This window comes from Mesoplodon mirus (genome assembly GCF_964341445.2).
Source record: "Mesoplodon mirus genome assembly, chromosome: 7".
NCBI lineage: Eukaryota > Metazoa > Chordata > Mammalia > Artiodactyla > Ziphiidae > Mesoplodon > Mesoplodon mirus.
Genome location: NC_138983.1, coordinates 11242090 through 11314178, shown reverse-complemented (window position 1 = coordinate 11314178; position 72089 = coordinate 11242090). Strand labels below are relative to the sequence as shown.

The 72089-nt window shown below is 44.3% G+C and overlaps 1 protein-coding gene across 2 annotated transcripts; it reads right to left on the bottom strand.

Moving 5' to 3' along the window:
• Positions 1 to 36489: 36489 nt before the first annotated feature.
• Positions 36490 to 70675, bottom strand: OSBP (oxysterol binding protein). Of its 2 annotated transcripts, XM_082627600.1 has the most exons (14): positions 70169 to 70672; positions 63773 to 63981; positions 60940 to 61190; positions 56273 to 56471; positions 55914 to 56016; positions 55293 to 55347; positions 54962 to 55093; positions 49855 to 50100; positions 49452 to 49572; positions 42276 to 42379; positions 40800 to 40895; positions 39872 to 40053; positions 38875 to 39095; positions 36490 to 38772 (listed from the first exon to the last, which is right to left on the bottom strand). In XM_082627600.1, exons 1-14 carry the CDS (start codon positions 70531 to 70533, stop codon positions 38630 to 38632), a joined length of 2427 nt encoding a protein of 808 aa, XP_082483726.1. In that variant the 5' UTR covers positions 70534 to 70672; the 3' UTR covers positions 36490 to 38629. The 2 variants fall into 2 exon arrangements, with proteins under 2 accessions (XP_082483726.1, XP_082483725.1); XM_082627599.1 differs by having other exon boundaries at positions 36490 to 39095; positions 70169 to 70675.
• Positions 70676 to 72089: the final 1414 nt, after the last annotated feature.

Here is a 72089-nt window from a genome sequence, read left to right as displayed (position 1 = left end):
CATATGATAGCTCTATTTTTAGTTTTTTAAGGAACCTCTATACTGTTCTCCTTAGTGGCTGCGCCAATTTACATTCCTACCAACAGTGTAGGAGGGTTCCTTTTTCTCTACGTCCTCTCCAGCATTTATTATTTGTAGACTTTTTGATGATACCCATTCTGACTGGTGTGAGATGATACCTCATTGTGGTTTTGATTTGCATTTCAGATATTTTCTAATTGTCTTAAGCCCGTCGGAGTTCAACCCTGAAACCCAGAGTTGGAACCAATCCCACTCAAGCAATGATGGCCGAGGACAGAAAAGGTTATTTTCCCCTTCAAACTAACAAATATTTTCCCCTTCACAGTGAGTTACACCTAACTGTAATTGTTAAACAAAATTAAATCAAATGAATAAAGAAGACTAGAGTTTTCATCAAAGGTGTTTAACTGGCTGAAGCAGGAAAATCTCACATATAGCCTTCTGTTGAAAAACTACCAGGGATAGCATGTCTGATGAAAAACAATTCCAGAACCTTCAGAGATCTGGAAGCCACAGACACCAAAAGTGTTAAACAGAGAAGGAATACTTGCTTTGCCTTTGGGTAAAAAGAGGAACTGCAAGAAAAAAAAAAGTGTCATCCAGACAGATAGCAGAGATGATAACAGCAAATTATAAATCGTGTATGTCACGGGATACATGAAATAAGTAAAGGGAAGATCGGAGTGGTAGGAGTGCTGAGATGCAGGACTTCCCAGAACCCACCTCTTCTTGATTAGCCTCAAGGACACCTCCCAGCTGCTTCTCAACCCCAGAGAGGTTGTATTCTAGACTGGGGGTCAAGTTGAAGAGTGAGATGATCCCTGCTATGCTACTTCCTTAGCTTATAGTTGTTAGAAAATGGACTATGGGTTTTATTGTGTGTCTGATATAAGGACTTCCTCCCTCTGGTCCATATGGATCAATTTTGCTCCTTAAGGATTCCTTAAGATGAAAACAACCCAGCCTTCCTTTGCATAAAAAAGAGGTTTTATTAGAATAAAGAATATACCCTACAATATCAACGTGATGCTTTACACGTGCCAGTTTTTCTACTTATGTTGATATATAAGTCCAATCAGACATCGTGATTATATTTCAGAAGAACTTTGAGAGAGATGAAACCTCTGTTCTTCCATGAGGTCTCCCTGGATCCCAGATGCCTGTTTATTTCTAGAGTGTGGTCCCACCAAAGTGTATGGTTTGTCTGTCTTCCAACCAGATGGTGCCAGCCATCTAGTCTGGCTACACCGTTGGGAGATACTGCCACATCCAGTTTATAACAGTTCCAAGCCATGACCTCAAGAGGCTGCCATGGCTATTTCTTTACTTGTAGGAATGGAAGGAATCTCATCCCTGGCCAGATCCATATGTGGTATTGCACATAGGAGATTTGGGCCATCATTAGAAAGGGATAGGGAAGCATGAAGAGTGAGGATGGAATAAAAGCAGCAAAAGTCAAAAATAAACAGTTGGTTTTTTCTTCCCCAGTTATTTAGGAGATGTTAACAGACAAGGAGATGCACCAAGAATTCAGAGAAAGTAGCCTTGAGACAGGCTGGGACCTGGGACCCTTGGCTGCAGTGCTGCAACGCTTGCATGGGGACACACCTCTCCTTGGGCAACAAAATACAAAGAAACTGTATGGGACTAAAAATAACTGCATGCATGCACAGTTAGGGCAAATTCTGGACAAAACATACAAAGAGACAAAAAACCCAACAGCCACTTTTGAAGAGCCCAGAGCAAAAGCAGGGTACTGCTCATGCCCCCTGCACACAACACTCCACCTAAGGGGTGGGAACACCACCTAAGCAACGCCCCCCCCGCCCAACCCCTGGACACACCCCTACCTTCACCCATATAAGGAACAAGCTCACCCCGCCCCCATGCCCCCCCTCAGGGAGCGGGCAAGCAAGGGAACCTGTTGTTTGTTCTCACTTCCCTGTGCTGCAGCAGGGGCCCCAATAAAGCCTTGCCTGAAGTTCTTGTCTGGCCTCTGATCAGTTTCTATTAATTAAGGAGGCCAAGAACCCTGGTTGATAATAGGGGTAGATCAAGATGATGGAGAATTCTAGGATACATGTTTTATCTCCTTCCAGGCAAGACCTCAGACTCTCCCTGCTCAGTTGTAGGTCAGGGAAATCCAAATCCGTTTTCTGGACACAGGGAAGTGAAATGCAAATGTTTCCTTATTCGTGTGGATCATCGCAAAATAAGCAAACTTTAGGTTTGCCTAGGTTTAAGACCAGAAACATGAGACTAGTAATCTTTAGAAAAAAGTTTAAAATCTCATCAGAGCTCATTTAATGCATCAGTTACTAATTTGTGAATGAGTGTGTGTATGGGGGAGTGGGGGTAATCATATATACCTACCAAAGAATTAGGGAAATGTAGAAGGTAGATATGGACAATACTCAGGTTTCTGGAAATGCTAAAAAACAAGCCACAAAATAAGATCATAATAGATAATTAAAATGTGTAAACCAGGCATTTTAGAGACAAAATATTTCTTAGATCAAAAGAAGGAAAAGCTGTCAATTAGTCAACGTGTAAATAATATATTGATTAAAATGGAAGATGGTCACTTAGAAGACAGAAAAGTGAATGCTTGGGGAGAAAAATTGGTAGCTCCCTGGCCCAGGGCCTCAGCCTATCTGGATGCGGTAGCCGGGCACATCAGTTGTTGATATACGTTATCCACTTTGCTTTGATTCCTGTCTCTACAAACAGACTTTCAATTGTAATTTGCCTTTCCACGTGGTTTCTTCAACTAGAGGAAAAATTGTGCCACGGGCACAAGTACAAACTTGGGGGCTTTGTTCTTCACTGAAAACTAAAAATGGCATCCTGGCTTATGCAGCCAGCTATTCTGAGCTTGGTTAACTTCAGGCCATCTGGAAAAGATTTTCAGACATTGCAAAATGAGCACCACACCCTGAGTTGTGGTAATGTTACTAAAGTGAATTTATCTCCAGCTAGCTAGTCGCCCCCTGGAGACAGATGTCCCTCGTCCTGTTTCAAATAGCTATAAAATATCTGATTCTTTTAGTGACAAAAATATTCTGTTTGATGTATATCTGATCTGGGTATATGCTCCATAATGAATAAACTTCTTTGCAAAGTTTTATTTAACACTTGGCTTACTGTAAACCCCAGATTAGTTTTGCTTTATTCGTCTTGTGCCAATCCCCATCTTAAGCACTAGATTTAATTATTATTAATGAATGAGCATTACTTTCTCCTGGGTAGTTGGGCAAACTGCAAAAAAGCCTGTCTTCTCGGGCTTCCCTGGTGGCTCAGTGGTTGAGAGTCCGCCTGCCGATGCAGGGAACACGGGTTCATGCCCCGGTCCACGAAGATCCCACATGCCGCGGAGCAGCTAGGCCCGTGAGCCTCGGCCGCTGAGCCTGCGTGTCTGGAGCCTGTGCTCTGCAAGGGGAGAGGCCGCAACAGTGAGAGGCCCACGTACCACATTATCTTCTCAATGAGAAAAGAATATTGCCATTACTAGCAAATATAGGTTTGGCCAAAAAGTTCGTTCGGGTTTTCTGTAATAACAGCATTCAAAAACCTAAACGAACTTTTTGATCAGCCCAATATATATGTGACCAAAAGAGATTTTTATAAAGACTTTATAGTCAGAATTGTTGTTCATCTAAAAAAAATTAGAGATAATAATAGACCAGTGACAGCTCCACATAAATCCAAAGCATGAGGCTTCTTTTTTTTTTTCCACTCTGGCAGTAGGAGAATTTAAGATTAGCTACCAAAGGTAAATTGAAAGATAGGGGCTCAGTGAACTGGAGTTCATGTAAAGAAAGGTGGAAGAAAATGGCAACAAGGAAAAGGCAGGGTGTCCAGGGAGCTGATAGAGTCACCACAGTGGTAGCATTTCCACAGGCAGCCAGTTCTATGAACTTGAGTTCTTTCTATTTCCGCAAAGACTGCTTCCTATAGCAGAAGAAGTAGCAAAGGAGAGATGTTATAGGCATGCCTTTTACTGAGGCTATTATGTCCCAATTTGAGTAGACATTATGAAGCTATTTACTTTGTCTCTTTTTAGCACATTAACCTGGATTTCTCCTGATTTGTACAAAATTGACTAATAATGTTGACTAAGACTTCCCTGATGGTGCAGTGGTTAAGAATCCACCTGCCAACTCAGGGGACACAGGTTCTATCCCTGGTCTGGGAAGATCCCACATGCCGTGGAGCAACTAAGCCCGTGCACCACAACTACTGAACCTGCGCTCTAGAGCCCATGATCCACAACTACTGAGCCCGTGTGCCACAACTACTGAAGGCTGCACGCCTAGAGCCCGCACTCCGCAACAAGAGAAGCCACTGCAGTAAGAAGCCCGCACACCACAATGTAGAGTAACCCCCGCTTGCTGCAACTAGAGAAAGCCCACGCATAGCAACAAAGACCCAACGCAGCCAAACATAAATAAATAAATAAATTTATTAAAAAGAAAAGAAAAAGCAGAAACCAGTATTTCCTGAGCAAGGGAAGTTGGGAAGGATTCATTACATATTTAAGGATAATATTTAGGGAGAGGTAAAGGGCAACTTGGATGTCATCAGGCCAGACCAAATTATCATTTTTAAGACGAGGTAAGCCCATACACATTTTGCATTAAGAAAGATAGGCTGGCACTGATATAATATCCAAATGAGGAAATATATATGGGTGTGAAAAAGCAGAAGGGCCCTGGGGAAGACTCGGTGGTAAAGTTAAAGTTGATGTATTTTATTATTTTATGGAATTTGATTGCCCATGCATGTTTGCAACCATTGCAACTGTCAGATTGTGTTTCTCTATCGTTCATCATATTAAAAACTGTTTTACATGAATAGATGCTCAACATCACTAATCACCAGGGAAATGAAAATCAAAACCACAATAACATATCAACTTCCACCTTTCAAGATGGCTATTATTAACAAGTGTTGGTGAGGATGTAGAGAAAAGGGAATGCTTGTGCACTGTTGGTGGAAATGTAAATTGGTTCAGTCACTATGGAAAACAGTATGGAGGTTCCTCAAAAAATAAAAATAGAACTACTATATGATGCAGCAACCCCACTTCTGATATGTATCCAAAGGAAATGAAATCAGTACCTTGAAGAGATATCTGCACTTTCATGTTCATTGCAACATTACTCACAATAGTCAAGATATGGAAAGAACCTAAACATCCATTGACAGATGAAAGGATAAAGAAAATTTAAGATAGATAGATAGATGATAGATAGATAGATCGATAATGGAATATTATTCAGCCTTAAAAAAAGAAGGAAATCTTATCATTTGCAACAATGTAGGCAAACATGAAGGACATTATGCAAAGTGAAATAAGCCAGACACAGAGGTCAAATTCTGCATGATTTCACTTATATATGGAATATAAAGAAGGCAAATTCATAAAAGTAGAGAGCAGAATCATGGTTGCCAAGAGCTCCAGTTGGGTGGAGGGAATAGGGAGATGTTGGTCAAAGGGTACAAAGTTTCACTTATTCAGGATAAATAAGTTCTGGAGATCTAATGAACAACAGCATCTTGACAATAGTTAACATTATTGTACACTTGAAAGTTTTCTAAGAGGATAAATCTTAAATCTTCTCACATTAAATTAAATTTTCACACACACACAAATAACTATGTAGAGATGATAGATAAGTTATTTAACATGATTGTGGTGATCTTTCACAATGTTTACATATATATAAAAACATCAAGTTGTGGGCCTTAAATATATGCAATTTCTATGTGTTAAAGATATCTCTATAAAGTTGTTAATAAATAAATACTAATCCTAGCTTTGTGTTTTCTAAAACTTTTAAATCTCCCCACAATCATTCACTGATTGAGCATCCAAAACCAAGAAGAGCCAAGACAACTCTTCACTATAATATCAATCTATTAATCCTACCAAAGAGGAAATTAGATAAATTTGATGTTTCTTATCTTAATGAAATCTTCCCTACCAGAATGTAAGCAACGCACAGGCAGGCAGGGAGTTTTATTTGTTCGATTTATTTATCTATCCTGAGTCCCTAGAACAGTGTCTGGGACATAGCCTCAGTAAATATTTGTTTAATGAATGAACTTTTTTCACTGTTAATTCACAGAACTTAGCAGAATGTTTGGCTTATAACACCCACTTAGCAGGTGGGTAGAGTGACTCTGCCCCTTCTACAGATAAAATGTGGCAAAGGTTGTAAATTTATAATTGTCATTTGTTGGATGAATGAGGTGGGAGGAAAGGAGCTACATTTACTGAATTATTTCAGGCAGAAGTGTCCTGAGTTCTGATGCCACAGGAAAAGAATTATTGGTTGCTTTGCTACAATAACATATTTTACAAATTTCAGTTCATCTGCATTTCCCTGCTCTGTGTCTACTTCATCTGCTCTGTGTCTGGTTTCTGGTTCAGTCAACTTTTTATATCTTGGCCTCATGCAGACAGTAATATCTGCTTCTGGAATCACTATTTCTTTATTATTAAGCCTTCAAATGGCCTTTGAGATGTCATTACTGTATTTTTTTAATAGATCTTCATTGGAGTATAATTGTTTCACAATACTGCGTTAGTTTCTGTTGTACACCAAAGCGAAACAGCCATATGCATACATATGTCCCCATATGCCCTCCCTCTTGAGCCTCCCTCCCATCCTCCCTATCCCACCCCTCTAGGTCATCGCTAAGCACCGAGCTGATCTCCCTGTGCTATGCTGCTGCTTCCCACTAGCTAACTACTTTACATTTGGTAGTGTATATATGTCAATGCTACTCTCCCTTCACCCCAGCTTCCCCCTCCCACCCCGTGTCCTCAAGTCCATAGAAACAAATGACAATGACAACACGATGACCCAAAACCTATGGGATGCAGCAGAAGCAGTTCTAAGAGAGAAGTTTATAGCAATTCAATCTCACCTCAAGAAACTCTAAAATAAACAACCTAACCCTACACTTAAAACAACTAGAGAAAGAACAAAGAAAACCCGAAGTCAGTGGAAGGAAAGAGATCATAAAGATGAGAGAAAAAATAAATGAAATAGAAACAAAGGAAACAATGGCAAAGATCAATAAAACTAAAATCTGGTTCTTTGAGAAGATAAACAAAATTGATAAACCCTTAGCCAGGCTCATCAAGGAAGAAAGGGAGAGGACACAAATCAATAAAGTTAGAAATGAAAAAGGAGAAATCAAAACTGACACCGCAGAAATACAAAGGATTATAAGAGAATACTACAAACAACTCTATGACAATAAAATGGACAACCATGAAGAAATGGACAAGTTCTTGGAAAGGTACAATTTTCCAAGACTGAACCAGGAAGAATTAGAAAATATAAACAAACCTATCACAAGTAATGAAATTGAAACCATAGTTTAAAATCTTCCAACAAACAAAAGTCCAGGACCAGGTGGCTTCACAGGCAAATTCTATCAAACATTTAGAGAAGAGCTAACACCCATCCTTCTCAAACTCTTCCAAAAAATTGCAGAGAGAGAAACACTCCCTAATTAATTCTACAAAGCCACCATCACCCTGATACCAAAACCAGAAAAAGATGTCACAGAAAAAGAGACGTCATTATTTTAATGGGCAGCAGTAGCCGTACTCTCCCTCCACGTGACTACTTTGCCACTCACTCCTGGGTCCAAAGTAAAAGCCCAGTAATCATTAGAGCTAAACATTTCTGAGTGCTAATTATTCTCTGGGGTGATGGGGAACCAGGCCAACAACCCATTGCCAGAGCCTTATTCACAGTCCCCTGCCTTATTCTCCTTGAGCTTTCCCTGATCTAGGTCCAGGAAGACTTCCTTTTGTTTTGGTGGGCAGCCTTCCACTTTAAGAAACCCTTCATTGGCAGTAAAGCACACACAAACAGACCAAGCCTTGTACTAAAATATTGTGTTTAAAACACAAATTTCCAACTGAGAGAGTTGGGTTCGAATTCTGGCTGTCATTTTATTCATGTAGACATATAACAAGTTTTAAATCTCTTAAACATCAATCTCCTCACTTGCAAGACTGGTGTAATCATAATAATACCTACCTCAAATGGGTTGGTGTGATCCTGAAATGAGATGTGAATAAAAAGGTCTCAGCATAGAGACTAATGAAAAAAAAAAATCACTCAATGATTGTTAACTGGTAACATGATTAACTCTGCATCTAGGGTCATGGTCAAGAGCTCTTTCCTTTCTATCTGACTTTTTACTGTGACTCATTTTCATTGTGATGAAAACAGCTCCTTGACTCTTTCATATGTTGGGTGCTACTCCAAGCACTGCCATGACCTGGATGGGTCGCTGTGGGCAAGTCAGTTAACTCCTCCCCCCCACCCCCGCTGGGCCTGAGGAAATTGGGCTCCCTCTCCAAGGATTCCTCAAACTCTGAAAGTCTGAAATTTTGAGACACTGATTTCTTGTTTTTTGAAACTTTTTCTATAGGAATAAAGTTTACAAAAAGGAGTTCATCTGTTTCATGGAAATCAAGTTAGCAATCTTCACTCTGAAAATAAAAATTGATTGACAGAAATATCTTCTAAGTGAAGGAATATAATTACTGAGACTCTTGACACACACGGTAGTAAGCAAATTGAGGGAAAAAAATTAAGCAGTGGAGATTGTTCAAAGCAAAGAAGGTAAGTGACCCCCTGAAGAGACTGCAAAGGAAAGAAGTTCTTGTCAAGAGAAGCATTCTTCTCTAGGCTTGGAGATAAACTGGTCCAGGAGATCCTGAGGCTAGGGGAGTCAAGCCCAACTAACTATGAATGAGTTTTGATACTGAATTCAGATCTGGGATAATTTAAAGGTAAACTCGTAATTATGATCTATTCATTTTCTTGGGATTAGAAAAGGCCAATAAAAGAGGATGGTAATAGATTTCATCCGCCATGTCAACTCTGATCATAGTGATAATGATTATCTACAAAGAAGCTTAAGAATAGGGCTTCCGGGCTTCCCTGGTGGCGCAGTGGTTGAGAGTCCGCCTGCTGATGCAGGGCACACGGGTTCATGCCCCGGTCCGGGAAGATCCCACGTGCCGCGGAGCGGCTGGGCCTGTGAGCCATGGCCGCTGAGCCTGCGTGTCTGGAGCCTGTGCTCCGCAACGGGAGAGGCCACAACAGTGAGAGGACCGCGAACTGCAAAAAAAAAAAAAAAAAAAAAAAAAAAAAAAAGAAGAAGAAGCTTAAGAATAAAGAGCAAATTATGAATTAGCAAAGTCTGCACTGGACAGGAAAATGTAGAGTAGGGACACTCAATGTATTTGTCAGCCTATGCTATGAGAAATTTATGAATGAAGAAGAAAGTTGCCTTATTTAACTCACCTGGATATAACTGTAAACTCTCCATACCCTTACTTTAAAATATAAAATTTCAAATATGATGAAATTTAAGAATTTAAAGCAGTTTAGGGACTTCCCTGGTAGTCCAGTGGTTAAAACTTCACCTTCCAATGCAGGGGGTGTGGGTTTGATCCCTGGTTGGGGAGCTAAGATCCTACATGCCTCATGACCAAAAAGCCAAAACATAAAACAAAAGCAGTATTGTAACAAATTCAATAAAGACTTTAAACAATGGTCCACATCAAAAAAACAAAAAAAAAAGAATTTAAAGCAGTTTAAGCAAACATCAAAAAGTATTAAAGCAAATAGTACAAAAAAAGCAAGTAAACTCCACAGAGAATTACAAATATTTAGGAGACATTTCTTTGAAATTCAACCCAAAATTCATCTCACTAAGATTCTATGCATCTTAGAGTTTGTTTGCTGACAGCTCCTCCTAAAATAGGATTTGCTTTCATGTTTGTTAAACATTTTAGCATACCTAGTTTATTAAGGATACTTTAACTGTTTCGAAGCAAAGCTCAGAGAAAAATCCAGAGGTGCTTGGAAATAAAATACAATCTTGATTCTCAAATTGGAGCTTAAAAATTATCTCAGTTTCTATTTCTTCCACTGGGGATGAGTAAAAACATTAACCTTATACAGATTCAAAGTCTTTTCACTTATTCCAAAGATAAGGTACAAGATTAAAATACATTTAGAAGTTTAGGAGGTCTTTAAAATATATATGCAAGAGGAAAGTACTAAGCTAGAAGTCATAGAAACTAAGTTCCAGTTCTCATCCTACTGTGGGGGATTAGGCTCTTGGCCTCTCTGGACCTGTTTTTAACTCTGAAACAAAAGAGCTAAAGTAGAAGACCTTAAGAACCCAAACAGTATGGTTACAACTGAGATAACTATTAACAAACCATTATCCTTAGAGATGCCTACTAATTTAGCCCCACTATGGAATGTTGCTACCACCTGGTAGAAGTATGCCTAAATTGTAGGGTGAGTTTTAAGAGGTGACTGGGGGACTAAAATCCACATGAGAACCCAGCATTGCAGTAGTAATTGACCTTCCTCAAAAATATTATATGCTCATCATGCTCTAAGCACTCTACCATGAGCTCCTCAAGTACCTGAGCTTGATACTTTCATGCAGTTTAATTCAGGGAAAGAAACCAGACCAGGGAGATGGGGAATTTACTGAGTATATTGTAAGTGTTGAATAACATTAATAAACAAATATATTCTCAGAAGGATAATGTAATTGAGAACAGGTAAGTTACAAACTCACATTCACAGTACCATTTTAAACAAATCATACTGTTTAATTCTTAAAAAGAGGCATCAAGACATAATGAAAGAACAGTCTCAAAGAGTGGGCATCATAGTTTCAAAAGAAAAAAGTGGTAATGTTATCACATGGCATAGGATTGAATCCTGCCTATTTTCATCTGTGTGGTCTTGTGACCCTCAACTGATCTCACATAAGCCGTTCATTCATCTGTGAGATGCACCTAAATATGTCAACATTGTATATTTGTGGGAGGATCATATGATATACAACCCATATGAAAACCACTATGTAAGAACTATTCAAATAGGACAGATTATCATTCTGATTTTTAAATTCCCATTTGTCTCTGAAGAAATACCTCCAACTGTAATATTCTGATACCAGTTTATTAGAAATGCATGGTAATGTATATTATTATTGTTCCCAGCTAACTATATGTTTTCATTAAATACAAGCTAACTATATGTTTTAATTAAAATGCCAACTAATTTGGACATAGTTTTAAAAAGACTTTCATTTTTCAGGGCTTCCCTGGTGGCACAGTGGTTGAGAGTCCGCCTGCCGATGCAGAGGACACGGGTTCATGCCCTGGTCTGGGAAGATCCCACATGCCGCGGAGTGGCTGGGCCCGTGAGCCATGGCCGCTGAGCCTGCGCGTCTGGAGCCTGTGCTCTGCAACGGGAGAGACCACAACAGTGAGAAGCCCGTGTACCGCAAAAAAAAAAAGAAGAAAAAAACCCTTTCATTTTCAGAAAATCTTGGCAGAGTGATTTTTGTTAAACAATTACCTTTGCTATCACTGTCAATTTTTTATTATTATGAGATTAATATTATTAGGAACACTAATTACTTATGAATAATGTGAACATTATACTTCTGGAAAACATTAGAGTATATTAGACTTTTTGGAATTACTAGATAAGACTTAAACTCAAAATGAGCCATTAGGAAATTATGTGTTGATTAACAAATAAAATGAAAATTCCTTAACCATTGATATAGTGAAAATTGCAGCAAAAATTTTAAATAACAACCTGTTGACTGGAATGAAATTCAGGTTTACACACAAAAATCTGATGAGCCTGTTCATCACTATTACAATCAACTTCAGATTATTTTTAAAGAAAATTCTGGTCTTCCTTCAGATGTTAATTCCACTTGGGCAGCTTTAACTCTATGTTTATTTACGGGCTGAACTGGGACCTTTCTCTTCTAGTAAAAAGGACCAGGATGGAATGAGAAACTATGTCCACCCCAGATTTAGTTAATCGGGCAAACCAGCTCTCTCATACACTAGATGAGTCACCTAAGAGAAAGACCACCATAATTTTTAACCTTCAACTCTAGTAAATGAAGCCAAACCCTCCTAGTTTCTGTTATTGTAAAGAGCCAGGACATTGGAAAAAATATTGTTATAAATCTAAGTACTTTCAGCTCTCTAACAAATCTTTCCAGCATCCTCCCAATTCTCCATGATGAGGCTCCAAGGAACTACAGGGGCTCTTCTCAACCCTCCCTCTTAATTGGCTTGGAGAAACATTTCTCCAGATTGGAGATGAATCTCTTCCAGTCCTAAATGACAGCAGAGCCACATTCTTGGTGCTCAACTCTGCTATTATAAAACAGCCCCTGCCTTGGAGTCCTAAAACAGTTCAAATAGTGGGGATCTCTAATGAATCTCAAGAGGTTCCTGTCTCTGAACCTATCCCTTATTGTTTAAGTCCTTTGTGAGATACACACCCTCTTTTCCTTAGTTCCTCCACCCCACCCGTTTATTAGGCTGAGAGTTCTTAGAGAAGGATCATGCTTGAATTTCTTTCTCCCAAAAGGGGGAAATAATCCTAGAATTTGACAGTAGTCATCAAAATAACCAACCAGGTAAATTAAATGACACTTTGACATCTGAGGTACACAAGAAGATGGCGGAAGAGTAAGACGCGGAGATCACCTTCCTCCCCACAGATACACCAGAAATACAGCTACACATGGAACAACTCCTACAGAACACCTACTGAACGCTGGCAGAAGACCTCAGACCTCCCAAAAGGCAGGAAACTCCCCACGTACCTGGGTAGGGCAAAGCGGAGAGATTCCCGCACAGAGGATCGGTGCCAACCGGCACTCACCAGCCCGAGAGGCTTGTCTGCTCGCCCGCCAGGGTGGGCGGTGCTGAGAGCTGAGGCTCGGGCTTCAGTCGGAGCGCAGGGAGAGGACTGGGGCTGGCGGCATGAACACAGCCTGAAGGGGCTAATGCGCCACAGCTAGCCGGGAGGGAGTCCGGGAAAAAGTCTGGAGCTGCCGAAGAGGCAAGGGACTTTTTCTTCCCTCTTTGTTTCCTGGTGCGCGAGGAGAGGGGATTCAGAGCGCTGCTTAAAGGAGCTCCAGAGACAGGCGCGAGCCGCGGCTGAAAACGTGGACCCCAGAGACGGGCGTGGGACGCTGGGGCTGCTGCCGCCGCCACGACGCCTGTGTGCGAGCGCAGGTCACTGTCCACGCCCCCCATCCGGGGAGTCTGTGCAGCCCGTCACTGCCAGGGTCCCGGGATCCAGGGACGGCTTCCCTGGAAGAACGCACGGCGCGCCTCGGGCTGGTGCAACGTTATGCCGGCCTCTGCTGCTGCAGGCTCGCCCCGCACTCCGTGCCCCTCCCTCCTCCCCGGCCTGAGTGAGCCAGAGTCCCCAAAGCGGCTGCTCCTTTAACCCTGTCCTGTCTGACCGAAGAACAGATGCCCTCCGGCGACCTACACGGAGAGGTGGGGCCAAATCCAAAGCTGAGACCCGGGAGCTTTGAGAACAAAGAAGAGAAAGGGAAATCTCTCCCAGCAGCCTCAGAAGCAGCGGATTAAAGCTCCACAGTCAACTTGATGTACCCTGCATCTGTGGAATACATGAATAGACAACGAATCATCCCAAATTGAGGAACCAGGAGTCAGTGCTGTGCCTCTGAGGCGGGAGAGCCAACTTCAGGACACTGGTCCACAAGAGACCTCCCAGCTCCACATAATATCAAACGGCAAAAATCTTCCAGAGATCTCCATCTCAACACCAGCACCCAGCTTCACTCAACGACCAGCAAGCTACAGTGCTGGACACCCTATGCCAAACAACTAGCAAGACAGGAACACAACGCCACCCATTAGCAGAGAGGCGGCCTAAAATCATAAAAGTCCACAGACACCCCAAAACACACCACCAGACGTGGACCTGCCTACCAGAAAGACAAGATCCAGCCTCATCCACCAGAACACAGTCACTAGCCCCCTCCACCAGGAAGCCTACCCAACCCACTGAACCAACCTTAGCCACTGGGGACAGACACCAAAAACAATGGGAACTATGAACCTGCAGCCTGCAAAAAGGAGACCCCAAACACAGTAAGAAGCAAAATGAGAAGACAGGAAAACACACAGCAGGAGAAGGAGCAAGATAAAAACCCACCAGACCTAACAAATGAAGAGGAAATAGGCAGTCTATCTGAAAAAGAATTCAGAATAATGATAGTAAAGATGATCCAAAATCTTGGAAATAGAATAGAGAAAATGCAAGAAACATTTAACAAGGACCTAGAAGAACTAAAGATGAATCAAGCAACGATTCAAAACACAATAAATGAAATGAAAAATACTCTAGATGGGATCAATAGCAGAATAACTGAGGCAGAAAAACGGATAAGTGACGTGGAAGATAAAATAGTGGAAATAACTACTGCAGATCAGAAGAAAGAAAAAAGAATGAAAAGAACTGAGGACAGTCTCAGAGACCTCTGGGACAACATTAAACGCACCAACATTCGAATTATAGGGGTTCCAGAAGAAGAAGAGAAAAAGAAAGGGACTGAGAATATATTTGAAGAGATTATAGTTGAAAACTTCCCTAATATGGGAAAGGAAATAGTCAGTCAAGTCCAGGAGGCACAGGGAGTCCCATACAGGATAAATCCAAGGAGAAATACACCAAGACACATATTAATCAAACTGTCAAAAATTAAATACAAAGAAAAAATATTAAAAGCAGCAAGGGAAAAGCAACAAATAACACACAAGGGAATCCCCATCAGGTTAACAGCTGATCTTTCAGCAGAAACTCTGCAAGCCAGAAGGGAGTGGCAGGACATATTTAAAGTGATGGAGAAAAACCTGCAACCAAGATTACTCTACCCAGCAAGGATCTCATTCAGATTTGATGGAGAAATTAAAACGTTTACAGACAAGCAAAAGCTGAGAGAGTTCAGCACCACCAAACCAGCTTTACAACAAATGCTAAAGGAACTTCTCTAGGCAAGAAACACAACAGAAGGAAAAGACCTACAATAACGAACCCAAAACAATTAAGAAAATGGGAATAGGAACATACATATCGATAATTACCTTAAATGTAAATGGACTAAATGCTCCCACCAAAAGACACAGATTGGCTGAATGGATACAAAAACAAGACCCATATATATGCTGTCTACAAGAGACCCACTTCAGACCTAGAGACACATACAGACTGAAAGTAAGGGGATGGAAAAAGATATTCCATGCAAATGGAAACCAAAAGAAAGCTGGAGTAGCAATTCTCATATCAGACAAAATAGACTTTAAAATATAGACTACTAGAAGAGACAAAGAAGGACACTACATAATGATCAAGGGATCAATCCAAGAAGAAGACATAACAATTGTAAATATTTATGCACCCACCATAGGAGCACCTCAATACATAAGGCAAATACTAACAGCCATAAAAGGGGAAATCGACAGTAACACATTCATAGTAGGGGACTTTAACACCCCACTTACACCAATGGACAGATCATCCAAAATGAAAATAAATAAGGAAACACAAGCTTTAAATGATACATTAAACAAGATGGACTTAATTGATATTTATAGGACATTCCATCCAAAAACAACAGAATACACATTTTTCTCAAGTGCTCATGGAACATTCTCCAGGATAGATCATATCTTGGGTCACAAATCAAGCCTTGGTAAATTTAAGAAAATTGAAATTGTATCAAGTATCTTTTCTGACCACAATGCTATGAGACTAGATATCAATTACAGGAAAAGATCTGTAAAAAATACAGACACATGGAGGCTAAACAATACACTACTTAATAGTGAAGTGATCACTGAAGAAATCAAAGAGGAAATTAAAAAACACCTAGAAACAAATGACAATGGAGACACGACAACCCAAAACCTATGGGATGCAGCAAAAGCAGTTCTAAGAGGGAAGTTTATAGCAATACAATCCCACCTTAAGAAACAGGCAACATCTCGAAAAAACAACCTAACCTTGTACCTAAAGCAATTAGAGAAAGAAGAACAAAAACACCCCAAAGTTAGCAGAAGGAAAGAAATCATAAAAATCAGATCAGAAATAAATGAAAAAGAAATGAAAGAAATGATAGCAAAGATCAATAAAACTAAAAGCTGGTTCTTTGAGAAGATAAACAAAATTGATAAACCATTGGCCAGACTCATCAAGAAGAAAAGGGAGAAGACTCAAATCAATAGAATTAGAAATGAAAAAGGAGAAGTAACAACTGACACTGCAGAAATACAAAAGATCATGAGAGATTACTACAAGCAATTCTATGCCAATAAAATGGACAACCTGGAAGAAATGGACAAATTCTTAGAAATGCACAACCTGCCAAGACTGAATCAGGAAGAAATAGAAAATATGAACAGACCAATCACAAGCACTGAAATTGAAACTGTGATAAAAAATCTTCCAACAAACAAAAGCCCAGGACCAGATATTGGCATATAATTTGCTTTTTTTTTTTTTTTTTTGCAGTCCGCGGGCCTCTCACTGCTGTGGCCTATCCCGTTGTAGAGCACAGGCTCCGGACGCGCAGGCTCAGTGGCCATGGCTCACAGGCCCAGCTGCTCCGCAGCATGTGGGATCTTCCCGGACTGGGACATGAACCCACGTCCCCTGCATCAGCAGGCAGACTCTCAACTACTGCGCCACCAGGGAAGCCCTGAAGTTCAGGTTCTTTATGTCTCAGTGGAGAAAGAATTCAGTGAGAGGCAAAGTGATAGGTAAGAAGTGGATTTACTTAGAGAAATATACACTCCATAGACAGAGTGTGGGCCGTCTCAGAAGGCGAGAGGACCCAAATATGGGGTCGCTAGTTTTTATGGACTGGGTAACGTTTTTTTCTTTCTTTCTTTCTTTTTTTTTTTTTGGCCTTGGCATGCAGGATCTTAGTTCCCTGACCAGCTATCAAACCCATGCCCCCTGCAGTGGAGGCATGGAATCCTAATCACTGGACCACCAGGGAGTTCTTTGGCTGAGTAATTTCATAGGCTAATGAGTGGGAGGATTTTTCCAACTGTTTTGGGGAAGGGGCAGGGACTTCCAGGAACTGGGCCACCGCCCACTTTTTGGCCTTTCACGGTTGGCCTCAGAACTGTCACGGTGCCTGTGGGCATGTCATTTAGATGCTAATGTATTACAATGAGCATATAATGAGGCTCAAGGTCCACTGGAAGTCAAATCTCTAAATCCATTCCCAGTATTATCTCACTAGGGATTAATTTCAGGTGGTCTACTGGCGCAGCCAAAGGCACCAGGTGTCATCCCAGAGTGGAAGAGAGGTAGGACAGGAAAGCTGCACTGGGTGCATGTGAGGGAGGTAAATCCAAGTCCGGGGTGTAAAGGTAACCCAGAGACCCAGGTACAGAAGGGTGGAACACTTCAGCAAGGTGGCAGGGGCAACACAAGGCAGATGCTACTGACAAAATTCACATTTGCTCATGTCTGATCCTGGACTCATGGATGCTTTACTAAAGTTGGAAGATCTTTTAAAAATCTACATTTGCTTCTTTGGGGTGGTTGTTACTTCCTACCTAGAATTAAAATCATTCACCACACTTTTGACTTCAGCCTTGAATTTTGTACCTAATTACCCATGTAACAAAAACATCAAAAACAATTCAAGCTTCCCTTGGAACCAAAGAATACAGAATCATATTCTGCCATAACTAGTATGTTCCTTTATCAACAGTAGCAGCTACTTTCTTCCTTGTGAATCATTTTTTATTACCAAAAAACAAAACCAAAAAACTTCCCTTCCACGTACCTTTTTTAGCATTTAGTCTTTACTTTCTAGAGGCAAACAGTGAATTGAGGATTCACAAGAGACTAGTTCCAGGAAAAAAAAAATACACACACACATGTATACACACTTTTTACTTTGAGACTATCTCAGGATACACACACATACACACACACACGCACACACACTCACACACACTTACTTTTAAGAGACAATTAATTGATTACTGGGTTCCTAAAAGACCACAGTACTTTGGAGAGAAGTAGTATACATTAAAATCTATTTCCCATGAAAATGTGTTCCTTCTCCTTCCATGTAATGAGAACGTGTTGCTTGACAACAATCTTTTAACATATGGATTCTAACACAGGGTATTTGCGTTTTGGCTAAATCGTTCAACATCTCCCACCTTGGGAGATGTTGGGAAGCTGTATTTCTAAAGAACCTCTTACATTTAGGAGCAGTGTCTACAGAGCAAAATGTTTCATAATGTCTTCTCACCACTAGAGGGACCTATTCCTTTTCCATGATTCTCCCTTTGGCAGACGTTTAAGAATTTAACTGAGATTTTTATTTCCGAAGACGAAGCCTCAAAACCTATATGTCGAATGAAAAAAAAAAGAAAAGAAAAAAACACAACCTAAAAGTGGAGAATTATGTTTTATTCAGTGGACTTACCGAGGACTTAAGCCTGAGATACAGCCTCTCAGATAGCTCAGAGGGACTGTTCTGAAGAGGTAAGAGAGAGCCATGATACATTGGAGTTTTTGCAAAAAAACAAAACAAAAACAAAAAAACATAGTCAAACATCAAAAGAGCACTGGTGATTAAAGAAATAGACATCTCAAGTTAATGAATTTAGCACCTTTCTATGTATGAGAAAATGCAAGAGTCTGGGCTTACTGAAATCATTCCTTTGATCTGCACCTTAATTGTCTGGGACCAGTGTGTGACCTTGGGCCATTATGTAACTTCTCTGTGCTTCCTCTTAGTCGTTTGTAAAATGGGTTAGATAATAATGACTATTCAAGATTTCCACTATTATTGTTCTACACAGTGATCCACCCCAAAACCAGTGACCAAGGAATTCCACTACGGTATCGGTCTGTAAGACTGAATACAATTTAATCGCTCATCAAAAAGCACAGACTAAAGAATTAGGATATATCCAAACACCGGAAGTGAAAAGATGAGTGAAGGCTTAAGAAGGAAATAGAAAGATTTCTAGAATATTGTTGGGGTGGAGCAGTACCTCTGGCAACGCTACCTTTGTACACTAAACATAAGTGATTTATAAAGAAAATGTACAGTTATACTGCTGATCCGGGGCCCCAGATTCAGCTGTTGGCTGGAACAAACAGTAAATGGGGCTGGGGCGTCGGCAGCATTCAGTTTTCTCAGGCTGACACTTTCACTGAAACTAGAGTCACTTTAGGGATGCAGCCTTGAGCTGCTAAAAACGCTATTAGTGTCAACTGTTTTTTCAAGTCTTATAGGCCGCCTAGTTGAGAGGAGGGCTCAGAGGAGCCCAGCTAGAGTTTAGTCAAAGAGAAATTCTTTGCTAGAGGGAAACAGCACCGTAAAACACGTGGGGCTGCTTGAATTCTCCACCATGAGCATATAATTTTTCAAAAAGTTTTTTTAATTTAAATAAAAGTACGAGGTCAGTGGACTTGGAAGTAATCAACAAAGGAGAGAGGTGACCTTCGGGATAACCCCTAACTGAGTGGTGGCAGCAACACTGAAAGATGGCAAAGCAGGGTTTAGAAGGAGCGGGATCCGGATTCCTACCCAGGCACCTGGAGGCGGAACTGCGGGGGGGGGGGGTAGTCGGGAGCGCGCAGGCGCAGAGACGCGCGATGACCTGAGCAGGGCGGAGCCGCTTGCACCTCCCTAGTGGCGCCACGAGGGGGCAGCCTTGGTGGCCGATGTGCGCGGGCACCTCTGGAGCCTAGCCTGCGCTTCGGGGAGCAGCGCGGAGCCCGGTTGGAACCGGCAGCGTCTCCCACTTCCTGGAGTAAAACTCAAGTTCCGGCTGGCAAAAAGAAACGTTAAAATATCCCCGAAAAAGGATAAATGTGAATCGTGGTTCCACTGGGGCTCGAACCCAGGACCTTCTGCGTGTAAAGCAGACGTGATAACCGCTACACTATGGAACCTCCCGCTGCAAGTTTTTGCCAGGATGCAGTAAAGACTTTTTATTCACACAAAGACTTTTTCCTCCTGATGTGTAATGAGGTTGAAAGTTGATGCCTGGCGATCGCTCGCGAGAAGAAACTTTCAAACAGATTTCAGACTTTCAAGCGCAATGTCCATCCACGCTTCTCCTTGGCGACGCGGGCTCCCCAGTTTGTCCGAGGAAGAAAGCGTGGCCCGACGTGCCGGCGACCGTCCCCCAGACAGACGCCACTCCTGCCTTGATGTAAGCAACGCGGAAGATTCTTGGTCGCCGGGCTCTGTGGCGCAATGGATAGCGCATTGGACTTCTAGATTAGATGGAGGCATTCAAAGGTTGTGGGTTCGAGTCCCACCAGAGTCGCTTTTGTTTTGATAAGGAAAGAGCTAGGAGGAAGACAAACAAACACATTACCTACGATTTCCGATGAGACTCGACCAACTTTGAAAAGGAGCCCATTCCAGTTCCCTGTGGTGTCCTCAGACGTGACTGTTAGGAATCCTGCTACTTGAGTCTTCATCGCTTTCGTGTGGCTCCAGTTTCTGGTGACTGGACATGAGGAAATCACAGGATGTGATGAAAGTTACCGAGTTTCCCATCCCCCATCCCCGTATTCTTTTACATAAGGCATAAAAATTTTTAAATTGTTGTGCAACTTTTCGTAGCTCAGTATTCTCAGGTTATGTAAAAATATACCCAAAACTAGCGGATACCAGAATGGCCGAGTGGTTAAGGCGTTGGACTTAAGATCCAATGGATTTATATCCTCGTGGGTTCGAACCCCACTTCTGGTACAAGTGAGCTTGCTTTTCTGAACATAATATAAGTCATTTTTTCCGAATTCCTGAGGATTTAACGATTGTGAGCTGTTCATTTCGCAGTCTGAGGCGTCCAGCCTGAGTGGTTAAGTGGCAGTGACCTTTTAATCTGAAAGTTTATAGCAGACGTAGAAAGTGTAGCAATAGCTTCAGAACCGATGGTTTGGAAGGTAAAAAGTAAACGTCTGCGTGAAACTATACAAAGTATACTTTGTAGTGGAGGGGGCGAGAGGTACATTGCGCAGTAAAAACGTTCACTTTTTGAAACAGCGATTATCTAAAATCATGCTATGTGCCAAATACCGTTCTAAACGCTGAGGTTGTGGGAATGCAAAGATTTAAAAGAAAAGAAGTAAACCAAACAGAAAATAACATTAAGAAAAGAAAAAAAAAAAAAAAGAAGGTCCTTAACCGACAAGGTTTTTGTCCAGAAGCACTTACAGGACAGAGGGAAGAGGTGGTTCATAAACAAGCAAATAAATAGGAGGATTTCAAATGGCGATAAGCTCTTATAAAGAATTAAGTGGGGTGGCACGATAGAGTGGCATAGAACTTTTTCAGGACAAACTTCTTCCATTTGATTATGGAAATCATTCACCTTGACAGGACTGTTCTCCCCTCTCTCTACCAAACAAAAACTTCCAAGGACCAGTTCTGACCCCTCCTCCTCCACGAAAAGCCTTCCCTGACCCCTGGCCCTCAGTCAACTGTCCATTCATTCATTCAGCAGTTTTTGAGAGCTTGCTTGGATAACAGTGGAGATGTACAGAGAGGTCCTGTCCTCACAGCAGAAACATTCTAGGAGGAAAGACAGACCATTAAACAGGTGTTGAAGGCAGGTTGTGGGGGGAGCAGCAATACGGACCATCTCAGAGTCCTCGGGACCCAACCCCCTCTGGAGAGGATCAAGCAGAGATCTCTGATCCCTGTCTTTAAGGATCAGAGGGAACTTCCCAAACCAAAGAACTTAGAAAGTGGGAAGAGAGAGCATTTCAAGATGGCGGACGGAGGGATGGAGGGGTGGTGCGTAAGAAAGAAAACAGGATAGTTTGTTAAGTGAAATTACACACAGCTCCAGTTAACTGTCTCTACACTAAGCAGCCCAGTTCCACACCATTAACACTTGATTATACACAGTTTGAGACTTTTGTTCTCAGCGTTCAATGCCTGTCAATCTAGTCTGCCTTAGGGGAACAGGAAACAAATCTTCACGCTCTCCTGCGTTACATTCAAAGCTGAGTACAGAACTGTTGTAGGAAGCTGAGGTTAGACCAAAGGCTCACTAACTCCCCCAGAGGATTGGCTTCATCTTACAGGCAATTTTTTTTTGGGGGGGGGCTCTTTTTATTTTTCTTGGCTAAATCCAGCCATGTCATATGATTCTTAAGGATCCTACATCTTCATTTGTGAAAAGCACACCCAATTCACTGGTGATTTTTCAATACCAGTGTAGCTGAGCAAACTTTACCACCTCAAAATGTCTCTCTGGCATGCGGATTGTTTAGAGCTGAAAACAATCAAGGCCCAAAAGACTCAGGAAGAAAGTTTGACTTTTGACCGTCTCCCTAACTGCCTAAAGAATGTAGATGAAGGATCTGCTCCAGGAAAGGAGTTACCACCATAGATTACCATAGTACGAACCAGGTGGGTAGACAGAGAGAAACCTAGCAAAGTCTAAAAGTGTTAAAATTCCTCTCTGTGTCCCATGGTCTCTGCATGGCCCAGCAAACCGTGGTTTACCAAACATTTGCTTTTCCATCTTCATGCCAATTGCCTTCTTCCCCTTTGAGGTTCCAAATCACTATCCCCAACATCCTCTTTTGGCTTTAGCTGAAGATAATATTTAAGGTGTGGTTTTCAGACATTTCGGCGAGTGACTTAATTTTCCTGGGTCTCTTCCATGTACACATATTAATAAACTTTTGTTTAATTTTCTTCTGTTAATCTGTCTTGTCAATTTAATTCTTAGACCAGCCAGAACTAAGAAGGATAGAGGGAAAAAGTCCTTGCTCTCCAACACCGGATACTCCCCTCCAAAACCCTGAAGCATGGAGGGAGCCTCTACTGGGAAGGAAATTTGCTTTTCACCTTCCTCTGCTGGGATCTGTAGAAAGCACAGGATCAGGGATGCTTTGATCTAAAGGGCTGCCTACGTGATCTCAGAAGGATGGAATAATCTAACTGTCAATTTTTTTCTTCTTCATTTATTTTATTATGAAAACAATACATGCTTTTTTTAAAATAAATTTATTTATTTTTTTATTTTTGGCTGTGCTGGGTCTTCGTTGCTGTGCGCAGGCTTTCTCTAGTTGTGGCAAGCAGGGGCTACTCTTTGTTGTGGTGCGCGGGCTTCTCATTGCGGTGGCTTCTCTTGTTGCAGAGCATGGGCTCTAGGCACACGGGCTTCAGTAGTTGTGGCACGGGGGCTCAGTGGTTGTGGCTCGTGGGCTCTAGAGCACAGGCTCAGTAGTGGCACACGGGCTTAGTTGCTCTGTAGCATGTGGGATCTTCCCGGACCAGGGCTCGGACCCGTGTCCCCTGCATTGGCAGGCAGATTCTTAACCACTGCACCAACAGGGAAGCCCAATACATGCTTTTTTAATGCAATAATACAGACGTACGTAAAGGAAACACTGAGAGACTCTTCTCACACACTTCATTGCCATTCCTCAAAAGGTGGTCATTTTCATCAGATTGTTTTCTACCCTTAAACATCTCTTATGTATATGCAAACAACAAATATACAAATATATATAATTAATTATATATATAATTAAATTATATATATTCATATACACATCGTTTGACTTTTCCACAAATATTATATCATACATATGGTTCAGCACCTTCTGTCATTTTTGTTTAATATAACATGACTATCTTTCCCTAGTGGATTACTTTTTAAACTTTGTTCAGAGTTCCTGAGGTTACCAACCGGAGCCGGAACCGAGCTCAGTTTCAGCTGATCTCACTCAAAAGTCAGTGTTCAAGAGACACAAGGTTTGGTGCTTTATTCAGGAAGCCGGCAACCTGGGAAGATAGCAAACTAGTGTCCCCCAAACCATCTCCAAGCTGCCAGTTAGAGGGAAAAGGGTTTTATAGGGAAAAACCAGGAAGTTTCAGGGGTGTGCAGGTGTGGGCTATGTGCAGAACAGCACAGACGGCTCCGATAATCATCTCAAAATGATTCATGCGGTGGTCTGGTCGGAATCACCTTGTTTTAAGCACAGTTAATCTTCAACTCCAGGGTCGGTTTGGTTCCACTCCCTTGAGGCGAATTTCTGGAAGTATGCAAGTCATAGATTCAGTACTGCCCAAGATGGAGCAGCTTGTGTCAAGGCTACGGTCTGGTCATCATGCAGTTAGCTTTTTCCCTCTGGTGGTGGTTTTAGTATCTGCAAAACAACTCGGGAATGTGCATCAGACACTGTTGTCTATGTCCTTCAGGGAAGAACTAAAGATTCTGTGACTCCTATCTGTTTACATTGTTACCAGTTCTCCTGGCCCAACTGCTAGCTTTTGTTACTATATGTTCACATTCTTCCAAGCCTTACCTCTTGAGCTAGCTTTTTCTGACTCTTGGGAGGCCTGGGAGACTAAAGCTTTTCTACAAACAAGAGGCAGGTGGAGCACACCAGGTGGAGTTCAGGGTCTCTGTCCCAGGAAGGCCCCCTAGGGTCCTGCTCGGTTACACGGATACATTTCTCCATAAAAGACTGCAGACGTCATCCTTCCCCAACAGAGTTCAGAGTGTCTCTGAAATCCGAGGACAGCTGAAATGGTTATGAGGCTCTACCCCATAGGATTCCTTTCCCTTTCCTTTCAAGGGATCTTATCCAGTGCCTCAATGAATAACATGGCAATGAAGAAACAGGAGTAATGAAAAAATGCACCTATTAGTGACAACTGAAAAAACACACAACCTAAAACTTGAGAGTTCCGTTTTATTCAGGGACCTTACTGAAGACTATAGCCAGGGAATTGGCCTCTCAGCTCTGAGGAACTGTTCCAGGAAGGTAAGGGAGGGGCCAGGATATATAGGATTTTTTGCTGGGAAAAAAAACCATGTAGTTGAACATCAAATGATTACTGCCAAACACACACACACACACACACACACACACAAAACAGACATCTCAAGTTAATTATTTTAGTGCTTTTCTAAGTATGGGAAGACGCAAGGGTCTGGGTTCATTGAAATTATTCCTTTGACATGCATCTTAACTATCTAGGGCCAGTATCCTGTTTTTCTCCATCCTGAATTCCCCTCTGGGCGCACCAACAGAGAAGGTGCAGTGGCTGGTGGCTTGATGGCTGCAACATTCGTTGTTTAGTGGAATGGTAGGCAACATGGGTTGTTTACTGAAATGGCAGGAAACTTTTTGTTTTCTGTGTGTCTACATTAGTTATATTCAGGACACAGCTGCCAGGGTAATGGGACTTCCCAAAAATATAAACTCCAGCCTGATCCAAACCTTTCAATGGGAGCTTCAAGGAAAATGTTCAGATTCCCTGGCAAAGGTCCTTTTCCTTTTGCTGTTCCCTCTGCTCAAAATTCTCTTCCCAAGCCTTCAGGGCCCCAGTCACCATTGGTAGCTCATCTGGGCATCACCTCCTGCTAGAATACTTGGCAGGACGCTTACTTCTGGTGTTGACCTGCTTCCCACCATCAAAACGCTTGACTTCTGTTTTGCGTGCCTTCCCACCCCACTGAGGACCAGGACCGGGTCTTGGTCCTGGATGGGTTCTGAATAATAAAGATTGGAGACCTAATCAGTTACTCATAAGATTCAACCCGCAAGACCCTCCGGGACTCTTCACAGACCAAGACTGGATTTAGAAATCCAGACGTCCTAAATCTGGAGAATTCCTCCTGGGATGTTCCCTTCAGGATGTGAGGGGCGGGGGCGCTGCTGGCGTGGAAGCATGGTCTGGCAGGCAGTTATTTTCTTTATAGTCTTTCTGTAATGGGATCAGAAAAGATTCTTTCGCCAAACGTCTTCCCGACCTTGATTCTGCAGTTTCACCACTCACGTAATCAACAAAAAGACTCGGGATTTTAATCGAATAGGAAAAGAATAGGGCCACGTGGTCTATTTTCTGCGGATAGACTGGGAGCCACATTGCCTTTCAGAGCCCGGGTAGCTCAGTCGGTAGAGCATCAGACTTTTAATCTGAGGGTCCAGGGTTCAAGTCCCTGTGCGGGCGGTTATTTTAAACTCCTAAAACAAATTTGAGTGTGTGTCCACACCACTCTCGCTGAGCAGGTGTGAGGTTATGCAGAACACACTTGATTCAGCCCTCCTGGAGTTTACAACCCAGGCCAGACCAACGGTGGATTTTGCAGAAAAAGTGAAAGGTGAGGAAAATAACTGATAACTTTCTCTTCCAACCTGTCTTTTCTCTTCCAACCTTGTATGACAGATACTTAGTCTTCAGATATTTTTTCCTTAAAATTAACATGTATTATTTTATATAGAAAACATCAATAAACATCGTCAGAGTCACGGATGGTAATGCTCCTGGCAGTAAATGTGCAAATTTTGGCACTAAGTGATAATAGTTCACGCACTGTTTATTAAAAGCGCAGTGAGAAAACTGGGGTTCCAAGAAATATTTCAGGTCAACACACGTGCTTATAAATCACATCTTCAGCCGAGAACCATCCTTCACCAAATTTCTAACACGCTGATAGGACCCTGACTTGCGTGTATAGACAAACGTTTTTGAAGTCTTCATGTCTGTCGTCAATGAGAAACACTTGCAAGCCCAGCGTAACTATACTTGGCATCAAACTCAAGACCTTCTATGTGCAGACCAGAAGTGGTGGCCATCACACTATGAAACATCTGACACATAGTCTAAGTGGACTGGGTCCAGGTCATTCCATGATTTGTGATATCTTTAAGAGGTTTAAGCTCTTAGGATCCTCGCAGTGTGTGGGAGCGGGGAGGAAGGTGAGCCTTCAGGGGAGACACTGTAAGAAAAGGAAGGTATTCCAGACTCCAGTCCCGTCCAATGATGAGTCAGCAAAAGCCCTGCCGAAACCCGGGATCGAACCAGGGACCTTTAGATCTTCAGTCTAACGCTCTCCCAACTGAGCTATTTCGGCGAGCATAGCAGATGTTTCGACCCTGTTAAGGAAACTTAAAAGAAAAATATTTAAAAACTAAGAAAGACTTTCTTTCATCTCTACCTTTCCAATTCCCAATTTCACCTTCCAAATTGCATCTTATTTTAGCTCTGAGATTTCGAGGGCAATGAGTGAGAAAAAGAATTTCTGTCATGTGGGGAAATTGTCCCAGGCTACATATTGTCTTCCTAAGGCTTTTTCTACGTCTCCCCAGGACCCTAATAAGAGGAAGGACAGCCACCTACTAAGTGCCTACTGTGTGCCCAGCACGTCCTCTACGTGGTGTCCATTCAGTCCCCACCCCCCCCACCCCTGCCTTAAGGTTGATATAATATGATAATTTTTAAATGAAATAACTCATTTGCCCTCTAATCATCCAGAACCGAAGCAGAGCTATTCAGCTCCAAAGCTCGAAAGGTCTTGGTAGAGAGAGACTTTGATTTGTCTTTTCCTTTTAATTTTTGGTGTTTTGTTTTGTTTTGCTTTTGCTCAGTTTTCACCCCTTGGTGAAAGGGAGAGGGGGTGAACTTGAGGACAGGAAGGAGGAAAGAAGAGCCAGGAGGTCTCAGCGCTCTCCTCCCCTTGTCCTCTCCTTTCCCCCACCTGGTGTGTTCTTGTTCAGTCAGGAAATGATCGGAGCAAAGAGACTCCACTTTTCAAGGTTGCCAGAAATGGACTTGATCACTTTCCAGGGGACTTCCTCAGGAAGAAGAAGCAGAATCCGAGTGTTTGCCTCAGCTCCCTTACTTTGTTCCCCTGGAACGCCACCTGAGCGCCATGATTCACTTCCTTCCAGAAAGAATCCCACTCTTCCTTGGGTCGGTGACCATTGCTGTCGCCTCAGCACATACCAACAAACACAAGTCACATGAATACGGGTTCATGATCTTCACGTATTGGGAACATATGTCTTTGAAATGGTTTCTTACCTGTTTCAGGGTGTCTTTTGTTCCCTCCCTAGACTGAAAGCTCTTTAATAATAATAGCTGCAATGCACTGCATGCTCGCTTTGGGGCAAAGAATCTACTAAGCACTACTGCATGCATTGTTACCTCATTTAATCAGCCCAGGTTTATGAGTGGGATGCTATTACTATTATTCCCTTTCTCCTGATGAGGAAGCTGTGCTTTGGAGAGAAGAAAACTGTGGGTCTGTGCAGGCACAGGGTAAGGCATCCAGCTTGGAGGGTGAAGGGGTGAAGGCCCTGCCTCCCACTTGAGTTCTATGTCCGCCTTCGCCCTGCCCCACCAGTCAGCGTTCTTTGGGTACGTTAGGTACCATCGTCCATCACCTAAGAGGGCAGCTGACTCAATCAGCCCACATCCCCTTCCTGTTAATGAGTTCAAGATCGACTTTCTTCCGTTGCCTGGCAGAAGCAAGGAAGGCTCAGTCTCCAGGTAAGCAAGGATATAACTGGTCCCTTCACCTCACAGGGAAGATTACTTTAGTCTTGGTGAATCCATGCCTGAGCTCTTGTGTCCACAACCCGACTTCCTCAAAACTTCTCAGGAGCCAAATGCTTATTAATTTGTAGTCAGTGGGAGCTAACATTTTTGTTTTTCGAACTCCAGGACACTTCGCATTCCAGCCCCTCAAACACACTCTTTCCCAGCAGGCACCCTCCTTCTCCCACCAGCAGAAGCCGCCATCTCAACCTCAACTTCTCTCTGGATTCAGCGTCACCCTTTGGGGGTTAGCGGAGAGACTGGACCTCGGTAGAGAAGGGGAGCTGCCCTGCTTGGTGCTTCAGTTTCTAGATGGCACCTCTTCCTTTTCAGAGCGCAAAAAATATTCTCTAGAAGGGTAGCAAGGTGGAGTGGAAGGGTGCAGGATCCGTCCCACAATCCTCAGGCACCCAGAGGGAGGGAACCCGAGAGAGAGGGTCTGCAGGGCTCGCTCACGGAGAGCGAAGGGAGGCGGCGACTGCGGGACTTCCTGAAGGCTTCGTCCCCCTTTCTTTAATTGCAGCAGTAGTTGAGACCAAGCAGCCCAGTCGGCGGCTGCCGAGTTAGCCAGCTTATTTAGACCCTACAGCGATGCACTGCAAATCTCCTGGAGGCCTTTGCACAAACGCCCGTGGTGTCTGCCTGGCTTTTACCCCCGGGAAGTGGTTGGAAACGCAGAGTACACGCTCCACATTTCACTCCCTTTTCCAAAGGAAACCGGCTAAAAATCAGAGGCCCCTAAAGCTGGTTCTCACTTTTAAAATATCTGTTAAAAAGTCGATCCGCCCGAACAGGGACTTGAACCCTGGACCCTCAGATTAAAAGTCTGATGCTCTACCGACTGAGCTATCCGGGCTCACGGGAGAGTCCTGTACTCCAGTGAGTGAAAGCTATGTAATCATTTGCGCTGCAGCTAATGGGCGGGATACCGGGTGAGCTTCCGTACTCCTCCTTAGTGTGTGATTCAATCCAATTCCAGTCCAGAGATCTCACGGCGCCGGGCAGGCGAAGTGGGGAGTATGGAAAGAAGGTGATTAAGTCGTTCTCTGGCAGACGAATACAGATTTCTCAAATGAAACAGAACACGTCCTCTTTTATATAGAGACCCCTTGGCAAAAGTGAATCCTGATTTCTGCAAAACCCTGCGGAGGGAGGAGAAGCCGCTTACTCGCTGTCCCCCGCCCCTCCGCGATTCCTCGCCCTAAACCCAAAGCGCACAGTGTCGGAGACCACAGTTCAGTGTTAAGGGTACCAAGGTGCTACTTCTCCCGAGAAGCGCAACTTTGCAGTTCCTTGTTCCCATCCTAGGCGCCCACGAAACGGATGAGCTGAAAGAGACGATCTGGGATCCAGCCAGAAGTGGTGGCAGCCACCACCGCCCTGGGCTCTGAGAGCGCGCCCGCGCCCCGCTCGCCAACCTCGCCCGCCCCGCCCCCACGGGCCTGGCCTTTGCGCACGCGCGCTCACCCCACTCTGGGTAGGCTGAACCCATCTCCCTCCACTTCCCGCGCGTACACGCCACTATTTTCGTACTACAGATCCCGCCATACCCTTTCAATCCTCTGGGCCTTGGCTCACGGTGTTCCCTCTAACTGGAATGCAACCTCCCTTTCACTTCTTCCCCCTCGTCCCCCCAAAGCACTTTTGAGGACTCAGCTTAACCTCCACCACACCGGGGAAGCTCTTGGTGACCCGCACCATCCCTGGTCTCCTCCCCTGCACTGTGGAGCTACTAGAGAGCTGGTAGCAGACCTTTGGGACCGTGTAATCAATGCTTTAATAGAGGAATATATACTTTGGTAACACCGAGGAATGAATAGAAGGTGGGTAGAGCAGAACCTGGCAGGAAAAAAAGACATTAGAACTGTGCCTTGAAAGGTGAGTAGGGGTATGCCAGGCTTGCGAGCTTGGTGATGCAGGCAGACACACCTGTCTTCTTCTCGGAGCTTCTTGCTTGTATCCAAATACTTCCCAAAGGGATTCCTCAGGCTGGAAACTGGAAAGGGTTTGCCCTTTCAGGGCAAAGGCCCAATATTTCCTAGGAGTATGGTGCCCACCTTCATGGTCCCGAGGTGGTTGACCTTCGTTCAGAGCACTTTTTCCTCGGGAGCAATAATAAAAATCTCACCTTTCCCTCTTACCTGTGTGTAACAGTTTTAAAGCATGCTGTCTGGGTGGATAGAGATTTATTTATTTATTCATTCATTTATTTATTTATTCGTTTATTGATTGATTGGCTCAGGGCATTGTGGGGCCCTTCAAGTCTAGAATCCGTTGGGTTGGCCAACAAGCTGGAAATTCAGGTAAGAGTTGATGTTGCATCTTGAGTCCAGCTTCAGCAGGGCAGCCAGCTGGAGGCTCAGGCAGGCTTTCTGTGTTACAGTCTTCAGGAGAATTCCTTCTTCATCAGGAAACCCCAGGCTTTGTTCTTAAACCTTCACCTGATTGGACGAGGCACACCCACATTATGGAGGGTAATGTGCTTTACTCAGAGTCTACTGATTTAAATGTTAATCACATCTAAAGAATATCTTCACAGCACCACCTAGACTGGCATTTGGGCACCATAGCTAGCCAAATTGACACATAAAATTCACCATCACACGTGCTGACATACATCATGCAAAGTTTGAACTGCCCGATCTATTCATCCACCATTTTGTTTTCCTTCCTTTTGATGATCATTGAATTTTTCAAAGAGTCCCTTAAGCAAAATACATCCTTCCACCCAAGAACGCAAAGTTTTGGGGGTTGAAGCCCCTCATCAGCAGGCATCTTGGCACAGATTAAAAGAAAGGGGAGGACAAATAATAGGTCCAAAAGCAATAGTTCTCCATGTTGCCTTTTATGTGAGGACTAGGTCTCATTCCTCTCTCCCCATGTCCCAGCCTGGGAGCTGGCAGAAAAGAAAGCATTCCCTGAGCGTGTGTTCCATTGCACTGCCTTGAATGGAGTGGCTCATCATCTTAACACGACTTTTTTTTTTTTTTTTTTTTTTTAAGATTCATTCCAGCTTCCAAATCTCCCTTTCCTCCACCCCTATCCCAGGCCAGAGCGGACAGCTCTGGAAGCCTGGGACCAGGTGAGATGGCTGATTCCTGGGGTGTTTCCTGGTGATCCCCACCAAGGTCTTGTCCGGTGGGGATGAGAACAAATCAGCTGATGGACGCAAATGCATTTTGAAACCTGAGAGATGAGAATAAGAAATTACCCAGTCTCTTCTGAAATCCACTTCGTCCTGACTATAGTTTCTGAGTATCTTTCCGGGGGCGCGGTGTGGGGTGGAGGGGCGCATCCAGAGATGTGTGGGGATATGATGTACAATAGTGGTGCGATTTAGCGAATAAAAATACAGTTAAATTTGAATTTCAGAAAAATAACGAATGTGTATTATGTCCCATGCCAATCTTTGGGAGGCTTATACTAGAAATAGTCATTGTTTCACCGAAATTCAAATTTAATTGGGCGTCCTGTATTTGATTTGGTAACGCTAGTGTAGACATAAACCAGAAAGGAGTTCCAACCCTACCCCACCCCGCCGCCGCCACCATCAGAAAAAGCTGTCCTTGTTATTGTTAAACCCCAAGCTGAAATCGAGGATTTCTTTCTGTGCAACCCCGCGCCCCGCACGTGGTGGCTCCATGACCGCCAAATCTCCCTGCGGAGCCCCGGCGCGCCCGTCCCAGCGGAGAGAGAGTCCAACGCCGGCAGCTCCTGGAACGTGGTCGGAAAGAAGCGGGCGGGCTGGGATGAATTAGAAAGCGAACGGCGCACCGTGTGTGGGGAGAGAGCCCGCCGGCCGCACAGAGCAGCCACACAGAGCAGCTTAAAAGCAAAGACATAAATCCCTTTACGGTTTCCTCCTTCCCAAAGAAAAGAAAGAAAACCGGCTTCTCCTTCCGCGTCCGCCCAAGCACATCCACGCGCAAGTGAGACCTGGGTGGCAGCCTGAGATTCCCCCCTTTACAGAGGCGGAGACGAGTACGCACGGTATTGAGAAGAGGGTAGTCACGGAACCGCTGCCGAAACCCGGGATCGAACCAGGGACCTTTAAATCTTCAGTCTAATGGTCTTCCAACTGAGCTATTTCGGCTTTCTTTGGAATAGGTTTTCCTCATATCTATAATGAAATAATATCTGTTCCATTGCAGCAAAAAAGAATTCGGATATAGGTTCAGCTGGAGGTAGGCACTTAAATATTAGAGGTGATGAGGCAAGGCCTCTGTTTATAAGCTAGATGTGATAAATAATTTTACTTTTCTCTGTTTTTTAACTACACTGCAATTTGCTTTTCTCATTTAAAAATAAATCATGGACTTATTTTTTTTTCATGTCAGCTATGTAGACCTATTTCATTCTTTTTTAACCCATGCACAATATTGGATTGTATGGATATAACACAATCCATGTAATCAAATTCCTAATGGACATTTTGACTTTTTTCCCCTAGGTTTCATTATTAAAAACAATACTGCAATGACTATCCTTTTGTGTTTATTTTTCTTGTGGGAAGGCAGATTTCGCAAGGCCAAAAGACATGAACATTTTGAATTTTTCAGATATTGCCAAAGTGGTCTCAAGAAATGTATGCAAGAGGACAAACAGGAAGGCCATTTGTAAAGACTTCAAGTGTCGGGCTTCCCTGGTGGCGCAGTGGTTGAGAGTCCGCCTGCCGATGCAGGGGGCACGGGTTCGTCCCCTGGTCTGGGAGGATCCTACGTGCCGTGGAGCGGCTGGACCCGTGGGCCATGGTCGCTGGGCCTGCGTGTCCGGAGCCTGTGCTCCGCGACGGGAGAGGCCACAACAGTGAGAGGCCCACATACCACAAAAAAAAAAAAAAAGATTTCAAATGTCAATTTTCAATGTTACCTCCTCATGAAGTATACATAGAGTCCCTGTATCTGTATGTTAAAAGCATTGATTTGCTAAACCTAACTATTTAAAGTATACCTCAATTTTTGTAATCTCATCTTGGCGTTTAAAAAATTTGAAACATATAGACATTGTCAAAATGTGGAATTGGCTCAGACCTCTCAAACTCTGAGAAGCGAGCTGTGGTTTAATAATATCCCCTAATATGCTGATTTATCCCACCTCCTCCTCCCATTTCATAATTTTGTGACCCTTGCGTTTATATATGTATATATATAAAATTACGCTAGCCCTAATTCTAATTGAATCAGAATCTCTGCAGATGGGGCTCAGGATTATATATTTTTTTTAACTTGCAGGTGATTTTAATGTGCAGCCTCTCTCAGCATCTCATTCTCAGTTCTCACGAAAATGTAGCCATTACATTTGGGCCTATGTTTTAAATCGCTTACTCAACCTCTCCACAGGCTCCTCCAGCTCAGAATGCCCCAGAATGAACCCATCTTTCCCTCTAGACTTGTTTAGCTTGCTACCACCTTCCTTTTAAGTTTCCTGAGCCAGAAAAATACAAGTTCCTCCCTCCCTCCCTCTGCTCTCCACCAATAATCATAGTCAAGTGCTGTTCATTCCAGTGCACTGGAATCCCTGCACTTCTCTTCATTCTCACTTCTCCAATCTCTTAATTGATCTGACTACCTGTCAATCATTTTCCACACTGGAACCCATCACCCTGCTTACAAATCTTTCACTGGCTCCCTTGCTGAAAACGAAAACCAAGGATTCTTTATGTGGTATATAAAGACTTCCATGACTTGGGCCTTACCTCTCTCCATCACTGTATCAGTGCCCTCTCTCCTTGACCTTAAACTCCAGCCATTCATGCAGCCATCCAAAAGCAGGATGCTTTCCTCGACTTTGCTCTCCATCTTTATCCATGCAGCATCTTATACGGTGCCCTTCCCCTAACCCCTATTAAACCTGCAACTCTCAACTCAGATACATTCTCCTAGTTGTATTGAATAGAAGGCTTCCCTGACATGTCTTTATCCCCTCCCTCCCCACTCTCTATAGGCTTGTTGCCCCTCTACAGTGCTTTCATGCCATTTATCAAACTAGATTGTAATTGCCCGTTTATCTGAGCTTTCTTGCCATTTGTATCGCTAATGTTATTTACCAAGCTGGAAGTCAATGTTGAATGAATGAATGAACGAATGGAGACATTCCTAGCCATACCTATCTCAGGGCCAACTGGTTCTTTACTAACTTCTTAAATCACCTGGTCAAACTCAGGTGTGACCTCTGCAAGGCTACTTACAGAAGATTCTGAGCTCTTTAGTTCTTGCTTTTAAAGATGCCTCATCTGACCAGCTTGCTTCCTTCCCCTGGGGGATCATTGTGAACCCCAAAAGGAGCGCTCTACTTGAAAAGACAGTAGGGAGGAAAGACTAAGGAGAACATAACCACAGATTATTTTATGAGCTTCAGAAGGGAAAGCCAGGGAGGGCTTGAGAGATGCTTCCCACAGGGCAGGGCACAGTACCGGTCAAAAGCTTTATAAACTTTTAGAAGCAAGCTCTAAATTTTGATAATCTTAGGGTTTCACAAGGTATATACCTTATACTGAATAAATTTTAAAGATTTTTCTACACTTCCTTTTAGGACTATACTATAGGTTGATTTTCACTTATCTTGCAGAAAGTAGAGCAGACCTTTGAAATTTATAGGTTTAACGTTTTTGTGGGACTTCAGAGGTCCCTGACAGGTGTAATTTTGAATCATGAGTAAGCCACACTCCTCGGGATCCACATCCCAACCCATCATGTCACAGTAGCCCATTAAAGGACTAAAGGAGGGATTATTCAAATGTTTCAGGTACATTGGACTGACCCTATTGGAGGAAATTACATACCATACGGTATTCAAAATTGCAGGATGCAGCTCTCACAAGCGTCGAGTCGACTACCATGGTTTTTAGCTTGCCAGAAAAAAAACGTTGCCGATACTTAACATCAAGGCTAAGTGGCCTTCCCAAGAACCAGGCTAGAAAAGACGACCCCTGACAACATAGCTGATTTTGTGAGCATGAGAGCCTTGAGAAACCAAGGAGCCAGGAGGCTGAACTTCAAGAATGCTCCTTCCGGGACATCCCTGGCGGTCCAGTGGTTAAGACTTCATGCTTCCAGTGCAGGGGGCGTGGGTTCAATCCCTGGTCGGGGAACTAAGTTCCCGCATGCCACATAGCATGGCCAAAAAAAAAAAAAGAATGCTTCAATGCGCCTTCCTTCACGTGGGACTCCCAAAATTGTATTATCCACATTAAGAAGCTTCTGGAAACAGAGATATGCATTTCTGCACGACGTATAATCCAGGAGGAAATGACTTAACTACCAGCCGCCTTCCAACCCAGTTTCTCACAGAGCACAAGTTTGTAAAGGTCACAAACTCTGGGGTTAAACCAACCCAGCTTTGAATTCCAGTACTGTGACTAATCAATCAGCTATGTGACCTTGAGTAAATTTATTTAGTTTATTTTTTGAGCGCCTTTCCTCATATTCAACATGACAATTGTAAAATATACTTCTTGAAATTGTCTAAGTGGAAGCCTGGCAATGCTGAGAGCTCCAGTCTCAGCACTCTGGACGCAGAAGCAGATGCTCAGTGACGTGCGGGCCCCCCCTCCAGGCAGGAATTGGCGCTCACCCTCATCGGAGGCCTCTCCATGCCCCTTCGATCACTCTGCCCACCTTCTCCCCTCCCTGAACTGTGCAGAGAAAAACTGAACAAGCATTTTCACTGTCCTTTACTTCTCTCCAAGGTCTTCAAATCAATACTCAATTGCTTATGTTTCAAAATAGAGAATTTGAATCCTTACACGGAACAGCTAACTAAGATCCTGAAAATCTAAATGGGCAAGAGAAATTAAATTGAAGAAAACTTTTATTTTTTAAGGTGAAACAGGCCCAGTATCAAAAACACTAGAAACCGTTCCCCTGTGGCAAGGGGGGACCCTGACAGTGACATGGCACTGAAGCATCAGGGGCTGTTAAAACTACTCATGTGGTCATTAGGTCCTCCGGAATGTTGCTGAATAGTCGAAACATCTGGAAATCCGTGCCCAGTTTTTCTTTCCATCTCCCATGAATGTCAAGTTCCCAGACTGCCAAGAACAAATCACCGAGGGGCCACTTCTCCACCTCTTCCCACTGTCTCCTCCTTAAGTAGAAGTGAATCAGACAAACAATATGACTTTTTAAAAATTATTTAATTTAGTAGTTTTCTTGGAAAAAAAACAATAAGGCAAAAAAACCGAAAATATATATAGTTTTGTTTTCATGTGACTTTATTTCACCTGAAGGACTCGAAGCCTCTTCCATTAGCAGGAACCTCACTGGGAATCAGGCTGGAAACGTAGTGCAGATGGTGGAGGAAGAATGGGGAGGCGGGGGCGGGAGACAGAGCAGGGAAGTTCCACCTGTTTGGGGAGTTCCCGCTGTCTAAAGCTCCGCCCCCCCCCCCACCGCCCCAGTTACATCAACGCTTTTATGGGCCTCCTTGAAAGAAGCAGCAGCCCTGGAATAATCCCTTGCTTATGCTGGGAATAGAGTTCATAGGAGGAACTTCCCCAGGAGGTGTCCCTCTCTCAAGCTCATCACAGCTAGGAAGGAAGGGATGGCAGGGAAGGAACAAGAGTGCTATTTACCCAGTATAAATCCAATTTCCCTGCTGGGATGGCTTCCTCTGGAATGATTCTCCCCCCTAGGACTCACCCTGGCTGAGGCTCGGCAGTTAAAGAACAGAAACAAAAAACACTAACAAAAAAGCATACAAGGAAGGCACCTCGATTTGTGATCCTCAACCAATGGTGGGTGGCACAGGGGGGTTAGATTTCTGAACAAGACAACTTAAACAAATACAGAACAAAAAAATGAAGGAAACCAGGGCCCAGCAGGAGCAGTTCTCTTACCCACCCCACGTGACGGGGCTTTTAGCCCCGATTCCTAGGAAGAAGGCGGCTCTTTTGGGGATCAGCTCTGTGTGCTGAGATTTGGACAGAGGCAGGCTGAAACTGGAAATTACCCTCCTGACTTTCTACCCATACTCTTCCTAGTAAGAGAAGGAAAAAAGGTAGGAAAGAGGTTAGGATTTCATTTTCAAGAGTCAGGTAATTAGAAGAGCAGAGTTTAGACAGCAGTGGGCACCTCATGATACAAACCATGGACAAAGTCCCTGCTCAGTAACGGCTGGGTGGGATCCTGCTCAGGTTTGGAATCTGTCTGCCCCTGAAAGCGGGAAAGCAGAGGGGGCTCCAATCCACATCAGTGTGTCCAAGAGAGAGTCCCAGGGAGACAAGTGATATCAAAAATCTTAATGGGAAGAAGGAAAATCAAACCAAAAAAGAATTAGATTTTTCTCTACATATATATACTATACAGATACTTAATGCATTATTCCAGAGGTGGCTCCAGTCCATGGGGCTTGAGAGATGGTGAAAACTTATTCCAGATAAACTCCTTCTCTCAGATTCTGAAGTATATCAGAACGGGACAGGTAATGCTTTGCTCCACAGGGCACAAACCCGAGTCAGTACTGCGCGAGGGAGAAGAGAGGAAAGGCAATGAAGGACGGGGGAGAGGAGGAACGGGGAGAGCAAGAGTGGCCAGCAGTCTTCTTCCATCCTGCCTCATGTTCTCAGAAGTTCTCCGCCTGAGCAAGTCCGTAAAACCCCTTTGTGAGGATAAGGCAACCCTCCTACCGACCACCCAAGTGGCCCCGGTTGCTGTCAAAGAAGATGGAGAACAGCAGCAGGGTGTTTTACGCAAGTGAAGATCGAAACTTCCAAGAATTTAACTCTGAACGCCCCGGCCTTGCAAAACAGTCCCTCTCGCAAGTGTTCCAGTGCCACGGTTTTCTCCGCACAGACACCCCGTTAAATTGACCCCATTTGTGAACACTTCACAACGTCACGCCTAAGCTCCACCACGAGCATTCACGATGCCTCTGTTGGTAAGTCTTACGTGTTTCTTTTTAAAGGGAACCTCTAAAATCAGCTCTCGCCCTGAACAGCACCGGAACGCCCCCGCGTCATCCTCTTCCGCAGGTCTTGCCTGGGCAGGCTCTGTAAGGGGAGGGTGAGGGACAGCATCTCAAGCCGGGGCAGAGGGAGAGGAAAGAGTCGAGAGCACGTGACTCTGCAGAAGTGGGGTGACACTACACTCAGCCACGACGCCTCTCCCTCACACACACACAGTATCCAGAAAGTCGATTTCAGTTTCAATCAGCTAAGGCAACCAGCCAATCACCACCAACGGTGTCTGCTTCTGGTGATTGATTTGGAAAAAATGATTGGTTAAGACAGACAAACGTGAGGAAAGCTCTCCGTAAGAGCGTCACAGCCGCCAGCTTCCCCGCGCATCCTCTGTCCTCTTCTCCTTTGGATCCTCCTCCTTTTGTCACGGCCGGTTCAGAAAATGTCCGGGCACGAGCTCCAGTCCTGTTTCTCTTTAGACTCCCAGTATCCTCCCCTATAAATATGGGTTAACTCCTTGGTAACGGGGTCCTTCTTCCGCTCGAACCACAGTGCCTTGTAGGGATCGTAGGGCGTGCCTAAAAGGGAAAGAGGGTAAAGAAAAACAGAATTAGAGCCGAAAACACATGGGCACTTGCCACGCATCGGGATTGGGAAACAGAGTAGAAGGCGTCCACTACCATCCTCCGTGGCCTTCATAGCTTCGGCTTCTCTCTTCTTTCTGGAAAGTCTCTGTTTTTCCTCCAGGCGCTGCTTCTCAGCATTTGCTTCATCCCAGCGCCCATTCTCCATCAGTCTCTGGTCGGGCCGTAATCGGCTGTCCGTGGGGGCAGTGCCAGCTTCCCAGGCATTGAGAGTTAGAGCCAGCTCTGAGAAGTAGTACATGTTTTCTGCATTCTTCCTAAAAGTAAAGGGTGAGAAAGAGGAAGGGTAATGCCAGAGCTGAGACCCTTGTTAAAGAGCACCAACTAAGCTCACTACAAGGGCTACATCACCCAGGCTGTTCTACAGATGGAAAGACTCTAGGACCACATCAGGTTCACCTAATTAAGAGACCCGACTGGACCATTCCCCATCCCCTCCCCAGGATCACTCAACTGGATAGTTTTCTGGGCCTGTGCTATGCTCAGGTGAAATTAGGAAGGATGAAGCATTCTACTAAATAAAACTTCTTTCTTCCTGTTTCCTTTGCTTTCTTTTTAACCTCTTTCTGGGATAATCTTGGCTATTACGGAGGACTGAACATATTAAATAATGACAGGAGACAAATGGCCTCCATCTTAATTTATTTCCAAAGTCCTGCACGTTATCTCAGGGACCTTTATACTGCTGCTAGGCCTTTGGGCCACAGGTGGTAGGCATCTTTCTCCTCTAGCCACTTCTGAATAGTTTTACTCTAAATTATAGAAAAACATCCTTCTGAATCACAATTCAAAGGACCTTTAGGACACACCAAATGTTTTTGGCAGACGTGGTTTGAGTAGTTTGAACTTTCCTGGGACAAGGCATGCTACAACCCAACCACACAGGGACAACCTTCTGGTCATCTCTCCAGATTCCGATGTCCCGCGCTCAGTCCCTCACAGAATTAAGCAGGAAGGAAGGCAGAAATGCCACAACACTGCTCCACGGCTGAGGTCACAGCAGGACCCGGGCGGGACCCACACTGATACTCACGGTAAAGGATTCCGCTTCCACAGCATGACCCTGCTTTCCTCTGCTTCGTGGCCTCGCTGCCGAGCATCACCCCCATTTTCCCCGATGACTGGCTGTACTTTGAAACACTCCATTTTCTCATCCCACGTCCCCAGAAGGGCAAAGTGAACTTTTCCTGATGGATCTGTCACTTCCCCTGTCACCTACAAAGAGGGAGAGCAGGGCTCTGGAGTACGGCATTCGCTGTGTTAGCTTACCTGACTACTCTGGAAACCGAAGTCCTAGGGTAAATACTGGTTAAATCCTGTTATGACAAACTCCATGGAGCCATTCAAATTATTTTGTTATGTTTTCTTGAGCTGCTTAAAATAACTGATTCATGAGTTGGAGGATTCATTACCATTTTGTTGTACAGATTTTTGTTGTAATGATATATGTAGGAAAAGGATCTGACTGTACTCAGAATTATGTTATATTCTTCTCTCCAGAAATCAGAGAGGGCCACAAACAGATTTCTTCACTCTCCCATCAAAACTCACGGCACAATTCCACTGCGGTGGTACCAGAACTCTCACTCAGACTTCAAAGTACCCATGCCTTCTTCCGGTAACCCTTTCCTTCGTCCTTCCTCGGTGTTTCCCATTTTCAAGTCTCATTGCTCTCTTTTTTTCTGGCCATGCCTGCACAGCTTGCAGAATCTTAGTTCCTCGAAAAGGGATAGAACCCGGGCCCACGGCAGTGAAAGCACCCTAACCACTGGACTGCCAGGAAATGCCAATCCCTCATTGCTCTTGACTCTTACCCTCTAACTTGTTGTCTTTTGCTTTCTCCTTTACCTCTCCTTTTTTTTGAACACACACAATCCATCCACCTACACCAGTTCCAAAGGAGCAGACTTTCTATGGGATACACACTAAGTGAAAAACATTTTAATTTCAACTTCTCTTACCTTTCTTGCTACATCCCGAGAGAAGTAGCTATAAGGAACAAATTTAAGATTGCACTTGTCTCCTGTCTTGTGATTCACAATATCAATTTCACCAGACTATAAAAAGAAAAGAATCATGGATTGGTTTTATTCAGACTGGATGACTTGAATATATGCTAAGCCCCATGCCTCATAATTCTTTTCAATCTTACATTCTAGCTTTCCTGTACTTAAGGTTCAGGTCTTAGCCAACCCTGAGATGCTGTGGAATCCCTTTGTAATCTTGGTATGCCAGGTTGGAATCAAGGCCAAATGACCTTTTTTAAAAAAACTGTCTCACGTGTTTAGTGGCATAATTCGACCTTCAGCACACACATTGATATTCACATAATTTACCTTCCCAAACCAATCCTCCACGCGTACCCTTCATGAACTCTGTGCTTAAAGTATTCTACTCACGGTTTCAAGCCTACATATGGTGGGCCTTTCTACACTTTATTCATTGCATTCTCTCCTCCTTTCTATCTTGCAAATCCCAAAAAGCTCTTTAAGACTCAGCTTCGTTCCCACATCTACCGTGAAGCCTCTCCTGACTGCTCACACAGTAGTCCCTCTCTCTTCTGAATTTACTGCAACCATTGTCTTAAGAGCAAACTGACAATGAATTAGAAAGTTTGGCAGTTTGTTTGTTTGTTTATTTATGGCTGCCTTGGGTCTTCGTTGCGAAATGCGGGCTTTTTCTAGTTGCGGCGAGCGGGGACTACTCTTCGTTGTGGTGAGTGGGCTTCTCATTGCAGTGGCATCTCTTGTTGCAGAGCACGGGCTCTAGGCACATGGGCTTCGGTAATTGTGGCACACGGGCTCAGTAGTTGTGGCTCGAGGGCTCTAGGCTCAGTAGTTATGGCGCACGGGCTTAGCTAATCTGCGGCATGTGGGATCTTCCTGGACCAGGGCTCGAACCCGTGTCCCCTGCATCAGCAGGTGGATTCTTAACCACTGTGCCACCAGGGAAGCCCCTAGATAGTATTTTAGTATAGCTCTTACACTAGTCTATCTTGGCAAATACTTTTCATCCTACACACGTCTGTCATATATCTCCAGTGATAAAATAACTCTTGGCAGGACAATGCCTCATAGGACTTTGTATTCCCAAGACCTAGCACTCAGCCCGGCAACAAGTGTTTGATGAATAATGAAAGGATGAAGGATGGCAGCCATGTTTATTATTTTCTTGTATTCTTCATAGTACCTAACCCAGCCCTAGGAGAGTAGTCCCTGAATGAATGTTGTAACTTGGTCATTTATAGGTAATAGTTTGTGGTATAGAAACTCGGGGAGTTTGGGGGTGGGATTACTGCCTGAGAGAAATTCCTTAGGCAAAACTGATAAACCAGTAACAGCAGTCTGGGGCCAGTTCACATGTCCTAAATACTACAAAGATGGACGTAGGGAGGTATTCTTCTGAACTTCAGAAGCATGTTGAGTACCTTTACTCACCTGATCGATCCATAATTTGCCCACGATAATGTTGTGCACTGTCGTGGTGACTTTCTTCCAAGTGTAGTGGTGCCCAGTTCCGTGGAAGATACAGTGGATGCTACCTAGAAGCAGAGAGTGGCACACAAATGAAGCCAAATATTAGAAAAATAGCACCGTGCTGGCTAGAAATCATGATGGATTGATTTTATCAATATTTCTTACTTTTAAAAAGAAAACAGTAAGTCAAAAAGGACTTATAACCTTTATAAATGTTGGAAGCACTGACTGAATTTTTCATCGTGATTTTAAAAGTTATGAATAAAATATAACTAATGAGGACAAACATTGACAGCTGATACAGCTTAGCTGGGAAGTAATATTCTGCAAATGTAGAAATAAAAATGAAAGCAAAAACCCCAATCTTTTCACTAACTGCACCTGCCATACTAGCTGCAAAATTTACAGGAACAGGTCACATCTGCCCCAACATGAAAAAATAAAGCGGAAAAGAGCACATATTGGAAGTCAGTATTGGGGACAAGCCCTATTGTGAGTAACTAGCTGTGTGACCTTAAGCAAACCACTTGTCCACCTATGGGCCTTAATAGTAAAAAAAAAAAAAAAAAAAAAAAAGGGAGTAGTGGATAGAGCAGGGGCACTGGCTGCACCATTCATTAGGTGTGTGAGCATGTGTTGTATCATAAAGAATTTGTCTGGTCTTTGTCCAACCTCTAAACCCTTGCAATTTCCCAAGTGACAGTAGTGTCTTTGTTACTCATGAGGGTCCTGGTGATATATGCCAATGAGGTGCCTCAGGTGGGCCCCTAGATAGCTTATGCCAACAAGGTGACTTAGGATGAGGGTGGGCCAGAAAGACCAACCACGTCATGAGAGAGCAGCGGCTGCGGGTCACCAGATCTGGGCTAGACCTGGCCTCCGACCTCCTGGGAATGATATTTCCTTCCTTCCAGGGAGGGAAGGAGGCCGGGAGTTTGAGTTCAGTCACGTGGCCAAGGATTTGATCAACGGTGCCCACACGATGAAACCCTAATAAAATCTCTGGACAAGGAAGCCTGGTGGAGCTTCTAGGATGTTAAACACATCAGTGTGCCAGGAAGGTGCTGGGCCCTGATGTCCTGGGGAGAGGGCATGGAAACTCATGTCCAGGATCCTCCCACACCCTCTGTTGTGTGTCTCTCCATGGGGCTGGTCCTGATTTGTATCCTTTATAGCACTCACTACGTAAGGTCTTCTCCTGTTCCTATAATCTCAGATGAAAACCAAGCCAAACTCAGTGGCTTCAACAGAGCTGAGTGGAGATTCAAAATAATCAAAACATTTCAGAAGATATATACATTAAATAATACAGTTAATTCCAGTAACGGTATCACTCTAAGCTCCCTCTGTAACCACTAATGAAACAAACACTGAACGTCGCTGAGGCGTGCGTGTCTTTCTGGTACAAAAAGGTTGAAGTAGCCCTGGTGGCTGCAGCAGCAGTCCTGCTGATGAGGATGACAATGGTGACAGTGACACTGACAGAAGCAATGGCAACTCCGCTGAGGACACCTGCTGTGTACCAGACACTGTGCTAGGGTCTCCTCACTCATTTACTCGTCACAGCCGTCTTCAAAAACATCTGCTCTGCCGGATTATGGCCTAAATCACTTGTTCTTCACCACTGCAGTCTAAGCCACCAGCAGCTCTTGCCTGAACCTCTTTTCGGCCTCCCGGCTTCCACTCTGGCCCCCTTCAAGTCTCTAGTCAAAATGATCTGTTTAAAACATGTCATATCAACTTTCCACACCATAAACTCTCTCCATTACTCCCCACTGTAGTTAGAATAAAACTCAACTCCTTTCATGGCGTACAAGATGCTACAAGAGCAGGCCCCCGCCTACCCTCTGGTCTCATCCACCGCGTCCCCCTCCTCACTCTGAACCAGCTGCTGTGGCCTTGCTGTTTCTCATGCGTGCTATGCTTGCTCCATCCCCAGGGCCCTTATCTTTGGGGTTCTCTCTGCCAGTCATCTTTTGGTTTTGTTTCTTTTTGTTCTCAGGTCTCTGCTCAAACGTAACCTTTTCAGAGAAGTTCCTGACTTGCTACAAGGGAACACACAACACTCTCCTTCCTCCATCATTAACCCCATCTCCCCTTACTCTATTTTCTTCACTGAACCACCACTATATAAAATCAAAGTACTTGTTTTATTTACTTTTGTGTCTACTTAAGAATGCAAGCTAAATGAGGGCAAAGTAGCTTCTGTTCACCATTATGTACCCAACTAGAATAGTTACCGGTATAAAGTGGGCACTCAAATATTTGTTGATACCTTAGCTGCAGGCTACATTTGTATCCTACTGCTGCTGAAACCAGCTATGACAAACTTCGTAGCTTAAAATAACACAACTTGGGACTTCCCTGGTGGAGCAGTGGTTAAGAATCCGCCTGCCAATGCAGGGGACGCGGGTTCGAGCCCTGGTCCAGGAAGATCCCACACGCCGTGGAGCAACTAAGGCCATGCGCCACAACTCCTGAGCCTGCGCTCTAGAGCCCGCGAGCCACAACTACTGAGCCCACGTGCCACAAGTACTGAACCCCGTGTGCTTAGAGCCCGTGCTCCACAGCAAGAGAAGCCACCGCAATGAGAAGCCCTCGCACTGCCACAAAGAGTAGCCCCCACTCGCCGCAAATACAGAAAGCCCGCATGCAGCAATGAGGACCCAATGCAGCCCAAAGCAAACAAATAATAAATAAATTTTAAAAAATAACACAACTTATTCTCTTACAGTTCTAGAAGTCAGAAGTCTAAAATCATGGTGTCAGCAGGTGTGGGTTCCTTCTGAAGGCTCAAGGGGAGAATCCATTTTCTTGCTTTTTCCAGCTACTACAAGCCACCTGCACTCTTTGGTTTGTGGACCCTTCCTAGCATCACTCAAACCTCTTGCTTCTGTTGTCACTGACTCTGAACCTCCAGCCTCCCTCTTCTAAATACCCTTGTTGATTACATTAGGCCCATAGAATAATCCAGGATTATCTCCCCATCTTCAGATCCTTAACCACATGTCCAAAGTTCCTCTCACTGTGTAAAGTGATAAATTCATAGGTCCCAGAGATTAGGATGTGGATATATTTGGGGGCAGGCGGGCATTATTCAACCTACCACATTTTACCAAATGAAGACTCTTGAGCTTAGAGAGGTCAAATAATTTTCCCAAGGTCACAGAGCTAGTGACAGCTAGAGCTGAAGTTCAAAATAAGAGCAGAACATGTGTACAGTCCAATACCATAACCCTATATCCCACCCTGATGATGTACCTCTTGTTCTGCAGAGTGTCCCTTCACTGGGATGGTGGAAAAAATAAAGAACACCCTATGACTACCTTCGTTTATATATTATTTGTGTGTTGAAAACTTGACAATAAGTTAAAGATCCCAAAACTGAGCCATTTAAAATGTATGAAGGGGAAGACAGCCACTTGCAGAATGGTAGAGCAAGAACTTCCATGTAACAGCTCCCCAGTAAAATCAACAAGAACACACTAACAAAAGTGATCAGAATCAACTTTTTCATAACTCTGGAAATTAACCAAAGGCTTACAATACTCCAAGAAACATTTATTCAAGAAAAATGGCTGAATCTCAGTAAGCAAAATGAGCTTTGTGGCATTTTAACTTGCCCCATTCCTATCCTTCTCTCCCCAGCTCAGCAGTAGCCTTGAAAACTGGTAGCCTCACAGTCATGGTAGCCGTGAAAACCAGCAAGCAGGCTAGCAAACACTGGAGGGAATAGAACAGTGTGAAGCTCCCAAAGCCCAGCTCCAAAGTACTGTCATTATCTGACCTATCTGGTGGCTCCCTGTAAACTCCCACTGGCTGGGCTTATCTTTATTTGATCTGATTCAGCACCCGCTCACCTCAGCCTTTTTCCTGGGGCAATTATCAAAACAATCCGTGGCAATTATTTAACACAACAGCTGCCAGAGGTGGTGATAACAGTTGGAGCACTTGAAGAAATAATGGCCCAAAATTCCCCAGATTTGACGAAAAACACTAATCTCCACTTCCAAGAAGTCCAATGAATGCCAAGTAGGATCAATTCAAAGAGCACCACACTGAAACCGATCATAATCAAACTAGACAGACAAAGACAAACAGAGAATCCTGAAAGCAGTAAGAGAGAAGTGATGCATCATACACAAGTGATCCTCAGAAACCATGAAGGCCAGAAGGCAGTCGGATGACGTATTCAAAATGCTGAAAGAAAAAGACCATCAAACCCAGAATTCTACGTCCAGCAAAATTATCCTTCATAAACAAGGACTAAGACATTCCCAGAAAAAGAAAAACTGAAAGAATTCCTAGCTAGCAGATCTGCTCTTCAAGAAATGCTAAAGGAAGTCCTTCAGGCTGCAAGGAAAGGATACTAGGTAGTAACTTAAATCTACCTTAAGAAATTAAGAGACCATTAAAGGTAACAGCAATTAAACTATATAAAAGACAGCATAAATCTATTTTTTGCTTATAACTTTTTTCTCCTATATGGTGTAAAAGACAACTACATAAAGCAACAGTTATAAAACAATGTTGATGGGATTATAAGGTAGAAAAATAGTTTGTATGAAAATAAAAGCACAAAGGAGGGAAAAGGTAATAGATCCATTTAAGTGCAAAGTTTTTATATCCTGTTGAAATTCAGCTGGTATTAATCTGAACTAGATTATTAGAAGGTGTTAATTTTAATACCTAGGATAACCACCACAAAAATACCTTTAAAAAATATAGTAAAAGAAATAACAAGGGAATTAAAATGGTACACTAAAAAAATATCTATTTAACACAAAAGAAGGAACTAACGGAGGAGGAGAGGAACAACAGAAAGGACATAAGATGTACAGAAACAAAATACCAAAATGGCAGATGTAAATCCTAACTCATCAGTAATTACAATAAATATAAATGGATTAATCACTCTAATCAAAAAGCAGAAATTGGAAAAATGGATAAAATATATAAGGAGGACTTTCTGACTAAAGTGCTGCTGGGGCAAATTCAAGGTGCATGGAGCCCAGCAGTGTCACGGACACAGAGATCAACAGGCTGAGTGGCTGTTTCATTCATAATATCAAATTGTGATTCTTCTTGGGTTAGAGAACTCCAAACGATAAAATAATCCTCTATTTAAATGGATCTCTTTAAACGTGAAGCTACCGCCCGATTCCAAAATGAGTGGATGAGCAAACTCATATGTATCCTCTACTGCAGTCTTCATAATTTTGCAAACTTCAATTGTATTTCCTAGAAGCATTCTTTTTTCCAGATTGCAAGAATTCTAACCTTTTCGGTCTATTTTACTGGAAGACTCAGACCACCTTCCACCACCTCAAAAAACCATCCACCTACTCACTCACACCCCTGTCCATCTGTCTCTCTTCAATGACATCTCTTGGCTCAATAATTTACCCTCTGAGAGTTAACACCACTGAAAATGGGTCAAACCCATGTCCCCTGCATTAGCAGGCGGATTTCTTAACCACTGCACCACCTGGGAAGTCCCACTATGTCAATTCTTGTTCAATCTCCCTACAAAGGCTGGGACCTTTGTTTTGTTCACTTACATTTCCCGAGCACCTTAGAACCATACCTAGTACGTGGTAGATATACTCAGTATCTAATAGATGGGGTGACTTAAGATAATATATCCTGATGAATCCTTAAACAACCAAAGGAATGAAATCCTACCAAAGATTTGTTTAACTCTAAAAAATTAGATCTACCACTTATATCATGTTCCTGTAGTTATTTACCCCTCAAAGAATTCTAGATTAGTCAAATTACAGAGAAAATGTACAGCACATCGCTGGTAATTTAGGTTTACTGCCGTTTTTAAAATGTATATAACCTTCCTTAGAATTAAATACATATAACCCACCCCTTTAGCAATCCTCAGGGGGCCTCTGAAACTCTTCTGCATGGATGAAAGTTATACTGCAATACGACCACTGACATCCTAGTTCTGCAGATTAGGTGTGAACATCTCAGGTGTTTACTACTCTTAACCTAACACACTTCGGAAGCTATCAGCTTCAAAGACAGTTAAGCAATTAGAACCCTTTTCAAAGGTTCTCAGTAAAGATCAAGACCAAAATCACTTAGTTTCCTTTTCATCTAAGGGCCTCTTGCATATTAACCATGAGGCAATGGAGTTAACATTTCAGTTTCTTGTCTTTTCATAGGTTACGAACATCCCTGGATTTTTTTCTGGCTAATTTCTAGTTTGCACTGTACCTGCTACATTGTGTGTTTCTGAGAGAAAAGGGGGTTTATTGAAGCAGAAGGCTGTACTGCAATAACCCAGCATTGCAGCTCTGCCACACGAAAGACCAGAACCAGGAAATGGAAAGCCGTCGGGAGCTCAGGCAGTTACTATCAGCTCTGTCTCTAGGGAGCCACTTACTTTCTCTCTACCTGCTTTGCTTCGTTTTCTGCAGACCCACGTTCACTCTTCAGTACACACGTGGCCAAATGTGGCTGGCTCTAGTTCAAAAGCGCATCAAGAATCTACCACCCTTTCTGAATAATCTCATTTCCCCTAAAGTACAGACACACAAACACTGCATACTAGGATTCCTATTCCCAGGCCTGATCTTTTTGATCTTGGTGCAAAATTAACTTGTAATCCAGTAAGATCTTTTAAAATAAAGTTTCATTTTACCTGGAGTTCAGCTGTTACATAAATGATACCTAACCCCTCCGGTGGAGGAAGAGAGAGGGGAGAAAGGAGAGGAGGAGGAGGAGGAGGAGGGGCTACCCAGGAAACCTAACCTTGCAGTCACAGGAGTTCTGATCTATAGAGAGAATCTGATTGCTAGGGTAATGGGGTAAACACCACCAACTAAAAGAATTTTTAAAATGCATGCTAAAATGTGTATTCTAAAATAGTACTTGAAGATGCATTAAACAGAGCTAAGAAGACAAAGAACTTGTGACCGGATGGGTCCTTAAAGTCTCACCTCCCCACAACCCGCAACCCAGCAGCTGAGAAGTTAAATGACCTGCACAAAGCTAGCTCGTAAGGTTCAGTGCCTGAATCAGACCTCCAGGTTCCTGACTACTGAACCAGTAACCTCCTCCATCCTGCCAGAAGAGCTTTCCTTCCTGGAGCACAGATTCTTACAAAGATGGTGGCCTTACCAAGGGGCATAATGGAGAGGTATTTGCCTCGAAACTTGCTGGTGATTTTGATTTCCTGACGCAACGTCCAGCCATGTTTGGACTCAGCGTGGTGTGCAGCCGCAGGGGGATGATGACTCACCTTGAAGAAATCAGTGGCTCAAATTAAAAGGAAGAAAGGAGAACAAAACGATACTGCCTATTAACTGGTGATAAACACCCCACATTCGCACTTGACATTTTTACACCCATGGCAGTAGATGCATAGCAGGGCCTCCAGTGTTGAAGTCCTGGAGGACAAGAAGGCAGTTTGGGGCGACGGGGTCTGCAATTTCTGCACACGTTGACACCCAGGGGTATCAACCAAAGAAAGTCATCCCTTTCTTCAAAAAGGAAACATGTCACAGTCCTGAGGCTCCGTTACCTGCTCACAGAGGGACCGGTACCCATTCTCCTCTAATCGGTCTAGCTCAAAGGTCTCCCCAAGAAGTGGGTTGAATGGCTTGCTGGTACGGAAGACAGTAGTGGAGTAGGAGGACACGGTGAAAGCTGCAACATAACAGAGCTGTTCTAGAGAGTTCTCACACTTTGCAGCTCGGTCTAACAGCTCATGGTATTCCAGATCTTCAGTGAGGCGCTGAAGCATGGATAAGGGCTCATTAAAGTTTACCTGTCAGGAAAAGAGCAGATATAAAAACTTTGTCCACACATCCAAATGAGACAATTTCCTTCTTTCTTTCTTTTTTTTTCCTTTTTGCAGTCGGAGGGAGACACATATCGAGATGTCAAGATGATAAAACAAATCACTGGGAAAAGAAGAGGCCTTTGCTCAGTGGAGCAACTCCAAAGATCTAGCCTGAAAGCAGCCCATTCTCCTTGGTCAACTGTTCATGTCAGTGAGTGGTGGAAATCTCCATTTTCGTTTATTTCACTAGCTGGAAGCACTGTGAGATGGGAACCGTGCCTCTTCTGCTTACCACTGCATATCCAGGAGCCACTGATGCCTGGCCCATGAGAAACTGTCATCAAATAGGTATTGAATGAATGAATAAAAGGGGAAATGGACTTCAGCACAAGTATACGCAGAGAAGAAGTTCGGTATTTAAAACTTGTGAGGGAGGAAAGAAAGGGTAGTAAATTCTAAGTGCAGTTGTGTCCTGACTAGTGGAAAAAACATTACAGTCGTTAGCTTCCACTCCCAGACTAGACCATCACTGAGTCTCAGTTCAGTTCTACATCAGGCCAGGATTCTGCTTTCTTCTCTGAGGTTGGACAGTTGTGTTTCTGCACCTGGAGTATGCATGCTGGGGGCTAAGAGAGGGCTCTGAGTGCTTCTACCTTTCAAGTTTTAGAGCCAACTTAGGGCACTCAGCCACAGGATGAAGCAAGTGTGTGTCTGTGGACCTCTGTCGGGCAGAAGATGTCCATTCATGCCACAAATATTTATTGAGCCCTCATGGGTGCCAGACCCTATACAACTCAGCGGGTATAGAGAAGTGAACAAAAGAGACATTGTCCCCTCATCCCGCAAAGAATTAGCTTCCAAGTTGACTGTCTGGAATTTATGATGACTTTACTACTTTAAAAAATTACTGTAAAAAGAGGTTAGGTTCCCAGGCTAGTCCATAAAGCTTATTTAACCAGCAATACAGCTCAATAAGCCTGAATATCAGTAGCCTGAGTTGAGTCCAAAGAAGAGAGGAAGGAAGAAAAAAATGTCCTTTGTATTGAATGGAGCTGACCTAAAGCAAAATTTCAGTCAATAAAACAAACAAAAACAACACTTTTCTTTCCTACAGTCCTACCTCTTTTTCTTTTTCTGCATTTTTATCCAACCTCCTACCCCCAATCTGAGTCACATACTACCTTAATGCTTACTGTCCTCCCAATTATGAAACATCTTGTAATTTCCACTATAACAAACTTTGGAAACAAAGTATAAAGGAAAACATCTACTTGAAATACCATCACCCAAAGATAACCACTATTAATAGTTTCATATTTGTTTCTATGCATTTATACATTAAAAAAATAATAATATACTAGAGCCTGCTTTTTCTGAGAAATATACTAAGCATTTCTCTGTGAAAATTTCCCAACGGGGAAGTAGGATCTACCCTGCCTCAACTAAAACCAGTGTACCACACTCCAAAGCCATGCTGTCCACACAGAGAACAGCACTATGATAAGAAAAATGCACACTGAGGGGAAACGGCTGGACAGAACTCAAATCCTCAAGTGTCTTTTTATTTTTTTTAGCTAATTGGGCCTCTCACTGTTGTGGCCTCTCCCGTTGCGGAGCACAGGCTCCGGACGCGCAGGCTCAGCGGCCATGGCTCACGGGCCCAGCCGCTCCACAGCATGTGGGATCTTCCCTTACCGGGGTACGAACCCGTGTCCCCTGCATCGGCAGGCGGACTCTCTACCACTGCGCCACCAGGGAAGCCCCTCAAGTGTCTTTTTAAAAGACGGTACTTATTAACTATGCCAACAAAATCTCTCCGTGGCAGAACTGCAGGCAACATGCAGTTAACATTTCCATACATTTCAAGGAAAACGGGACAGGTGATGTGCTCCGCCGGTGGCTACAGGACAGATGAGCACCACCTGGGCCTAGAATCAGCATATCCTTACTTAGCCCATCACCGCGTATCACACACACACAGCCCTGCCCCCCAACAGCTGTTCCAGGAACCACAGTTTCTCTGAAGGTGCCAAGCTTTTTATACTGGTCATTTTATCCCTCAGAGGGCTAACAGGGAAACAAACAAATCTGAGAAATTACAGTGGAAAGAAACAGGGTGTTAGTTATATGGCTGATGGAGAGCTGGGCAGCATAACATGACAGCCTGGAGGTCAGCAGCGGCAGGAAGCCATAACTGCTGACAGGCAGGAGGAACAAAGAGCAGCGGTGGTATTACCGCAGCGCAGAGGCCGGAGGCGTGCACAGAAGCTGAAGCCTCAGGCGGGCCTGTCCAGTGGAAACTAGAGCCACACAGCTGCTGCCAGAGCACTGCCCGAGAGAATGTAGCCGGGGCGGGAGTACCCTGGGGTTTCTCCCTTCCTCCCGCTCCAAACTCCTCCTGGTGCCTTGCACTGGTGGAGCCCAGCCAGAGCCAGCAGACACAGAAGCCTGAGAAACACAGCCTGGAGGGATCAGCTTTCCTGTGACACAGCACAGAGCAGGGCGAGGGTGAGGACGAGATCCACAGGCCAACAGGTACAGGACTGCACATTCCTTGTAACAAGTCAACAAGGAACTAATGGTAAAGTGGGACAGAGAGGTCATCTGGACTCAGAACCTGTCTCTAAGCAGGAACGTCATTGCTGAGGCTGCAATGACTTGCCTTTCCAGCCTACCTCTCCACCACTTCCTTCAACGCACTAGGCAAAGAAGCAGGGCTTCTTTTCAGGCCCCTAGTCAACCACTTATTTTATGCTTCTCCAGTGTGCTTACTCATGGCCTTTTCCTGTCTGGAGGTCAACATTTTTCTAACAGAAATCCTATGCACTTACATACAAATCTATTTGTTTTCCAAGACTCAGTTAACTAATTACTTTAACATTTGCTGAATGATATGTATGTGCCAGGCACTGGCTAAGCATCAAGGATATAAAAACCAGTCTCTGCCCATTAAGAACAGTCTATGGAGAGGCAGAAACCACTCACTGGTCCGTCAACCCCAAGAGGCTAGGAGAATGCTGTCTGTATGCCGTGCAACTGGCTATGGGCAGAGCCTGCAGCTATCCCCCACTCTCCATTCTTCCCTTCTTCTACAAGCAGTTGAATCCCCAATTTTTAACTAGGTCATGCCACCAAGAATAGAAGTCTTCATTTCTAGTCTCCTCTCCAGCTAGCTGAGGCCATATAACTAAGTTCTGGCCAAAGAGATTGAAGGGAAAATGGTTCATGAAATTTCCAGGAAGCACCCTTAAAGGCAGGACATGCCCTTCTCCTCTTTCCCTCTTCCTGCTGAGTGGAATGCGATCCTGATGGCCCGAGTTGGAGCAGCCACTTAACACCTGCTGCTAGGAATTGAGGCCACAGGCAGCAGAACAACAGGACAGAAAGGAGCCTGGTCATGACAGTGTGGAGTATCATACCAGCCCTGGACCACCTACTTCTGGACTTTAACGTGATAATGAGTTAAGCTAATATTTGTTGGCCAGCTTTTTCTGTGAAAGGTTAGACAGTAAATATTTAGGCTTCATGGGCCATATGGCCTCTGTCACACCTACTCAACACTGCTGTTCTAGGATGAAAGCAGCCACAGACAGTCTGTAAATGAATGAGCATGTACTGTGTTCCAATAAACTTCATGGACACTAACATCTAAATTGTATATAATTTTCACATCACAAAATATTATCCTCCTTTTGATATTTTTCAACCATTTAAAAACATAAAACTATGCTTAGCTTGTAGGCTGTACAGATGGCAGCGAGATTTGGCCCCAGGGCCACAGTTTGCTGACCCCTGGTCTAAACCAACATATTTTGGATTCTTTAAACTGAACCTATACCTGATACACTGATACAACCCCAGGCAGCTAGGCAGTCATTAAACTCTTGGGGAGTGAACCAGCAAGTTAAACCCACTGCCCAGAAATAAACAGTGGCACTTGTTGGAACACAGGGAAGAGACGGCTCACCCTGACCAGATGCACGGGTGAAGGTCTGTTGAAAGAGACGACACCACAGTCGAATCCTGAAAAAAAGGGTATCAGCCAGGACAAAAGAAAAGTGGCATAGGTGGGTGGGAAGCTGATGAAAGTTTGGGCAGAAAGAGCAGTGTGTGCAAATGTCCTGAGGGAGAAAAAAAAAAGATGCTGGTGAGTCCCTGGAGGTAACTCCCAAAGACCAGAACGCGGCATGTGTATGGGTGGAGCCTTGTCCTTGGGGAGGAAGTATCAAGCCCACTAAGGGATCTGGACTACTCTCAAAGAAGTAAGGAGCTAGTAAGGGATTTTAAGCTAAGGAATGACATGACTACATTTGCAATATTAAAAAGATCCCTTTTTAAAACAGTGTGGACAGATTGGAGGAGGGCATGACAGGAGGCAGGGACGTCAGTCCAAACACCTCCTTCACCAGGGAGATGGTCCACAGCTTCCTGGTTGGAATGAATTGGTTTTGCTTTTGTCTCCCCAAACCTTTGTATGCACAGTACTTCCCATCATAGAAAGGAATATTTTCTACCTGTTTTCATGTCTGTCTCTTGAACTACATGCTTCTTGAAAACAGAAACGATGTTGAATTTATCTTTGCAGGTCCTCAGCACACCTGGCATAGGAATTTGCTCATAAATAACTGTCACTGAACAAATGCATCTGATTCTAGGTGATTTGGAAACATATCAGATCCCTAGCGAAAATTAAAGCAGCTTTTTACGAGATCGTTGATGACTACATGGGTAACAAGGACCATGCCACAAACTGCCACAGGAGTGGGTGGAGGCTGTCCCGGCAGCACTCTTCTGACCGGGGCCTGAGAGGCCTTCCGGGCAGAGCCTGGTCGTGCAAGACCCTCACCGGCATGGGGATCTTGGACAGTTCTTTTCCGATGCAGTTCTTCATGATGCTCCACAAATTGAGGCTATAGTTTGGCTTGTATGGTATCCTCGTTCTCTTTTCCTTCTTGGTCTCTTCCAGCTGATGCTTGTACTAAGCGCAAAAACAAAGCCATTCAATCACCCACAAAGAACAGAAAACCCAGTATTTATAAGCTTCCCTTCCCCCATGCTAAAAAAAAAAAAAAAGAAAAGAAAATCAGTACTTTCTATTTCTCTTAGTACTTTATAAGCAAATCCTTGGGAATGACACCTTAGTCCCTCAGTCTTGGTAATTTCCAAATAAGAGTTACCTGTTCATCAAGGCTGATGTCACTGCTGGCTCCGCTGATGTTGCTGCCAGTACGTCTACACAGACGGGAAGCGTATGAGAATTAGCACAAAGATCAGAACTAGAGTTTGGTCCTCACCATGTCTTTACAAAGCAGAATGCTAAGGACACGGCACAAACTTATTGATGAGTGATCAAACGACGACACTTAGAAAACAGTACGTATGGGGCTTCCCTGGTGGCGCAGTGGTTGGGAGTCCGCCTGCCGATGCAGGGGACACGGGTTCGAGCCCTGGTCTGGGAAGATCCCACATGCCGCGGAGCAGTTAGGCCCATGAGCCATGGCCGCTGAGTCTGCGCGTCCGGAGCCTGTGCTCCGCAACGGGAGAGGCCACAACAGTGAGAGGCCACGTACCGCAAAAAAAAAAAAAAAAAAAGAAAAAAAAAAAAAAAGAAAACAGTACGTATGAATAGACACCTCCGGAGAACTTGTTCGTGTAAAAAAGCTGACAGTCTTCCACTTATGTAAGGAAAAGAGTCCATATCTTAGTAAACAACTATGACACTCCCACTGAAACATTTCTAACCTTTCCATGGCCAGATATGCTCATTTTGCAGGGGGTGGGAATCAAGAATGACTCACTTGTGGCCCAAATTTTCAGGCATGGTGATGATCTCAGGAGCGTCAAAGAACTCATTCTCGTCATCCTCATCACTCACGTCTCCTTTGCCTGAGCAGCACTGACCTACAAGGAGGAAAGCTGCATTTGTTCCCTTTGGCTGCATTTATCAAAACCTGGCACAGCTGGAGCTTTCAAATATTAACCACAAACATAGTAACAAACGGTAGAAAGCAATGGGGAAGTCAGAGGAATAAAGGGCTCGAATTCCATCTCACATGAGTCGCTGATTCTGGAGAATCTGAGGCTCTCTCTATCAGCTGCAGAAAAGCATGTGGCTGGGATCAGAACAGGCTGTCCAAGCGCCAAGCCAGCAGCTCACCTTTGCCAGAAGCAGTGCCGCCAGGAGCGTTTGCCGGCAGCACCGTGGCTCCTCGGAAGGCTCTCTCCAGGTGATTGTGCTGCTTTGCCAGCTGCTCCAGGGTCTCTTCCAGGCGGATACGCTGGTCCCTTTCGTACTGCAGGGACTTCTGCCACTTTTTACTGTGGGTCTGGGCTAACACAAGAAAATCTCTGCAGGCCTGTGTGGAGAAAGAGTCGATATAGGTCACCCCAACTCAGCTAGTCAGAGATTCCCCTCAGGCCTCCGTAAGCCCAGTAGGTAACCTTATTCTGGGAACTTGAACGAGCAAATGACAATGAAAGGCCCTCCCTGTTATTCCACAGTATCAGGGACAGCCAGTTCCATGACACAATCAAGGTCAACTCCAGAAAAAAAAAATTGAATGTGGTTGTCACAGTTCCGTCATATTTTCCTGGTCATGAGGACCAAACAAATGCCAAGTGAGCAACAGACCTAGACAAAGTATTTGTGCAACATCACAAAGGGCAGCTATGTGAACTGCTCCAAAGAAGAAACCTATTGACTAAAAGGTGAGGAAAAGCATGGGATAAGCATCTATTGCTTTCAATACATTCTCAACTAAACTCAAGTCACCTAAAACTGAGGAATTCAGACACTGAGAACAGAGAGTCTGCAGTGAATTAAACCAAATATAGGGAAATTTAATTGGTTTTTATTTTGGTCACTAAGATAAAAACTGATCTTAAAAATCAGAAGCCTACCTGAGGAATCGAAGAAGAGTCTAGAGACAAAACACAAACCTGACCATATTAGTCCCTTCACTGGCTCCCCATCGACATTAGGACCAAGTCCTAACTACTGGTTATGGACATAAATGGCCCTTGTATCCTCCTGTCCAGGCAGCTGGACCCACCCCTGCACCCTGCCATGGAGCCACCCCGAACTGCTCGCCCTTTCTCAGACATGCAGATTTCTTTCAGGCCTGCCCACCGGAGCACGTGCTATTTGCTTGGCCTAGAATGCCTTCCTACCCCCTTTCTCTGCTTGGCCAAGTCCTCTTCATTCTTTAAGATCTATGGCAAATGTTACCTCTTCTGTGACACTCCCCGCCCAACCCCCATCTCATAAGTAGCCAGTCTCTCCTCTACTTTCCACAGCACTTTGCACATATTTCTATTTTACACCATCCACAGCAGTATCGTGACTTTCTCTCCAGATGGATTATGAGCCACTTGAAGACACCATTTATAGCTTATTCACATATTTATCTCCAGCTCCTCACTTAGCTGCTTTGTACATAGTGGGAACCTGATACAGTTTGCTTAATAAATAAAGGAAGGAAGGGAGCCATGTAAGCTTAAAAGTCTATACCCTGTTAAAGAGAAACTAAAAGGTAAATAGAACATCTACTCCCATGGTTTCAACCTTTGCCTGTGGGCTGATGCCTACTAAATCAGTAATTCCAGCTCTACGCTCAGGGAGCCGCAGACCAGACTATCCAGTTGCCCACTCAATGGCTCAAAGTAATCTCAGAATCAGTGGGTCCCATACTGAACTCACCATGTTCCCTTTCTGACTCTGCATCTCCATCCCAAGAACAGTTCCAGGGCCCTTCCACCTGCCCAAGCCAGAAAACTAAGAGGCATCCTTGACTCTTAGTTTTCTTCCCTCCCCACATCCAATGATCAAATCCTACTGATTTTCCTTCAATATTTCTGGACTCTGTACATTTCTTTCGTTCCTCCACACTCAGAAGCAGTACAGAGGACATACTCTGGACTTGTCACAGCTCCGTCCTACTATCTAACTACGGAATTTTTAGCAAGTTACTTAACCTCCTGGTGCCTCAACTTTCTCATCTGTAAACAAAGAATGACAACGGCAGCTATCTTAAAAGTTGTTGCTTAACATGTAAAGCACTCAGACCAGGCTCACAGTAATCATTCAACAAGGTGTTATCTGTTAAGAGTTACGCCTGCATCAAAGTCGGTCTTAGCCTCTTCTAATCCACCACTACCAAACCCATTTAGTAGGATCTGCACACAGCCCCCGACCCCCCATACTTAACTCCTCTTCGGCCTGATCTCTAGCTACTTCCTTGCTTGTCTAACAGTCAACTGCAAGGGGTTCCCAGACTTTGGGAGAGAGGGAGGGATACACACACACCACACCTGGATCAACTCTCTTCCCTCCCTTCCTTTGAAGAACAGGGGCCATAACTCAAAGTGAGTGAGAGAAGATTATACGCCAGGCACTTTACTGAACACTCGACATCCATTATCTAATAAAAGCCTCTCCACACCCTGAGAGCAGCTACTAGGATCATCACCATTTACAGAAAAGGAACTGGGGTCACCGAGGGACTAGGGGGCCCCAGGTTACAGAGATGGTTAACTGGGGCAGTTGGGCTTCAGGACCCCAAACTCTCTGTTGCCTTTTTTTCGTAAGAAGACTCTCTCGGGTCTTTCAGAATTTATCTGAGGGGTTACCTTCTCAGATCCTCCTGGTCTGAGCTAGACACTCCCACGGTGCTACAGCACAGCAGCCTGTGCTCACATCTCTCCTGGCACGCAGCACACTCCATAATGATCTGTTCCCTTCTCTGGCCCCTCACTGGACAGTGACCTCCCTGAGGGCAGGGACCACAGCCACATTAGTTTTATGTCCCCAGCACAGTGCCTGGAACACAGAAGGTGCTCCATAGGTGTTCGCTGCATTAGCAAATGCATATACTAGCAGTGTCAAATGCACTCCCCTGCTTAGGCTCACTCTGCTAATAAGAAAAGCTACACCCTCAGCAAGCAAGCAACTGAGTGAAATGCGTGCGTTCCTCCTTTGCTGTAACACTGCCTGTTTAGAGACGTGATGTGTTAGCAGGCCAGTGTTAAGGCCTTGCCGTCACCCCCTAAAAGGTACAAAGGCAACAACACAGGGCTAATAAAAAATGCATTTCCTGCAGTAACTGGCTATAAAAGGGGCAAAGACGGTGCACCCAGGGAGAACAGAATGAGAACGGATACAAACTCTGGATACCTAGAACTCAGGGAAAAAGAACTGTCACCAGGAACAAAGATAAGCATATTTTCAAGAGAAAAGTCCAAAATAAAGTTCCAGTTTTATGAGACATTTTTAAATCAAGAGGTGTTTTATTTAGCAAATTTTTCCTATCAGAGTAGGAGAAAAATTGTCATGGAGCACGGTGTTCACCTGACATGGATAAAAGGTAACAGATGGTTGTGTCCTGAGCTGTTCTATTTCAAAAGTATATTTATTTACTATTGATTAAATGACCTGTATGATTTATGAGGTTTTCCTGATCACAGGAGGACCAGAAAAACAGGCACACAGGCACCAAGAAGTACGAGAGTTTGGAAAGAGAGCACACGACCAAACATCAGAAACACAAGCGCCAGGGCTGGTCTGCAGAATGGTGCTGGGAGGCACCGATCTGCCTGCAGTCCTTAAGGGGACAAAATAATTTCTCTCCTCTACTTTGTGGGAGTCGGAGCACTGAAGAGAGTGTTCAATGCTTCAGAAAATGACACGAAAGTAAAAGTTACTACAACTTTCTATTAAGAAACAAAGGGGTTTTAAATGCGAAAAACCAAATTTTCCCTTGGTCATAGGAAAAGACCTTCGACCTCTAAGAGCCACGTGAACACAACTAGCTCTAAGCAGATGCCTTGTTATCACTCCTCAAACAAGGAAAACTCTGACCCTAGTGAAGTAAGTTCATCCCATTTAATTAGCTAGGAAAACAAAAACAAAAACAAAACAACCACCTGCATAAGCCCTTTCTCACAGAGCAGTCTTCTCCGTGCCTTATGAAGTATCCTCTCGTGTTCCTATGTGGAAGCTGACTAAAATAACCTGCCGGGTGAGGACCAGTCACCAGCAGAGGAAAAAGAGCGCTGTTTATAAACAGTGCACTCATTCCATACCTATCACCCAGTATCGTACACACATCACCAACGTCAGTGGCACGTTGGGTTTACCTGGAGCCCTGCACCCAAGCAGCCAAAGTACTCCCTAAACCAACGACAGCACCCAAGCCAGGAGTCATAAGGAGGCAGAAGCACTGGCCCCTTCTTTTGAAAAGAAAAGTACCCAAGGTTGAATATTTAGTTTTATCACCCAGAATTACCCCTCAAATCCAAGACTAAAGATGGGACTAACCAGGATTACAAGGTTCTCACTAGTACTCAATCCAGCCCCCACTTACCACACTGTAGGCCAGGGTGCGTTAGCAAAGCAGGGGTCAGACTCCAACCAAAATCTCAAAGAACATGGAAGTGGAAAGGGCCCATGAAGACCTTTTAGTTCCAATAGATAAAGTTAGAGAAAAATATAGAGAGAGAGACAGATAGATAGATAGATAGATAGATAGAACCACAACCCAGAGAAGTGAAGGGACTCAGCTAACATCACCATCAGATGCCCTGCTGGAGGCAGACGCAGGGCTGGAGCAGTGTCCTCCTGACCATTCAAGCAGAGCGGGCAAGTCATTCCATCTGTGCACCCTGTTCCATTTCATGCAACAAAAAAATGTAACTCAAATCCCTTGACCGATTAAGCAGGACCTAACGTCCTATGCTCTACCAACTACAATTTTCCAGCATCTGGGGAGAATTACATTTCAAAGAGGGAAAGAAGCAAAAAGTCAAGGCAGACGTGTGCGCGCTTACGTTGATCATGGCGTTGGACGTTATCCTGAAGAGCGTGGCCCGCTCGTTGACCTGTTTGATCTTCTCGTTGCTCTCGGCCGGCAGCCGCAGGGACTCCAGCTCGCTGAGCGAGCGCTGCAGTGCCGTGCCGTGCTTGGCGATCAGGTCGTTGCACGTGCTCAGGTCCTCCACTTTGCTGGACAGGGTCCGCAGGGTGTTCTGCAGCTCGGTCTTGTCGGTTTGTGAGACGGACTCTTCATCTCCTGACTCATCTGTACGGGCGGAAAGGTGAGTGATAGGACTCCAAGCCCAGGGCTGAGAGTCGGAACCCTACCCACTCTGCCCACAACCAAACCGACACTCCTCAGGCTGTGCGTTCTGACCGACTGAGAGCTCACCATTGCCAGGTGATTCGCCTACAGGTGGTCCACAGCCCACTTGTGTCACAAACACCTGGGGTACTACTACTTTTTTTCCCCTGGGGCAGACGACAATAAGCATCTTTTATGCTCATGCTTTTTTTTTCCTTCTAGTTTTATTGACGTGTAATTGACAAATACCACTGCTACAAGTTTAAGGTGTGCAGCATATACACCTGACATATACTGTGAAGTGGTTAAAATAGGTTAGCCTCCATCATCTCATACAGATACAAAAAGAAGGTTATGTTTCCCTCGTGATGAGACTTTTAGGATCTACTCTCTTAACAACTTTCAAATACACCGAACGGCAGTGTTAACTACAGTCATCATGTTGTATTAACATCCCCAGGACTTATTTATCTTAGAACTGGAAGCTTGTACCTTTCTTTTTTAATCTGGTATTTTTTTTTTTTTTTGGCTGTGTTGGGTCTTCGTTGCTGCACACGGGCTTTCTCTAGTTGCGGCAAGTGGGGGCTACTCTTCGTTGCGGTGCGTGGGCTTCTCATTGCGGTGGCTTCCCTTGTTGCAGGGCACAGGCTCTGGGCGCGCGGGCTTCAGGAGTTGCAGCACGTGGGCTCAGTAGTTGTGGAGCACAGGCTTAGTTGCTCTGCGGCATGTGGGATCTTCCCGGGCCAGGGATTGAACCCGTGTCTTCTTCATTGGCAGGCGGATTCTTAACCACTGCGCCACCAGAGAAGTCCCTGGAAGCTTGTACTTTTTGACCACCCTCCTCCATCCCTGCATGTCCCAACCCTGGGGCTCTTCTTAAAGGTGCAGTCTCTGGCCCCACCCCCAGAAAAACCTTGATTTGGCTGGTGTGAGACAAGGTCCAGGAGTCTGTATTTTGAATAAGCTGTCTGGGTAACTCTGATGCATATTGAGGTTTGCGAACCAGTGACCTAGAGGACAGGATGGAGAAGCTATATGGCTCTTGGGGCTGGGAATGAATTATTGAGCCTTTTAACCCTAGCTTGAGGGTCCCAATCCAGTCACACTGATTATTAGTGCAAATCCACTGTCATCCGTTGGGTGACCAGCGGGCCTATATGACACGGGTGGAGAACCGCAGTCTAGCTGCTCTCTGTAAACCATGTCCACATCATCAAAAGACTCATTAACTTATCTTTTCTAAAGGACAACTCAGGAACTTCATGATGAGCTCATCTGACACTAAAGCCACCCCTGCACTGAAAGCTATGCAAGGTCTTCTTTTAAATGACTTTCAAATAATAAGTCAAGTAGAGAGCTGTGCTGTGCCTCTTGCTATCAGTTTTGTCCTTAACACTTTGTAAATGCAAAGTTCTTTTCCAGCAATGTCACTTCCTTTGGGGGAGCTAAAATCAGCACTAAAATCAAAACAAAAGAAACAAGGAAGGACCTGCCCTATCTGTTAGGCAAACAGGCAGGGCCAGAGTCAAAATATAACCTGTTACCCGGAAATTTACAAATCAGTAAACTTTCCTTTCATTGCTTAAGAGATATTAAACACAGCATGGGAAAGAACAAGGGATAAGAAACACAAGAGATGAACAAAAGTTAGCAGGTGGGCATCTTGGTCAGCTCTAAGTGAACAAGCTCAGTGTGACTAAACTATCAACATCTGCGGGGAAATCCTACCATTTTCCTTTAAGAAAAATCAAAACATAATTAGATTGTTCTTTTTAGTGAGACTATGGTAGCAAAATAAAGATTTTTCACAGAAAATATCACATATAATTATTATTTTTTTAATGTGCCTCAAGCATGAAACAGCTCTGGCCACCAACCCAGGCACCAAGCTGGGTTGAACAAAGGGCTGTACACGCCTCTGCCCAGGCTGATACAAGAGCAACACCACCCGTCAGGTGCCTCTTTGCCCACTGCCAGGGGGTTTCACATACAATGTTTCTGGCAATCTACGAAGGGTGTTGGTTTCAATTCAACCAGAAAAGAGTTAAGTAAGAAGATGTCAGGAGAAAAAAGTAAGGACAGATCCAAAGTGTGAGTTGTAATAATCCTGACTGATCTATCAATAAAATAATTCTCAAAATTTTCAGGTAGTCAGTGGGCATTGAGAGCCGAAAGGATAACCGATAGGCTCCTAAGACAGAGTTTCCCAATCTGAACAACTCTGACATTTTGGGCCGGCTACCTCTCTGCTGTGGGGCTGCCCTGTGCATTGGCAGGAGGTTTAGCAGCATCCCTGGCCTCCTCTCCCTAGATGCCATCAGCACCGCCACTCCTCAGCCTTCGCCAAATGTCCCCTTGGGGGCAGAATTGCCCCCAGCTGAAAACCAGCACTCCAGGAGAAATTCTGCCTGATGAGCAGAAGGCTGAGACATCCAGGAGGTAGCTGATAATTAAATGACAATGACAGTGAGGGACAAAATAAGATTTGTGCATAAGAGGGGCACACAGAATGTTCCCCAGACACAATATTCTTTGCTCCCTACCTGATTCTGCCAGCATCTTCACAGCCTTGGCCTTGGCCAGTTCCAGGGCTGTGACCCAGCGCTGCCGCTCTACTTCTGAGCTCGCCTTCAGATGGTAGGTCTGAGCACCCCCATTGGAAATGATGAAGTTGCAGGAGTCCTCCACCGTGATGTTGGCTGTGGCGAGGTTGATGGTACCACGGCAGGTATGTCTCATTTCTGCCTTTGACCTGCAATAACGAGCCAAAGACAAGCTAAGTAGAAAGTTGATGCGTGGTTTATCCTTCACCACATTCCATTTCATAACTCTAAGCCTTTTGAAAATACAGCAGTCTTAGGAATTAGCAAGTTCTAATATTTCCCTCAAATGGCTCCCTAAAATTCAAAAAACAATCAGTAGGGATTTCCATTCAGAGCCTATAAGATTTTATTGCTCTGCTGTCCCTCTCACCCTTAGCTTTTAAAAAAATAGGCTTCACTGAAGGACAACTACATACGGTATTAACCCAACAATTTTAAGAGTACAATTTAGTGAGTTTTGACAAATGTATACAATTGTGCTACCACCTCCACAATCAAGACGTAGAACACTTCCATCACCCCAGAAAGTTCCCTCATGCCCTTTTGCAGTCAGGAATTACCTTTTACTTAGCAAGATATAATTATGAAATAGTGCTTTATAAACTCATGCAACAAAATTCTGTAAAATAACCGTATTCTCTAAGAGAAAGAATAGCTCTATTTTACATGTATTGAACAACCCATTCCCCCAACTATAACTCAGCCCAAATGAAATTCTCATACTACTCTTAACAACTATCTTGCAGGAGTGTAAGGCACCCTTAGACGTTTAGAGTATTAAATACTGACTACAGCTCAAATGATATGAAATAGGAATAACTAGCCTTCTGTGGGAGTCAAGAAAGAATAATCATTAAAGAATCACCAGGTGGTATAATCTTTCTGGAATATATTCTTTCCTAAGGTCCACTGACCTCTATTGGTGGGAACTCCTAAGCCATCCTATTAATAGCTAGGAGAGATTCAGCAAATCTGTTCTCAGAGGACTGGGTATAAAAATTTTCCCCATTTCTACTGACTGACAGTTCTATTAATAGACTAACTTTTGAACTTTACAGCACTGGTTGGTGACAACAAGCTACAAGAGACCTGGCATAAAAGATCACGCTGCCAGCACAACCGAGTGTACAGGGCAAACTGTGCTAATTTCCCCCACCCGCTGATTATGCCCAGGGACCTGCATGTTGAGACTGCAGTTTTTCCCTGACCAACTTGGAACATAAAGAGGTCAAAGTCCTTTGCCAACTGCCACAGTGCAAAGCAGAGCCATTTCTCTTTCACGAGTGTCAAGCGGCCAAACATACCTGGCATGTCCAGAATTCCTGCATGCCAGAGATGACACACACTCCATCTCTGGAAACTAAGATTTGGTGGCTTTGAGAAAGTCTGTGTGCTGTGTTTAGGAAGACAGATTTGCTATCGTTCGGTTTGTCCCATGAAACTGGTTTTTCTTCCTTAGATGCACAAATGAGCAGTATGGGATGGCCGGGGCGGGGGGGAGGGGGGGACGGGTCCTCAATAAACCAGGCCATTTCCATCGCGCCCACACCTGCCACACTGTAACGTGAATCCCTGGTTTTTCTATTCTTACCTCCCCTCCCCTGCCCCCAAGCTTCAGTTACATTATGAATAATGCAGGCTGAATTACAGACCCGCAGCTGACAGGCCTGCTCACCCTTGCTTTCTACTCCAAAGGTGTTACTTGGACCGTCTACCACACTCCTCACAACGTGTTGGTATTTTCCACAAGCCACTTCCTAGGAATCTCTTCTGCTTGGGTCATTTTCATGAACTCAATAAGTATCTCAAATCACATAACGTCTGTAGCAGTTTTTAAAATACCAAAGAACTCTGGAAGTAGGGCGGGCTTAACTTCAGAGCTCTTGCGTTCAAGCAGGTACACCTATGCTTATAAATGATGAGTGCAGAAGCAAGAAAGACATGCTTTTCAGAGTGCAAGATAAGTTCTTTAGGCACCTCAGTATCAGGTGGTATTTTCTGGTTAGTAAGGTCTTCCCTGAAAAGGCCAGCTGAAATAGTAACTCAGTCTCTAGAAGCTAGCCAGGAAAACTATGGGCTTGTCATGATGTGTCTAGGAGAGCTGGGGTTCTACATATGGTTTTAAGTAACTGGACATCTGTGTAACTTTATGAGGAAGAACAGGATAGGTAAAAAGAAGGCTTGCCAAAGCCTATTAGGACAGTTCATCAGAGCATGGGTCTAGGAAGTACTCAGCTAAAAAGAAAACAGTATTTTGTAAAAGGCATATACAAGATACGATTGGTTTTGGAGGCATGAAAAACAGGAGGAAAGACGAGTTGGCTAAATAAGGAGATGGGGACCCAAAGAACCTGTTCGAAAGAATAAACTACCAATTCGTTGATAGGAAGTACTTCAACGTGATTTTGACGGTAGTGCGTAGATTTGATAACTTTGGATCCTGTTGCTTGGTTGGTGTGTGGGTGGAACCATCTTAGCTGGCAAGGACAGGCCCGTGGTATATTTCCCAATATGTGGTTTGATATGTTTTGGAAGTAGTTTTAGCTGTAGTCAGACAGGTACCACTAGCTACTGTAAGAGAGAAGTGAAAAGTGGTTACAAGTACTTAAAAGATAGCAACATATAGGTTATTACTGTCCAACCAAGATCAATACTGATCAAGACTGGTACTGATCAAAGACTCAACTGGGCTAGAAAGTAGATCTGATTAGGAACTTGTATGAGGAAAAATGACCACACATTAAGGCCCTCAGCTGATACACAACTTTTGAAAATGGGGAATCAGTGTTAACAGTGACTTACAAGCCAAGTTAGGACATGAATCAATTGAACATTAGAATGATAGCCAGTGTAACAGGAAAACATGAACCTGAGTAGGGGAAAAACTTTGGAGCAGACTAAAATTTTAGATTTGTGATTTAACCTTAAACTGATAGTCCTGGATGAGTAATTAGAAAGGGTTAAAATGAAAATCAACTCTGAATATAATAATGCAAACGATATACATAAGCCAAAGCAATCCTGAGAAAGAAAAACGGACCTGGAGGAATCAGGCTCCCTGACTTCAGACTATACTATGGAGCTACAGTGATAAAGACAGTATGGTATTGGCACAAAAACAGAAATACAGATCAATGGAACAGGATCAAAAGCCCAGAGATAAAACCACACACATATGGTAACCTTATCTTTGATAAAGGAGGCAAGAATATACAATGGAGAAAGGACAGCCTCTTCAATAAGTGGTGCTGGGAAAACTGGACAGCTACATGTAAAAGAATGAAATTAGAACACTTCCTAACACCATACACAAAAATAAACTCAAAATGGATTAAAGACCTAAATGTAAGGCCAGACACTATAAAACTCTGACAGGAAAACATAGGCAGAACACTCTATGACATACATCACAACAAGATCCTTTTTGACCCACCTCTTAGAGAAATGGAAATAAAAACAAAAATAAACAAATGGGACCTAATGAAACTTAAAAGCTTTTGCACAGCAAAGGAAACCATAAACAAGGTGAAAAAACAACCCTCAGAATGGGAGAAAATATTTGCAAATGAAGCAATTGACAAAGGATTAATCTCCAAAATATACAAGCAACTCATGCAGCTCAATATCAAATAAACAAACAATGCAATCCAAAAATGGGCAGAAGACCTAAACAGACATTTCTCCAAAGAAGACATACAGATGGCCAACAAACACATGAAAGGATGCTCAACATCACTAATCATTAGAGAAATGCAAATCAAAACCACAATGAGGGGGCTTCCCTGGTGGTGCAGTGGTTGAGAGTCCGCCTGCCGATGCAGGGGACACGGCTTCATGCCCTGTTCCGGGAAGATCCCACATGCCACAGAGCGGCTGGGCCTGTGAGCCATGGCCGCTGAGCCTGAGCATTCCGCAACGGGAGAGGCCACAACAGTGAGAGGCCCGCGAACCGCAAAAAAAAAAAAAAAACCACAATGAGGTATCACCTCATACCGGTCGGAATGGCCATCATCAAAAAATCTACAAACAATAAATGCTGGAGGGGGTGTGGAGAAAAGGGAACCCTCTTGCACTGTTGGTGGGAATGTAAATTGATACAGCCACTATGGAGAACGGTATGGTGGTTCCTTAAAACACTAAAAATAGAACTACCATATGACCCAGCAATCCCACTACTGGGCATATACCCTGAGAAAAACATAATTCAAAGAGAGTCATGTACCACAATGTTCATTGCAGCTCTATTTACAATATCCAGGACATGGAAGCAACCTAAGTGTCCATCGACAGATGAATGGATAAAGAAGATGTGGCACATATATACAGTGGAATATTACTCAGCCATAAAAAGAAACGAAATTGAGTTATTTGTAGTGAGGTGGATGGACCTAGAGACTGTCATACAGAGTGAAGTAAGAAAGGGAAAAACAAATACCCTGTGCCAACACATATATACGGAATCTAAAAAAAAATTGTTCTGATGAACTTAGGGGGAGGACAGGAGTGAAGACGCAGACATGGAGAATGGACTTGACACGCGGAGGGGGAAGGGTAAGCTGGGACGAAGTGAGAGAGTGGCATGGACATATATACCCTACCAAATGTAAAACAGATAGCTAGTGGGAAGCAGCTGCATAGCCCAGGGAGATCAGCTCGGTGTTTTGTGACCACCTAGAGGGGTGGGAGGGAGATGCAAGAGGGAGGGGATATGGGGATATATGTATACGTATAGCTGATTCACTTTGTTATACAGCAGAAACTAACACAACACTGTAAAGCAATTATACTCCAATAAAGATGGTAAAAAAAAAAAAAAGAAATGAAATACACAAGTGTTCACAATTAATGTGGCTTAAGCAGTGAGGATGTGCTAAGGTATTTTCCACTGTGTTAGAGACCAGATAAGCATGTGTTCCTACTTCAACAACCTCCACTCCCATCTTCAATTTGCTCTCAAAATTCTTTAAGAGCCAATACAATGGAGTTGGTGGAAAAGAGATTTGTTCACCCAAACCCTCCTGGTGGCAAAGTGACTACTGGCAGAGAAAAAGAAATAGAGAGTGAGCCGTTCTTAACAACACTGTTTTGGGGCCCAAATAGAATGGTCTTTATAAAAAGATTTCACTTAGAAATGCCATTATATTAAGGAAAATCTCCCTTAAAGGGAACTTCTATACATTTCGTATAAAATATACATAGTATCATGACCTATAAATGTACCAGTTATGGATAAGTAGTTATCTCTATATCTGACTGATCCATGTAACACTAACCTGGCTTTTAGGTTGTGTTCGTGTTAAAAGAATTAGTTTCAAATCCTGACTAAAGACCTTGGGAAACTTGCCCAAGCTAAGTCTCTGTTTCCTCATTGGTAAGATGGGAATATCTCCTAACTTCCAGATTGTTTTGGGGAGTCAAAGAATACTGTATGTTAAACACCTATCCAAACTGTCCAGCACTCAGGAAATGTTTATGTCCTGTCTCCAAATCCAGTGTCCTAACCTCTCTATCTATATAGTAACATGAGTAGCCAAAAGCATGTTATGTTGTGGGAAGATTGTAGGTCACCGTAAACGTGTATTAAACATCCCAAAACAAGCATTTTTGAACAGAAGTAGTCATACAAAAGAGATGGACTCTTCTCTTAATGAAACTTAAACCTCACTGACCAGAGAGACCCCAGAAATACTGGATGGAACACTTAATGATTCCCATGGGAGGAGGTGGGGCAGGCAAAAAGAAACACTGGAGTGCACTTCTCCATTCTGGTCTGTCCAGAAGGCGAAAGCCTAGGCAAATCTTGGAGAGATAAAGAAAGGGGACAGATACCGGGGCCACCCTACGCGTGGTGTCCTTGTGCCTGAATGTGGAGAGAGCAAAGGCGGGTACATCAAGGGCTGCTAATAACCTTGAATTCTGGAGACTCGGCACAGAGAGCTAAGCCTTGGGACTTTTTACAGTAAGTTCCTTGGGAGCGGTGCCTGGACTTTGCCCTCCCATATGTGTCCCTTAAACACCTACAACAGCGCCTTTCTTGCAGAATTAATCATTGCACCGATGCGCTGTTGGAAACACAATGGAAGAGTAGATGCTCTCCGAACAACTGGAAGGGCCAGGGACCGAGGGGAAGGTATGGCACCAAGGGTGGGTCACCCAGGTGGAGCGGTAAGTCCTGGGGCGTCCACTTTCGTGATGGTGGACTCGTGTCGCAGGCTGTCAACGCGCGCAAGTGACGAAAAGGGGCCTGGGGCGACCTTGGCTGCTAGGCGGGCCGGAGAGGGTGAGGGCACGGGGGCTGTGGGCTGCAGTGGGGGACGGCGCCCCGGAAGCAGTTACCTGTAGTAGCTCAGGAGCCCGTTGCTCAGCACGAACCACCGCCGCTGGTAGCCTTTGATATAATTGGTCCATTTGAAGAGCCAGCCCTCGCGAGCCGAGCCCGAACCCCCAGCGCCCGAGCCCCCCGCAGGCGGCGCAGGAGCCGGGCCGGCCGCCGCCACTCCCCCGGCCCCGGGGCCCGGGCCGCCCGCAGCCACAGCGGCCACCGTGCCCGGGGCGATCCCGGAGCCCGGCCCCGATTCTCCGCGGCCGCCGGCGCCGCCTCCTCCCACCATGGGGGGACCGGCGCCGCCGCCGCCGCCGCCCGGGGCCGCAATGGCTGCCGGGCCCGGGCCCACTACTCCTCTCAGCTCCGTCGCCGCCATGAGCCGCCGCCGCCCGGAGATACAGGACCGGAACGGCCTACGAGAGCCGCCGTCGCCTCCCGGAGGGCCCCACTCGGCTAGCACATCAGCCGCCGCCGCGCAGCGTCCCCGCCCAGCCAGGCCGGCCGCGGGGAGGAGGGCTCTGCCGCCGGGAAAGACGAAGTCGATTGGTGAGGCTGAGTGTCACTTGCGGAAGACCCCTCGCACATTGGCATTTCTCTTGGGCCTGTCATTCCACCAGCGCCCAGTGAGAGCCCGTGGTGGGACGCTTCCGCCAGGCGCGCCGTTGATTGGTGCAGGTGAAGGCCAATCAGACTCATGAAAAGCTCATTGGTGCTTTCCCGAAGTCTCCGGCGCTCAGGGAGGACTCGAGAATGCAGACTACCCAGCCAGTGTGATTGTCGAATGGCTAGTATTTCTGCCACTCATTTTAGTTTATGCCTCCGTCACCGCCACGTCACCCCCTCCCATCACTTTTCTCCTCGCCCCTCTTCCGCCCTTACGGATTGGTGGTTCGTATCAGCTGCTCAACCTTTTCTACCATTTGCTGAACGAGTTGAGGAGAAAGGGGAAGAGTGTAGTCTTCACAGCCTCACTTTCATTTTTTATTGGTTGGAATGGATGCCACTCACAAGTCGGCGGAGAGACAGAGCGGTGATTGGAGATGATTGGTTCCGGGAGTTGTCTGTGAAAGCAGGAGCGTAACAATGCTAACCAATGAAAGAAACAGATTGAGAAAGGGGCAGGCCAGGGCAGCCAATAAAACCAGGGAAGGGCACTTGCGGGGCGTGCTCGTCTGCTTCCACCTTTGTGGAAGTTTGCGAGAGGCGAAAGCGAGTCAGCTTCTTAAAAGCGGTTTTTGATGTACGCGCAGTGTTGGGAATCCCTCTCTCTGAGTTAAGATTTCCATAGTTTCTTGTTGAGAAGAGTGATTTTCAGTAGTCAGCCCCTGCCTATGTCTCTCCCTTCTAGGGCCCCCTTCTAGCAGCTGGCTCCAAGCTGGAGGCCTGAATTCCTGGGGAGCCCAGAAATGTCTTCCCCAGTTTCCTCCTGAATCCACCACCCTAATTCCTTTGCCTGGTTTGCTCATCGTCGCACCGCACCCCTTATCTCTTGATTGTAGACTGTCATAAGCTTCTCCTAATTCTGTTCCACGAGTTGCTGACCCAGCTGTGAGGAGAAAATAGACTGGAGAAGACCTGACTTTACGTGTGCTTCCGACCGGCGTCTCTAACAGTTCTAAAGGCCCTTGTTGGTTGTAGCATCATAAGCGCACATGTGTATGCTTAACTTTGCACAGAAAGTAGTTATTTTAGATAAATTGACTGTTCACACATTTATGAAAGTCATAAATTCAGTAACTCATTTAACATTTAGACGTTGTGAACTGTTGTTACAAACAAATGGAGCTTTGGGGGGAACCTGGTATCTGTTACATTTTGCTAGTTTTGCTGGACAAGAGAAATAGCTGCTAGACGTTGTAAAACAAATTGCTTTTTCTTGGCAATGTGCTTCACGGTATCAGGAAAATAAAATATTTCTTAAAAGGTCCTTTT

What these genes read in the sequence shown, in the direction of transcription:
- OSBP (XM_082627599.1), bottom strand. Translation starts at nt 70,533, where the DNA reads ATGGCGGCGACGGAGCTGAGAGGAGTAGTGGGCCCGGGCCCGGCAGCC. An exon ending in CGGCACTGCTTCTGGCAAAG is followed by an intron (nt 56,017 to 56,272) that starts GTGAGCTGCTGG and finishes TCCTCCTTGTAG; the next exon opens with GTCAGTGCTGCTCAGGCAAA. An exon ending in CTCGGGATGTAGCAAGAAAG is followed by an intron (nt 40,054 to 40,799) that starts GTAAGAGAAGTT and finishes CCCTCTTTGTAG; the next exon opens with GTGACAGGGGAAGTGACAGA.